Here is a 72,089-nt window from a genome sequence, read left to right on the forward strand (position 1 = left end):
AATGAACATTAACAGTGAAGGTATTTGTATCTAACAGTGTACCAAACTGAGAATAAAAGAAACACATAAAGCCTGAGCCTTAATACACACAGACCAAATGCACTACCACAGATCTTACCCATAGAGTGTTAACAATAGAAAATTAGCAGACAAAAATCACCATTAGTTTTAGGAAAAAATTAATGTTGAGAGGATCATCCTTAACCATTTAGAAACAAAAATATGGAGGCTTTCTGTAAGAAAATCAGAGTAGAGAAATTAATCACATTTAAGCTATTAAGCCCCAGTTCTACTTTTCCTGAAGCATCTTAAAAAACCAAAAATCATTGTGTTATGTATATCCCTGCTTATTTTCTATCATATGCTATCTCCTGTGAGTAAGGAAACATCCATTTCCTCTCATCAGGTATCACAGATAAAAATATACCAAATTTCTCAGCAAAATTTGCTTTGTAAATGAAATAACACCTTCAAGTGTTTAACTTTTATCAAAGTCTAAAAGTTTGTAGCATTGACTTCAAATGGCAGCACACAGGCTTTTTTAGAGACAGTTTTGGAAAGAAAGGTGCAAAGCAAACACAGTAAAAACAAGCATCTTCTTATCTTAACATCCCTCCAAAGCATTTCTACAGAGTAATGCTTAACTTGGTTTAAATTTGTTTTGGTCAGAATTTAAAGCTGGAAAGCCAGAAGTTCAGCTGGGGTAAAACTATACTAGATCCTGTCTCATGGATCAAATAATAAAGAAAAAAAAAACAGAAAACCTAAAGATAACTAATTTATAATTTTCTCAGTCAGTTTTGGGAAGAGAGATTCTTTTTGAAAATGTTGCTTGAAATTAAATTTTTAAAACCTGCCAAGTGTTTTTTAAGTGTTTTAAGACTGACCAGAATTTCTTAAATGTTGTTTAAATAATTTTGCCCAAATTTTGTGGAGAAATTCCTGCATTCAGCTGTGAATAAACATTACCAAATTCTTGATTGTTAGTACCTCCAGCTTAGTGCCATCTTGCTGCTAGCCACCCCTGCTTTTTCCCACAGCAGCATATTAGCTGAGATCCTAAATATTGCTTGGGAAACACAGTAATAGAAATGAGACTAATTTTACTCTGAAGGAAATTTTACAGAAATTAGGCAAATTATATCAGGAAGTAATTTTGCTCAGCCTACACAGAGACACTACATGTCCTGTGCAGTAGAGTTTGTTATACTGCCAGTACTGTGTAACATTTTATCTGCTCTCTTCAGACTCATTTTGCATTTAACCCTACTCCTTTTGGGTCCTGCAGGAGGCCACACAAGCTTGGGGATGGGGTAGATAGTCAGATAGAGCTTGGAAACAGGAAAACATAAAATGATAACTAAGGAGGATGTGTGATCAACAAGCACCTCTCCTTAGAAAATAAAATTTTTACTTAAAGGAGTTGGTGGCAGGGACAGAAATATCAGAAATCAGGTATTTTACGGACAGACTGTGCCCTTTACAAACATTAACATTCTCTCAATTTGCCAAAAACTGCTCATGGACATATGCAAACAGCTAAGTTGGTCACAAGGACTCACCCTACAAAGATGACAAAACAGTGTAAAGATGACATAAAAAGTTGACACTATGTCCATAAAAAAAAAAAAAATTAAAAAATCCCTGTTCTTTCACATGCTTTGAAACAAGTTTTAGCTATTATTTTAACAGTGTTCTGAAAAAAACTAAGATAAACAAGCTTCTGCTCTTGTAACAGAACTGTAACAGAAATAATGGATCAACTAATGGGAGAGATTACTCTGGAGGGTTTTAAAATTTTTTTAGGGCTGACCTCTAACACTTTTTCTTGCAAAGCAGTTTTATACATTTTTTAATCCACCCTTCTGTAATACATATTCCAAAGTTACTTAGACTGGATCTTTAGGGACCCAGAGACAAACATCATTTTATTATGGTATCAAAGGACAAGAGGAATACATCCTTGTGGATTTGTTCCTTTTGAAAATTTTATCTATGAAAAAGCACTGTGTTTTTAAAGACAGCAGAGATTTAAAATATCCATTTCATATGCAAGGCTGAGTTAAGCTGCATGTGGGCTTTCTATTTTCCCAGATGTTTAGCTACAAAATCATACAAAAACATACATATATCCTAACACACAACAGAATATGCCTAGCTTATATATTCATTTATTTCTTTCAATTTTTTAAGAAGTTGCTTCCTAAAAAATAGATGTCACATTTGGATATGAACTAATATACAGCTTAAAACCATCAGGTTTTTTGTTATTTTGTTTTTTTAAATTATCACTAGTGGAACTCTAGTTTGACCAGTATACTAAGCTTGTTTCCTTCTTGCTCTACTCAGTGCTGAGGTCACCAGCCTGAAGCTCATGCAAGGCAGTAAGTGGGTGTAAGATGAAAACCACCACATGGCCCTGGCTTACCTCTCTTCAACATCCTGAGGTGCAGCTCCTCCAGGTTGTTTCCTCCCCAGCACTTCCAAAATGCTCTCCAAGAGGTTAAGCAAGCATCAGCCCCTTACACTCAGAGTCAGGGCACTCTGCTCTGCCCACACTGTGCCCCTTTCCCACCGTGGCAGGCTGCCCACAAAATGGGCAACCATTCACCAGCTGCTCACCTTGCACCCATGGCTGACATGTGCCCTTTGGGCAGTCCTGGACCTCTCACAGCACACTTCACCATCTCTCCTCTCTTCTACCTCATGAGCACTGAGCAAGCCAAGAGTGCTCCGGCACTGGACAGGTTTCTGATCAATAAATCACTCTGCTTTACATGGTTCAAATTTAAGCTTTTATTTGGTTTTTAAATTAAAAAAATAAATTTCGTTATTAAATAGTGGAATGGGTCTAAACTAATGTTTACATATTAATTCACTTGCTTTAGGATATCACCAGAGAAATAATTGAAGTTTACCACCCGGACGAAAACTTTCCGTAATTCAGTTAAACAGGAAAAAAAAGCCCCAAGAGTCTTAATGTTTACAATGAAGGTTAGAAGTAAACCTCTGGTTTTAGCATCACCCAGCTCTAGTTTCCATCACAAAGGCAGTCATTCAGAAGGCTATACCACAGTGCTAATGTCATCGGCTTCGTCCGGTTTCTTTTGCCTGCTCGGCAGGGATTTCAAGTACTCGAGGTGCCTCCTCGCATCCTCCTGGTTCTGTCGGACGTAGTACACCACGTAGGAGATCACCATGGTGAACCAGCCAAACATGGTGACCAGCATGGCGTAGTCAGTAGTCTTTTTGGGCAGGTTGCAGAGGTCGGCGTCGTTGGCGGCGTTGAGGAAGGGCCGCCCCGCGTGCTCGTCCAGCACGGAGGTCTTGCAGATGACGTTGTTGGCCGTCTCGTGGTTGGAGGCCATGCTCCGCAGCACCTGCTGCAGCGTGCAGTCACAGTGCCAGGGGTTGTTGGCGATCCTGGCCCTGGCCTTCAGGTTGTTGAAGGCGTTCTTGTGCACGCTTTTAATCCGGTTGTCGGACAGATCCAGAGTCTGCAAGGTTTCCGCCACCCCTTTAAAGGCGTGTTCGTCTATAAACTCAATCCCATTTTTTGATAAATTGAGGACTCTCAATTGGTGCAAGTCCTTAAAAATTTCGTTGGGGATAGACGTGATCTGATTGGAGTCCAAATAGAGTAAGACTGTTTCTGGAGGAAGATCTCTGGGTATTTCCTTGAGGTTTGCATTGCTACAGCTGACATTCAGACCTCCGGAGTGGGAACAAAGGCAGCCTTTCGGGCACATACTGGCAGAATGAAAGCACAGTATCATGAGGACAAAACTTTGTAAGAGCAGACACATGGAGAGGGAACGAGTTAACCACAGGTCTACCAAATGCATGCTGGGCTGTCAGCATAATCACACGACCACTTCTCATTCAGCCAACAGGGTGGGAAAAGGATCGGCAAAGCTGCAACGTGGCTCCATTTTCTTCGGCGGGATTAGCAAAAACTGGTCACTAACACGTGGGCTTCCTCATGGTCAACGTGCTTCTTAGAAGCATGCCTACAGAGAAGAAGGAAAGAAAGTTCTTTATACCATAAACTCCAATCCTAACTTTGTTTTCATTAAAAGAACAGAAATAAAAAGACGTTGAAGGGAAATGCCACCCCAAATAAATGGTCTATTATCCTACATAACTCTCTATTAGCATTATTCTGAGTTTAGTGCATAAATCCCCAGGACATTTCTAGGAGGACAGACTACACTTACTACAATTTGCAAAGGTTTGGTCTTTAATACTTATCAGAGAAGGTACTGGTTTGCTTTTATCACAGACGCTTCTAAAACAGCTACAAAACTAAATTGCATTATCCCTTGCTGAAGTAGAAAATGCATCGACAGCAGCTAAGACCTGTATCTCCAGCAACAGCCACTGGTTAAGTGAGGAATTTGTAGTAGTTAATGTGAACTTATCTCGACATAATTTATGCTATTTTAAGTTCAAATCAAAGAACTTCAGCAAGGAAATATTTTTACTATATCAAGGAACAAAAATCAAGTAAAGCTGCTGCAAGACACCACCAATCACCCCCCATCTCCTTATTTGTCTCCCCTTCCTTCTCTTTTGCTTTAAAACACTGGTTTTCTTATACCTTCCAGCATTTTGTGAGACCCACAGACATAATTTCCACTTCCAGTTTTTTTGAAAATTTTCTTTTTATGTAACAAAAAGAAATGGAAAAATTGCCAAAAACTCAATACCCCACCCTCCAAAGCAAACAAAACTCACAAAACCTATATACGAGCCAAATATTAAAATATTTTATTCATGGCATGTCATTTGCTAATAGGACATATGAAAAATACTGGTTCTGCTTCTCCCCCCTCCAGCTGGCTTTAAAATAGAAAACACCCAGAAGATTTTCCATTTTCTCCTTTAATTGGAACACAAATACAGAAGTCTGAAATGCTGACCTATATGGTTTCAAAGACAACCCTTCCCCTCCTCCCCCACCCCTATTATGGTAAACTATGAATTTCTAACAACAAACAGGTCCATTTGTTTTCATGTACATGCTCTCTGTCTTTGTAGCAGCTCGGATATGTGTAGCCTTCAGGTTGTATTTACATATAAATGAATTATGCTTTTTTCTACATCCACACTGTAGCCCACTGAACAAGAAAATCCCTGCACAGAGGATATGTGTGATTTTACATGAAAAAGAAGAAATTGCATTGCAAGCACCTTTTTGCTTGCAGAACTGACATACCAACTGCAGTTGCTGACACATTGCAGTAACATGGATCAGATGTGCCAAGCATAATTTCAAACTCATAGCTCAAGTTCTATTTAACCCTTTTTGCTGAGGCCAAGTATGTCAGTATCCCCACAGGAAAAAGAAAAATAAAACGACCCAAACCAACTGGCTCAGGAATGGCAAAAGCTCAGCATATTCTCACTGCAGCTACTGGAGTAGTGTATCACCACTAATCTTCAATTTACCTATTGTTCAAATCAGTGAGTGCCCAAGAACCTAAACAGAAAGCTTGTCCTTGTGTTCCATAAAACTTCTACTCTAAAATTAAACAGTAATGTAATTTTTAGCAATCAGAAATTGTGAAGTTAACCCTGGAAATGTGAAACTGTTTAGAAGAGAACTAAGCAGAGCATGAAAAACCTCCCTTTGAGGAGAGAGAGGTGAGGCAGCACCTCCCAAGTCAAAGAAATCCTTCATGACCTCTGTGGAAAAAAACGGATTTAAGTGAAAGAGCCCTACTGCATTGGGTACATCCTTCCCATTTCTCCCTTTGGCTCTTTGGTCACTGCAGTGCCTGCTCTTCAGACCAGAGGAAATCTGCTACCAAAGGAGGTAAGCTCCAGAAGCTGTTTTTTTCCCAGCCTGCCCAAAAGCGCTAAGCTCTTGCTAAAATGTGCAGCCCAAGCTGGCAGCTGCTCCCCCTGGCACTCGGAGCTGCAACCTGCTGCTCCCTCCAGCAGCCCTGGGTGTTGCAGCAGGACAGCTTGTCCCTGCTGAAACAGCCACCTATTGTCCTTTCCCTTCATGTTCACATGTCTCACCACTGTGCTGCTGCACCACAAGAGTAGATGAGTGGTCCAGCTCATCACCCCAGAACGAGCATCATCTCATCACCCACTGCTTGTATGCAGTGGCTTCCCACCACTGGCTCTGGAGTTCTACTGCAGGAAGAGACTGGGGGAAAACAGCAAAGACCTGGGTGCTTTGTTTTACAGAAGCACAAAAACGATACTGTCCTTATCAGAGTGTGACAAATAAATATCAAATTTGATTCTTTGCAGGCTAAAAACACCCAGTCAACCTGGAAATTCAGCGTGGACTCTGCTGAGTCCTCCACAGTAGTGTTACACCACCAAAGAGCATGTATCAAAGACACCCCACGCACCAAAGACAATGTAGAACACCCTCATCTCACTGAAGACAAATGAAACTATTTAATGTATTCATGTGTTTAGAGTGGAAGAAGTAGAGTCATTACAGACTAAGCAGGATAGTGTTTAATGAAGCAGTGCCTCTTCTAAAGACCTAACTAAGTAAATGAATATAGAGAGGAAAAAAGTCACAATGTTTTAAGTTGATAGAGCAAATACAAGTTTAAACCTGCAATTAACAACCCAGTCAACAAAACTTGTCTGAATAAGAACAAAGCTCAGCAAATTCCCAGTAAATTAACCAGAAGAAACACAATGGGACTGAGCTTCAGTCAGAGTAAATAGAGCTTTGTTTGCTTCAGAATATTCGATCTAAGGGATATCTGAGGTTCATGTTTCAACAATAAATGCAGAGCAAGAACTTTCTTTATCTCTAGTGACTGCAAGAAAAGAAAAGAAAAGAAAACTACGATTCACACATTTGTAAGGTCAATAGGAAGATCTGTGACTAATTTCCTCTTGCTTGGAACACAATGAAAAAAGAAGGTGCCAAAGTTGGAACAAACACAAGAGAGATATACCAGAAGAAACTAATGACTACAGACAAAGGGATGAAAGACACAGAATTAAAATAAATATATTAATTAATTACAAATCTGCAAATAAAGAAAAAAAATAATTAAAAACTGAACAAATGCACAGGGAGATGACAGCAATACCAGGAGCACTTGCAGCAGCATGGTATAAAAAGGCTTTTTGTGCACATTTCTAAAATACAAGTACAAGCATAGAATACCTAACACCAAGTCAAATATTGCAGGGGAATAATACTACAGACAGAGGATTGCACAGAAGAGTTCTTTCCAGCTTTGCAATTTAAAAAGGTTTCCAAGGCTTCCTCTTCTCAAGCTCCCCTAAGACCATTCACTCAGTGCCAACACCCAACGATGCAGGAAAATGTACAAATCCTGAACTCCTCAGGGAAAGCACACTGCTTTTAATACACAGTGAGATTTCTACTGAGCTGCAGGTGTCAGGTACCTGCAGTTTGTCTTTACTGCAAACAAGGTGCAATGACAATATCTTAGGTCCTGAATGCACCTCTACTAAATTATCTGTTTGAATAATAACCACTCCCCACGAAATACTAGTGATGTGAGGAAGAATTAGTGCCTCCAGCTACCAACATGGAACAAGGCTCCATAGACTCAAAGTCACACAGAAAGTCCAGGACAAGAGTGCCTGCAATATTAATTTATGTTGTTTTGTCTTCAGAGAAAGATATAGGAGGATAGGAATTTGCATAATCATCACACAGAACAGCTGAAAAATTACACAGGCTGAAGTGTTTTGTTGTTTAGGGCAATACTAAGACAACACAAGATGCATAAAAAGACAATTAATCATATATGTGTTAGTTAAAGATGTCTGCCTAGGGGAAGGGGCTTCTACTGTGGGGTTGAGATTTCCAGAGGCACATGGAAGCTTTGGTGATCACCCAAGTACTCACACATCCCCTGCCTCCAAAGAGAATGGAACACCAAATCCTTGAACTTGAGGACCAACCAATGTTCTCAGAGGACTCAAAAGTAGAGACCACAACCAACCTGGAGAGGTATTCTGCCCATAGTATTTTGAACACACCCACACACAAAACCCCCTCAGCCCTCAGGTGAAATCAGTGGAGCCACTTGCTGATGACACTCTTCCTGAAAATTTGTCTCTTTCAGATGTGAGACAGGGATTTTCTTCCTATTTGGTCAGCAGATGCCATCTCCACACATTGTGTATCTACATTTTAGTAGGGTGTTTCAAAAATTACTTTCTAGCACTACAAACCTTACCTGTGACAGTAAAAATATCTTTGTTCAAGTTGTTCCACTTGGAATTTCACCTGAATCCTCAGTGTTAGGTGAACTCCCAAATATTTCTGTTGAGAAAAATCAAGACCATATCCCTTCTCCTGACAGCTCTTCATCAAGCAAAATATCACACGATAAAGACAAAAACATGACCTAATGTATTTAATATAAATGCTTTAATGGAACTTTCCTGTTATAAATCACATAATGAGGGCCACAAATTAAGTCTGTAGAACAGGATCACACAGGTACATGCCAACACAAGAACCCCAGACTCACACACAGCATCCTCACTTGTCAAACACTGATGTGAAGAATAAGCAGCAGCCCTCTGCTCTCAATACCACACTGGCCTTCATCAAATCACAGGCTGTAAGGACTCCTCAGTGACAAGACACACAGGAGACTTTAATTATTGTTGTTATAATTCACAAACAAGTAAAAATGGGAAAATGGAAAAATATTTCATCCTAAAAGCATCTTCATTCCATAAGCTGGCAACCACAGGCATTGTGCAGAACACGCCCTCCTAGCAATAATGGGATAAATATTGCAGGTACTTTGGAAGATGTTATTTAGCTCTTTTTTTGGGATACAATATTATGGAATGCCAAGGAAAAAAACCTGAAAATGCTGTGGCACCAAGCTGCAGCTAAAGCACAGTCCTGAAAGTGAGAGCATAGCTGGCAGCCACCTACAGAGCTTTATGCAGCTTCTAGGGTCAGAAAGTTTAGTTACAAGGGGTTTTCAGTGCTGATCTCCTATATCAAGTGTTATTTCCATCTCATGCACAATCACTTGGGCAGGTCCCATAAATTATGCCTTCACTGGCATTTGAGCAACTACACCAACCTCTACACATGCAAAAAGGGCTGCACAGCACAGGCATTTCACTGGGAAGGAAATGTAGTGAAAGCAACTCCATTTTCCCCATCAATAATGTAAGGTACTAGAATAACATCTCCTCTTCAAAGCAGATGAAAAAGATTGCATCTATTACTCCAGTAACGTCAGAAGGGTCACAGCTAACTACTAATGATCAGCACACACAGTTTGTACTTAAGGTTACTGAAGGCATCATGACTAGAAAGGAATTTACTGTTACTGCAGCTGCTGTGCTCAAACGAGCAGGCAGGATCAGAAGAGGGAGAAGGAGGAAGCCAACAGATCAGCCACAGGGGGTGAGCTGTTGGCTGCATCATGACTGCACTCAATCTGTCTGGTCTGTCACTTTTCAACCACCAAAAAAATTGGAAAAAATTATGTACAACCCAGCTTCCTAAGAATGTGGATCAGAGGGACTCACCTGCCTAGGCTTACCATGCTTTTGAGGATATACAGCTGTAAAGCTTAACTGACTTTGCTACTACCAGAGAAGCCCTCATTTGAAAATGGATCCCAAATGGCACCACAGAGCCCCACACTCCTGGGTATCACAGAGTCCACAACAAACATCACTGTGTCCTCAGATAAAACTGAAGGTATCCCTGAGAACAACAGGGATGCACTGCACATGTCAGGGTGCCTCCCATTCTCATCTTGTATAGCCCATACAACTCACATATAAACCCAGAGACAGCTCCAGTTTCTGTGGGCAGCTCTACTGCCTTCAAAGGAAGCTCTCAACTCCCAGTAAGCCCTCAGGAGATCCCTGAGAAAGAGCTCAGCTTTTCAAGCCTGGTCTAAGTAAAGTCCTACTCTTCAGAGTAACAAATTTCTTATGTGCCAGCATTGGAATTTTGATACAGAATTAGAAAAGTCCAGGAAATAAGGGCTCTTTTTTAGACATCTTTAAAGTAAACTTGCACTTTGAATAAATAGTAAAATTTTATAACTAAAAATCCATTAAATGGAGCATTGTAAAAAGATCATTATTTTAGCTGACTTCCAGAAAATTACTGAGTTGTTTTATAGTTTTGAAAGACCTGACAATATTATAACTTTTTTCCCTCCTTTAAGACATCAACTATGTTGCTTTATAGAAAAGATGATCATTGATAAATCTAGTTTTCTATTTTTGATTAAAGCAAGTCTTAACTTTTCCATACTGAATATTTTTGGGTTACATTGAGTTTAGCAAATTAACCACTGAAATAGAAAATATTTCCCTTTCTAATACATTGTTTTCCATGAGTTCTGCTTCCTGTAATGCCAGTCTGCTTGTCACAACACACACACACCCATCCATAGAGTTGTCCCCCATCCATAGAGCTGTGTTTTATGACTTTGTACTCCTCTTTTTTCCCTGTTGTCAAAAAAAGCCATATACTACTTTATCTCTAAAAAAAATACCTTGCAATTAGTATTGACAAAAATTAGTATTGATAAAACGGAGATTATAGGCTAAAATTAAGAGGTGATTATCCAACCTGCGAAGTCAAGTTTGCTAGAGGACTGAGGACAGGACAATTTTACCTGAACCAAAAGACAGAGATTTGCCACCCCTACTTCCAAACAATTGCTGATGGTGTATTTAGGAAGAGTTAAAACAGAGAAGGGATTTAGAGAAAGAACTATTTATGTACATTTTACCCTTAATAAATCTTATACTGCTGGTAAACACAAACCTCTCAGTAAGTTGCACACTGGGCTGTCCTGTGCATCAGGTCTGAGAGCAGCTGAGCCACTGGAGACCAGCAGAGTCTGTGCACACTGGGCAAAAACCTGCACGAAATCCTGTCTGGCTCCACCAACATCTGCAGCCTGAATCAGCCCACTGATTTTAAAAACACAAGAAGATTGATGTAAAAATAAGAAGTTGCAGGGTTTTTTTATATACCCATGGATGTAAGATAAAACTACACCATGGCAATGTGACTGAGTGGATGCTGAGCTGGAAAGTGATGATACTTGTGAGCTGGAGCTGGATGGGAACAGCAGGACCCAAAGGGGAATGCAGCAGCCACTTCTGACCTCTGTGCTGTCTGTGCACTACAGAAACAAATTGCATGGAGACCAAATGAATTCCTCCAAGCAAACAATAAAACTTTAAAACAATGCCACCTGTGTGCTGTCAGCAGTCCATGGCAGAGGGAAATCTCACCAGCTGCACAGACAGGCTGCACAGACAGATAGGCAACACAACCCTCTCCATGGCTCCAGGACAGCATGAGGAAATTCCACTCAGCAGATGAAACACAAACCTGGTTTGGATTCCCAGGATAACCTGTGTCTTTCATGCATCTCTCCCTGTCTCTCCCCAAACTTGGAAGCCTGGCTGCTCCACAGCTCAGCCACCTTGAAGGCAGGGAGTAAGATGCTGTGAAGCACCAAACCAGAGAGGTGCCATGAGCTGCTTGCAAAGTGCCAGGTCATTTAAATTCCCAGATGAAAGTGTCCAGCAGTAGAGAATTTCAGGACTTCAGAATATGGCAACATGAAAAATCCTAAACCAGTAAAAAGAGAACTTAATAGATGCCAATGGCAAATGAGGTGGGAAAAAAGGGGCACAAAAGATCACTGATTCTATGAATAATTGAAATGTCATGATTAATCAGAGCCTGAACTTAAACTACATAATGGATTCATTATCTAATGAAACACCAAATGTACTCAAACTGTAATATTCTCCCCTAGGACAGGGCTCAGAATTCCAGTTGACATTTTGTTCCCAAAAAACTTCCAGCACAGGCATCTATATATAACTGCAAACCTTTTCCAGTTGTAGAAGCAAAGTGTGTAGGTAAAGGTTTATAGATCCTGAGCTATGAATGCCCTCCCTTACCTGTCACAGAGTAATAAAATGGTTGAGGAGAGCCAAATGAACATTTTAAGCTATAATTACTTTCTGATGGTGAGATCACTGAATGTATCACTCCTTATTACAGATTAACATCTTAATTATACTGTGTGGGCAAATGAATCAGCACTTTAAGACTGATGGGTTGGGTTCATGTTAAAAAATGCATTTGACTTTTTTCCCTTTTCACATCAAGTCAGGAATTATTTCATAACTCTCAGCTGATAAATAATTGGGTGAAGCTTAGCAGATATAATAACAGATTGATGACAGAAAAATATTACAAATCATCTCCTGACTTTCCTACAACGCTTTGCTCTTGGAAATTGTCTGTGGCAACACATTTCTTGGAATGAAATCTGGTGACTTGCTGGAAATTAAAGAAACAGCTGTTGGGGATGATGTTAGATTCTTTTGAGATTAACAAAGGTTGAATCACCTGCTTTTTAGAAGGTATTCAGTGCTGCCTACTTTTCCTTGTTATCTCCTGCATCCTCTTCATCTGCCATAGACTAAAGAAGCTCCTGTCCCTTCCCTGAGCAACATACCCTGATGGGAAATATAAACAGCACTTTGCATGCACATCTATGCCACTTGAAAAAGACAGAAAACATTACATACACTTACAGTGCATATGTAGTGGCAACATCAAGCAAGTTAAAAATGAAAAGGCACAAGATGTAAGATACATCATAATCTTTAACATAATTTATCACTATATTTGGAAGAAATTGTCTTGACAATCTATAGAAGAAATGAACAAAGGCTCAAGATACACCAGTTACTGCTCAGCAAACACATCTGCAAAAAGATTTTTTACCACTATATAAGAACATGAATCACATTACAGATGCTAAATGAAAATGCTCCAACACACACAAATGACTACTTGTGAAGAGTTCTCCAAAGCCTCATCATTTTTTCTAGATTAGTAGTGTGCATTAGGGTAAAAAACATTTTTAAGAGTTTGGGATTATATTCTACCAAGTCTCAGTGACATTTTATGAGAAAACATCAACAACCATTCTATTTGGCAAGAAAATCCTTTCCAATTGCAGCTGAGTCAATCCTCCACATGATCTGTAATAGAAAAAAATATACTCTAAAAGCTTAAAGTAACCTGAAGTGGAAATACTTCAACTTCCTTGGGTAAAGAGATCCAGACTTAAGTCTTTTCTAAAGTCTGATTATGAAGAGAATACCTAGAAGCCTGTCATGAATAAGCAATTCTGTAAGTTTTCAAGAAATCTGATATAACCCAATGGAACACTGGTTATCATAGGATGTCAATTTCACAATATTCCTGTTTATTTTTCTCCCATATTATAAAATAACATGATCAAAGTGAAACAGACAAATGCCCAGTTGGAGCCAGACTCTTTCCAGTAGCTAATGATGGATGCTCCTTCAGCTTAATTAGGCAGAATCTATCAGATCAGAGAAAATCTCGTCTTGATCTCAAGATAATTACACGGATTACTTCAATGATTACCAGCATAATCAGTGGCAAGTCTTGCAATTTAATCTTGATAAACTGCATCTGGTGACTGCAGATGGTGTTCTTGCCCAGTTGAAAATCTCATTCTATTTTTGCAAAGTGCAAATCTAACCCCTGGTAACCAAACTGTGTTATCAGAAACTTAAGAAACTTTAAGGAACCACCTTGCAAAGGTAAGCAAGATTCAGACCACCTAGAGACCTTTCACTTTTATGGATGTTTATTGGGTTCTGTGTACTGTGATCTTTAGGCTCATTTGAGGTTCACCCAAATGCTCCTGCAATTTAGTAGAAGACAGAAGTTGTAATTAGGCTGGGAAAGCTGTGCTGATAATAAAGTCAGCAAGGCAGAAATAAGTGTGCAAACCTGGAGGGACTGTTCAGTGAGGAACACTGCAAAGCAGCAGGAACACAGCTGCTGGCAGCAGACACCTGGGCTCCAGGGAATCCTGCAAGAGAGGTGCTGCTGACCCCAAAGCACACCAGGGAGAAGGAGAACAAAGCAGAGAGTGGCTGAAAGCTGCTTCTTCCAGCTGACCCTCTGTCACAGAGCAGGTTCCCAGGAACTACAGTGAAACAGATGAAACCATTTATTGGGCTGGACAGCTCCACAGGAAATGCAGATGTGAGCAGAGGAGGTGCCACAGAGACAGCTCCTCAGCCACTTTCACAAACTCTTGCTTTTACTGGGTCCAGATTACCCTGTTGTGTTAAAACCCAGGAAGTCAAGGCTGCTTCTGTCCCAGTGTCACAAACACAGAGCAGTAATTCATGGCACTAAGAATTTGCAAGGAAAGAAGCCAGCAGAAGCTATTACTAAAATGAAGCAACCTGAGTGATAGTAATACACAAGATGAGACTAGAAAGAAAAAGAACATACTTCCAGGGCAATTACTCTGAAAAACTCTTAAAGGGGAGAAAAACCCCACAAGATAAATTAGCAAAAGGGGACAGCAGTTAAAACAAAGTACCTCAGCAGTTACTAATTCAGCTTCTTGTGCTTTGAAATATGCTACCTGTGTATTAACAGGACCTTAAAGAAGCATGCAGGAGTAACTCATTTAGAAAAATGCAAGAAAAATAAAATGTGTACCAGCATATAAAAGAAACCAATCAAGTTTGAAAGTTCCAATTAAAAGATCTACACCTAAAAGTGAATTTTGAACACCACAAAACCACAAGCTTCTCCTAATGAAATTAAAATTGTGACTTAACAATATAATTCAGAAAATACTGAAAGAGACAGCAAGTATGGAATAATTATGAGATCAATAAGCAATTAAGCAACTTTAAAAGCCATTCAAGTGACCTTCCACAACCAAGTGACACTCTGAGTTAGCTACAAGCCATTTGATCTTGCCAAAGAAACTGGCTGATCAGTGATGCTGTTTTTGCTGTGCCAATGGTTATTACACCTGCACACTGCCACTTGCATAGCTGAGAGAGCCAAGAGCACATCTTCAACACCACACATGCATACAATGTACTTCCCATTTCTGCACCAGAAGTGTCAAGCAAAGGTATCATAACCTCCCATATCAAACCACCCACCACAAAAAACACATCTCCACTTCTAATGTTTTAATCTATGTGCAGATTCAAATAACTGTAATTTATTTTTCATTAGCTTGCCAGAGAAAGTTATCTCTTGTTTTTTTCTCTCCTAATAATAGATTTTCCTTCTATATTTAGATATCATTGTAATTCTAAAAGCTCAACATGTGGTATTCTGGAATAGCCAGACACAGGGATTTTGTACTTCCATGAAAGCAAGAGTACCAGGTTCCCATCAGGACCCACTCTTGGCTCTGCTGCCTGCTACTGCCATTAGAAGCTGAGGAAAAAACTAGCCCAAGTACAACTTCTGCAGCCCTGCTTCAGGTTAGGATCTCCCAAGCAAGCAAAATCCAGCAGTGCAAAGCTTCAATGCCATCTTGTGCTGGCAGCACTTCCCTAATTAAGGATTTAAGACCAGATGGAGCCATTAGATCATCTAATCTGACCCCCTGCCTACCACATGACGTGTCGTTTTACCAGTAAACCTTACACTGAGCCCAAAAATTTAGGTCAGACTGAAGCATGTCTGAACTGAGAAGACTCCTGTGTGCCCAGGGCAATACATTTTGTGCCCACTGTTCTTGCAGCATCCTGTATCAACATTCACCATAAGAGTTAAACTTCTCTAGCAGACTTATCTGCTCCACCAGGTTCCAGGCACCAAGCAAGAGAGCCTGTTTTCAAAAGAAAGGCTGTATTGAAAGATAATGTTTCACTGTTCATCATCAACAGCCGCATGTTACCACTTTCTCCAAATGAAAGTTAGACAAACTGGCTGTTTTTTTAATCTGCTGGTGAGTTACATCAGGCCCTCAGCTGCCATTAAGGAACTTTTCAAATTACATGTGTTACATCTAAGCAACAATCAGCATGTTTTCATTTTGAAATAAGTGCTCTGGAGCATCCCCAAGGCTTCCCAGGAAGCCAGGTAATTTACTTATTTATTTATTTATTTATTTATTTATTTATTTTTAACCATGTAGTACTTTTCCAAAGTCATTAAAAACTTGCTGCATTAAGTTTCTCTGCTGAGGATATGGATGATAGCAAGTTGATATTATGACCTGAGGTTGTAGGCTGAAATACTTCAAGGCTTCTCTGACCCTTACTCAGCAAAAATCTTCAGCCTGTTCACAGCTCATCAGCTTGGTGAGAGACAAGCAACCTGCAATGTTCACAGCGCTGAAATAAGAGTTATCACCAACTGCTAAATAAAAGAAACAGCTCTAAAGAAAAAAAAAAAAAATCTGCTTTTCTCAATGGAAATAAACACCAGCCTTTATCAGACATAGAATCTAGCTGTGCAAAGAAAATTAAACAAAACCAAGGCACAACTGCCCGACACTGAGTGTGCAGAGATTTCCCAGTCAGTCGCTTTTCCCAAGGAGAAAACAAAAGGAAGAGCCAAAGGGAAGTGTTGCAATGGCTACCTCCATGAAGAGAACAAACCCTTGAAGTCACATTTTTACTAAGGGAAAAGAGGTCTTTCTCAGTAGCACTAGAGCACAACAGGAGCAGACTGAGACTTGATTCAATAAAACCCTTATTCTAAAGACAAGAATATATCAGTGCTTTGTGTGTCCCCTCTGAGGTTATGCAGCCAAGTTGACTTTGGCAGACCTAGCTAATACAAAAAGCAGGAGTTGTGAGGGAAAAGTCTTGATTAGCTGGGCAATGATCCAATAAGCAAGACACTCGAGGCTGCAAGTTCTCAGCTGAAGAAGCTCAGGTAGAAATAATTTACAGCAAATTAAGTTAGGTCATGATAATGAAATTTAAAGACATGTGGGGCATGATTTATTTTACTATGGCTTGTTGAAAAATTAAACCCAAGCAGAGCTAACAGGAGGGCCAATTTAACTCTGGTTACAGTTGGTACTGGCACTGAGATAAACCTGACATACTTGGAACGGGAAAGAGAATATAAGAGTAGGATTTTTAAAAAAAAAACTTTTTAGCACTATTTTTCCCTCATTGCAGGAGAAAGCAGGGCAAATTCGACCCTGTGAATCATGGCTGCTTGTTTCCCAATTTTAAAACATCCTGGCACACAGCCCTCAGTGGCAAGTGCATTGGAAATAGCTGATGGCAAGGGTTGGGAAAGGATGGATAACAACATCTGCACTTGATGGCAAAGCCCCTGCCATCAAGGAGCAGGAGGGAGGATGGAAAAACCTAATGGGAGAAGGTCTCAAAAGAGGTGCAGTCCCCTTGCAGGTCACTGGAAAGCAGCAGCAATGGCAGGAGGGATGCTGTCACCATCGAGGGCTCTGTGAGTTACCTCAACAGGTTATCTGGTGGCAGCCTGGGCTCTGGCTTCACTCAGAACAGAGGAGGTGACATCGTGTCCTCAGCTGTCCCTGCTGCCACCCACGTCTGCCACACTGTGCACACACCAGGTGAAGGTGAAAGAAGAGTCTGCAATGGATGGATGCAGCAGTTTGCAGGAGGGGGGAGGGAGAGAGTAATGAAAAAGTGTTAATATTAAAGTATAAAGCTTGTGGCCATTTTTCAGTCTGAAATGCACAACACCGTAAAACAAAGCTTAAAGGCACTCACTTCTGTTCCAAAGCACCTGCACGCTAAGGCACCCTGCTATTAGCACGTAAGTTGTTTACTACCAGTCTTATTTCAGTCAGACTCCAGGAGAGCCATAAAGCTGACTTTTTCCTCTCAGTACAGGAGTCCAAGTGGCCTCAGGTTTCCCTTGGTGTGCCAAGCCCCAGCGTGTCACCTGCGATCCCTGCCCAGTCACTAATCCACTCATTTCTAGTTAGATGCATAAAAGTCAAATCAAAGCAAAGGGAATCTGTGCCTGGCACATGGCACACATACACCCTTCCTTCCTGCCCGCTTCTCCTCGAGTTCCTGAAGCAACAGCTACTCTCAGTCACACTTTCCCAAAATGGTCTGGGCACTGGTTGGTAAAACAAGATTTCCACTTCCTCTCCTGAAACATTTGCTTTAAAAAAAAAAAAAAAAAAACAGTAACAGAGAAGTAATGAAATATAATGGCAAATAAATCATGGATATTCTTTTGAAATGAAGACATTTTTATCTTTTTATTTGTCACTTTCCTCTTTTTTGTACGTTTATTTAGTTTGCTCTTTTGTTTGGCATGTGAATTCAAAGCAACTCACCCATTTTTTTTTTCCTCTGTCAGAAGCAAATATTACGATTCAGGGACTCTTTATAGAGATGGCCCAACTAAAAAGAAAATTCTTTGTCTCACTGAGAAGACTACTAATTCAAGGACAAAAAGACAGAGGCTAGAAGAACAGTGGTACCTACAGGAAAGTTTAAGGCTGACAGACAAGTCTGTGGAAGAGCAAAGTATAAAGAGAACCAGAAGTTAATCTCAGACCTGTGCACACACCATGAAGGGAGGAAGCCAGATGTGGGAGTTTCACATGAGAGACCACACTGGTTCACAAGCTGATGGGTGAACTCCTTACAGCCTGGAGCCCAGCAAAACTGCCAAGCCTTAACAAGTTCTATAAATGATACCATCTTTCTGGGAGCTACATGACAAACCATGGAACAGCCAAGCAGCAGCAGCATTCTAATGACTAACACAATAGAGAGAGATGCACTGATACAGTGAAGAAAACAGTTTTCCCCATATTTACACATCTTCACAAGAGTCAGTAATGAAAAGCACCCTCTTAACTGTCCTCCTTTTTTCAAAAGCACCTTTATCTCTTATGCATTCAATTCCCATACCTGCATACAAGTCAAGAGTCCAGGATATACAAAGAAGTCCAAATACCCTAAACAACACTGTTATAGAGTCCCAGGCTATATACTATGAAGAAAACCACAACAAAGGGTAAACCAAACCGGATCACTTGAGAGCAGAATTTTCAAATCTTTTTCCTCGTGCTTCCCATCTAAAACCTTTGCTAGCCTGAGGAGCAGCCCAGTGTTAAACCTCAGCCAACAGCACTGTGACCCATTTTCAAGCTGATCCATGGTAGGTGAGCAGCAGTAGGGTGTTCACAGTGCTAACAACCATATGTTACAGCATCACCAGGGCTCTCACAGTGCTCTGTGCTCAAAAGTGTCCCCAAAACATGAAAGGGAGGCACCCACAGCTATGGCACCAGTATGTGCTACCAGCCACCACCTGGCTGCACTATGGCAAGCAAGGAGGCTGCAGGTGAGCAAACCCGTGGTTCTTTGGGGCATGAGCCTCAACAGCCCTGAAAAGCTACTACAATGGGTCTGCTTTCCTTTTAATTAATATATTCAACCTCTCCTTTCTCTCTCCACCAAAAAGCTGTCCTTTGGAAAATAACAATAATACACAGAATTCTTCAAAGTCGCACACAGAAATTCACTTTGGCAAAGACTTCTGCAAACAGGGAGGAGTGGGCAAGTCAACCACCAACCCAGGAGGTGTCTTACAAGTCCATCTGCAATATTAACCCACCACATCATCGTTTCATATTACAAAGTTACTTTCATGGCTGTACAAAAAGCTCCATTAAGAATGAACGATTAGTTCTCCATCAATGACTTTAACATCTGCCTTAGTAAGGCAATCACTTACTAATAACAAAATAAATAACAAGGCTTCTCTTAGAATAAATTTTAGTAATAAAATGAGAGGAGAAAAGACTCTATAACATGTTAGTATATATTTTATTTAAAGTTGTCCAAGTATTTCCCGAGCAAAATGCTACACCCTACCTTTACTCATTAAAATAGGACACAGCCTGAAGTTTGATCAAGAGGAAAAAATAATTTAATATTATTTCCTATACAGTGGCATTCTTTCAGTTGAGTAGTTTCTTATTTCTGCTGCATTTTTCATAGTATTAGTATCAATACTGTCACTAAAATTTTAATGGATATTTTAGTGTTATTGGAATATACATGTTTTCTTTATTAAATATGAATTTTGAAAAACACGGGAAAATTAAAAACATATATAAAACACTATACAATATGAAAACTTTCAATTGAAATACAAAATTTAAACACTGGCATTTTTCTGCCTTTATAAAAATACAGTACTTTTCCTTCAGCAGTTCCTCCTCCTGGAGCTTTCAGTCAGCTCTCTTCAAAACAAAGAGTAGGTGCTTCTTTGGTGCACTAAAGGTCACAGCTCCTTATGACCCAGTGAACAAGGTGGCCCCACTGGATGCTGCTTGGTTGGGCTCACACTCAGGAACTCAGCAAAGATCTGAAGCAGGAGCACTCAGGAACTTAGCAAAGATCTGAAGCAGATGTTCAGATGGTTGTGGTGAGATCCAGCAATGTGTTTTCAGACAAGACACCTGATGTGGGCTATGTTATAAATGGTCTACCATGAACAGACACACACATTGCCATTCTGACTTCACAAGATGTGATGACAACAGCAGATATGCTGAGGAAAATAAACAACCTTTTTTTTTTGTGTAACACTGTCAGCAGAAAAGCAGCCCAGAAGTTGGTACAGCTACTCTTGGGAATAATTACTGCAACACTTGCAGCCTCCCACTAGTTTTGAGGCAGTGCCACAGTTCCCATGCACAGCCATTCTTGCTTCCATGCAGGATGAGGAGCAGCCCTGGCAGACCTCCATGTGCTGCTAGGCTGAGTCCCAAGTGCCATGCAACCCTCTGAGACTCAATATAAGAAAGGAAAAGGCTTTTTTAAAATGATGATGAACTAAAATGTGGTGGAGCTGTGCTGGAAAGGTAAATGAACACTGCTGAGGACAAGCTCAGCTCTCACTCTGCTCAGTGCAGATGTCCAGTGTCTCTTTGGAGGGCAGGGCTCACTGACCTTTGCTCCCCATCAGTGGCACACACTCAGCAGGAAAGAGATTATCTGTGCTTTACACCCTTGTCAGCCCAGACTAAGCTCAGAAGAAGGCAGGAGCCAGAATCCTGCCTCAGGCTGGTGGCTCCACCCAAGAAGCAGCAGTTTCTGGTTCTGCTGAGCTCAGGAGCTGTCAGGTTCCTGCTGAGCTGGAAATAAAAGCTTAATTTTTTTTTTTCCTTCTTCTTTCTCCCCATTTGACAACTGCACATAAACACTTGTAGATTGGGACTGTTACACCCCTGCAAGCTTAAAACAACCTTGCTCAGGCATGGAGGACAGCTCTCGATGGCAATGAGAATGTGACTGCAGACTAATTCACCTTGTTGTTCTGACACATGAAAACCACCTCTGAAATCACTGCACTGTCTGTAGTCACTCCTGTCACACATCTCTGCACAGTCAGCACTCAGCCAAGCCAACAAAGGAAATAAGCACACAGAAAAAACTTGCACCTTTTTGGTAGATTCATACTGCTTTTTTGCAAAATTCTTTTTTTTAGTGTAATCATGGAAAGACATTAATAGCTTAATTTAAATACAGATCTATCAAGAGGCTCTAAATTTTTTTAACACACTCAACTTTTCACAGGACTGGTTTGTTTCTAAAGCACATTAAGTGAATCTCTGATACATGGAAAGACAGACTGCCAGGAAAAAGGCCTTCAATTTAAAAGGTACTTCTTCCTTCAGTATTCTATGCTCAGAAACCCCAGTCCCCTGCAAACAATGAGAAAATCTGGAGCCATAAAGGCTTGTTGTCAGCAGAGGAGGATCCAGTTAAGGGACATTTAACCACACAGGACATACACAAGCCCATGGATCCAGAGTGGATGCATCCATGAGTGTGGAGGGAGCTGACTGAAGTTTACAGGAGGCCACTCTAAATTATCTTACAAAGATCATAAGGATCAGAAGAATTTCTTGAGGACTGCATGAAAGCCAGTCCTATTTTCAGGAAAGAGGATCCCATAAACTACAGGCAGGTCAGTTTCACCTCCAACCCTGGGGAGGTGATCAGCAAATAAATCTGGGAACAATTCCCTTAACATATGGAGTTAAATTAAATTACTGGAAGTAGTCAGCATAGATTTATGAAGGCAGAAATCACATCTGACCAACCTGATAGTTTTCTGCAATGAGATGCCTGCTGAGATGAGACAGAAGTGGATGTTATTTATCTTGACTTCAGCAGAGCTTTTGATGCTGTCTCTCATAACATCCTCATTGACATACTGATAAGTACAGACTACAGAAGGAAACAGTGAGGTGGAGAGAACTGCTTGGCTCAAAAGGCTGTGCACAGCAGCACAAAGTCCAGCTAGAGGCCCATCACTAGTGGAATGCTCCAGGGATCAGTACTGGGACCAACATCATTTAACATTTTCACAACCAGTCTGGAGGTGGGGGAGAATCTCCAGCAAGTTGGCTGATAACAGAAAACTGCCAGGAGCAGCTGATACACCAGGTGGGTGTGCTGCCATCCACAAGGACCAGGACTAGTTAGAGAACCTCATGAAGCTCAACAAAGGTGATTTCTAAGTTCTGCACCTGGGTATGGTTAACTCCATGCAACCCTACATGCTGGGGTCTGATCAACTGGAAATCAGGCTTGCACAGAGCAACACCAGGGTCCTGACAGACACAAAGTGTGTGCCCTCATGGAAAGCATGGGTAACAGCATCATGGGCTGCATCAGAAAGAGCATCACAGCAGGTTAAGGGAGATCCTCCCCTCCACTCACCCTGGTGAGACACCTGCACAGAGCTGGGTTAGTCCTGGGCTTCTGATATATGCAAAACATGGACTGAAACAAGTCAGCAAAGGCCACCAAGTTGATAAAAGAACTGAAAGATCTGATGTATGAGAGGCTAGGATTCCAGGGACTGTTCAGCCTGGAGAAGGCTCAGGGCAGGTCTCATCAGTATGTATGAACAACTGATGGGAGACAACAATGAAGACAGACCAGTTGTGCCCAGCAAAAGGACAGGAGGCAATGGGCACAAATTGTAATACAGGGAATTCCATTTGAAAGTAATAATTCATTTTCCCTTTTTCTGTCTCCCTGCTGCCAGGGTGGTCACACCTGGAACAGGTTACTGAGAGAGGTTGTGGCATCCCCATCCAAGCCTGATGGACATAGCTCTGAGCAACATGCTTGAGCATGGAAGTAGACTAAGCAATCTCCAGAGATTCCTTCCAGCCTCAGCCATTCCATGATTACCTCCAATCAACTTAAAAAGAGCAGCTGAAAGAACTACAGTTCAAGCAGAAAATACTCAAAAGCAGCATAATTTAAGACAGAGGCTTTGCAACATAATGCTTAGATCCTACAGGTGCACATTTTTATTTCCTCTTTAAGTTACACGTGACTGTACAGTTCTGGGTTGTCTCTAAGGAAAAGATGCATTTCATGGGGTTTGTCCCTTGCAACAAGGAGCTAGTTATAAAAACATACCCCAAACCAGAATTTGGCTGTAGATGTTTTCTATCACTCAGATTTTATGAAATATCTTACCACTGAGTATAGTTTCCACTATGACTACAGTAAGTAAACAGATCCAATTACAGATGTTCTCTTTTAAAAATACTATTTGAAAGGAACATGGTGTAAAGCATTAATTGAAATGATAATCCTTTCCACAAGGACAGTACTTTCTGAGAAATGGTTATATTAGCAAAACTAACATTGAAGAGACACAATTACTGTGCTCCTCTGTGACCTTAAATCAAAATAGCATTCTTCTTTTTTAACTCACTTAACATCCAAAAGCAAAGAACCAAAACTGCAAATGTTTGTTCATTTTTTGTAATTGAAGTCAACAAATTGAATTACTGAATTGATAGCATGACAATATCCGCACTAAATATTCATAAACTTATCCACAGACTCTTGAAAGGAGAAGTTTTTTTAAATGACAACAAGTCACACACAGTCAATTTATTTAGGTAAATAAATTCCTAAGAACCTAATGGACCAATTAAGTGATTAACTGAATTCAATGCATCAAACACCAACCTGGGCTCTTAAAGGAACCAAACAGAGAGAGAAAATAAGTTAGAGCCTTTTTTTTTTTAAAAGGACACCAAAATGACACTCAAGCTGGCAAGAAAACAAGGGGAAACTTTCATTCTGTATTCTGTACACAAATTACAGAAGATAATCCTCAAAGTGTAGCTAGAAAGCTTCAAAAGAAAACAAAACCACTGAATAAGCTATCTAAAATTCCAGCTTTTGTTATTAATTTTAAGATGTCAGTCAAATGGATTGTAATAGGAAATACATTTTTCCATCCTTCATTTACAATGCTCTCTTAGAACATCTGAAGCCAATTGACAACCCTCTACAGGGATATGACATTTGCCAAGAGAAAAAACACCAACTCTGCAAGAACAAGCCACCAAGGTTTTCCCTGCAGCCTCCTGTTGGGATTTGTAGCCTTAAAAGGAAAAATGGTTTTTATTATGCTGCTCCCCAGCTTGCCAAACAAAGAGCCCCCGGGTCTGCTTGGTATCTGTCTCATTGCATTCACTCAGGGATTCTGTGTGGCTTTCTCCTGCTGTTTTCCAGCAGAGCCTGGCATCATTCAAACACTCTATGAGCATATTTGCTTAACCTGGAAATCCCAGGGCTCCCTAGAACCCAAGCTCTGAAGGAAAGTTCAAGCACCAGAAGACACTGCAGAAGCAAGGCACAACCCCTCTGCTCAGCACTTCCACAGGTCCAGGTAATCTGGAGGTGAGAGGGGGGCAGCTCTGCTTGACCAGACTTCTTCCAAAGCCATGGAGGGAGTCATCCATGAAAAACTACACCTGAATTTTCAAGTTCACAGTAAAAGAATTGAATTTAATGTAGTGATAGCACTGATAGCAGATAAATTCCTTTTAAACGCCCTGAACAATTTGCCTCTTACACTTCAAGACAACAAGTTTAATTTCTACTTCTGTTTTACACTGAATAGAAACTCCCTTAGGTACTAAGCCTAAAAAATGGGAGCCCAACACATACTTGCCCACAGTTGTTAATTTTGAGCATTGAAAACCACTGCTCACAGCTTTTCTTATGGTGGAAAAGGGCCATGCAGAGGAAATTCAAATGCCTAGATAATTAATAAAAATATTATTTAATATGGTAAATTCAAGCATGGCTACATAAAGTAATCAAGATTAAACAGTATGGCAAACAGAAGAAGCATAAAAAAACATATTTTCCCTTATAACACCAAACAGGAGTCACATTCATTTAAGCAAATATTTTTCTATATTGATAGAAGCCAAATACGTGGGGTAAACTGCTGTGCCTTTTTTCTGTTTGCTTCCTATAAAATCACACAGGAAATCTGTGTTCACATAACCCCATCAACGAAATGCTCTTTGCTTTTTTACAAGTTGTTGATAAGGAACATTTTAGCTCTCTCAAAAGGTGAAGAACAAATCAGCCAACCTCTTTACACATGTCCTATGAGGATACTCATCCTCAGTAAAAACAAATCTCACTAGCCTGAGTCAGCAAGCTGCAGCAGCATGTGGTAAAACTATGACACGCACCAAAAGCTTAGAGACTTGTTAATTGGTAGCAAGATACAACAGAACATGCCCACTGAAAACTACCCAAATTTCCCAAACGGCCTTTGAATAGCTTTCCTTTTCGAACAAGAACTTGTGCTTCACATTGTATCTGTGCACATCATTTTCTCCTTCCTCCCTAAATTCTGAGCACTTTTCCTTACATTTACTTCTTCTGAGATTCAGTAGTGACAGCTTCTTCTTTGCACTCCTACATATATTTTGCACAAGCTGTTAAACAGAATTAGTCCACACTCCTCTTTTGTGTTTTTCCTGTGCTCTGAAGGAACCTAATACACAGACTTTAGAGAAATCCCAGTTTTTGACCCTTACCACTGAGCTACTAAGTTGTGCAAACATGGTTTGGCAGCTAGGCTGAAGAAACATCTTTTGGACTGTGGTCATGCAGACCCTCCAAATGGCCACAAGAAACATTTACCAGGTGATAGCAGGTCCCAAGTGGCTGGCAGCAAACACAGCATCTGGAAGAAAAGTTGAACATGCTGAGTGCAAGCTCCATGCTGCCTTTAGCTGCCATGACACCCCTTACAAACTGATAACCACAAAAACATTGCCTGGTATCATTTCACAGTTCGCACTCTGCACATGCAATAACCCAGGTTAGTTCTAAAGGATACCATCAGCAAGAGGGCTGGCTGAGACTTGTACCTAAATACAGAAAGAGATTATTTATTTACCTTGAGCATAAAAGTACTCACTTCTCAAATTTAATGACAATTCTTTATTGCAAATTTCCCCTTAAAGCAGAAAGATTGATGTAAACAAATTCCCCTTTCCTCCCCAAAGGGCAAAATTGCACCTTGATAATTCTTTCAGTCGCAGTTCACTTATTATCTTTTAGTTGGAATCAAGATTTTGTGGTAACAATCACCAGTCTTAATGTTTGATTTTTTAAAAATAAAATAAAAATACCCCAAGAGACACTAGGGAGAAAACAAAGTGAGGAAGCAATGTAAAACTGTCAGATGAAATAATTCAAGTCTGAACATCCTTCCTTTACCATGTGGTAGGACCACACGGCAGCAGGCGCAAAATCACCATGTGCAGTATCTGAAGCCCGTGCCACAGAACAGAAAAAAAAAGGTGGATAATAAAGAATAAACCTATTATGCAAGTGCATATGTTTGATATGTTTAAATCTGGAGGCACACTAGCACTTCCTGCAGAGCTTTCTGCCAGGTTCAGAATCCTTGGGGAAAATGTCTTAATCCCCAGCAATGACGCAGTGTGAGAAGCCTATCTGGGACACACTTAATGCCATCCTCCACACAGAGGGTGCACTTCCAGGAATAAAGAGTTAGTCACCATGTCTACCTCCACCACCCATCTCCTCATCTTTTGCATATCCTGCTCTGCAGAGACAGGCATTCACACCTACAGGATGCTGCTAAGTCATGTGGGGACATGGCATGCAGGGAGCTGCTCTTCTAAAGAAAACACCTGCAAATACGATGGACATCCCACCAAGATTTCTTTTTTCACATGGATTCCCACAGGTGGTTTTGCTACACCCCATTCCTGCATGGAAGCACCAATCTGCTTCTGCACACCTTCTCATGAAGGCTAGAAAGGGGCAGAGAGCTTCTTCTTGCATATACTGAGACTCAGGGGAGTCATATGAAACAGATAAATGATTAAAATGGTTTAAAAATCACAGAATCATTGAAGTTGGAAAAGACCTCTAAGATCACCCAGCCCAACCATTAACCTGGCCACACCCATGTCCATCACTACAGTATGTCCCCAAGTGTCATGTCCAATTGCCTCTTTAACACTTCCAGGGATGGTGATTCCACCACTTCCCTGGCAGCCTGTTCCAATGCCTGGAACACAACTTCAGTGAACAAGATTTTCCTAATATCCAGTCTAAACCTCTCCTGGTGCCATGAGGCCATCTTCTCTGGTCCTGTCACTTGCTACCTGGGAGAAAACACAGAGTCCCTTAGGTAAAGATTAATCTCCAAGTTATAGGAAACCATTTTTTTCCCATAAGTTTCTCTGTGGAATTGTGATTTATGCAGAATTCTGTAAACATTTCTTGTCAGCTCACTCCCAAAGCTCATCTCCGAGTGGGATAAGATCACATGCAGCAATCCAATGAAGCAAAGGAATGAGTCATCAGTCTGAAAGTTAAGCAACAGACAGAATCATAGATTCAGACCAAGGTAAGCATAGCAATGAATGAAACACCAGTTCCAAAGTACATCTCTGGAGAGAGCAGTCTAGAATGGCAACTCATAAACAGACTTACCTAACACAGCATTAAAAAGCATATATGGGTCACCAGTGGGATACTTAACAGAAAAACTCCATGGAATTCAAAGGGAAAATCTCCCTGAAAAATGCTTGAAACAGCTGAAGAAATTCAATTACAGCAGCACACACTTCTGTAACTAAGTTGGTCAAGTTTGTGCCCTATGTTCTTATAGGCAGGCATAAAGACTATGGACTAGGAAAACGGCATTTTTAAACAATGTAAATAATTTTAACTAATTTCCAGTGAAGTCTTAGTTTTAATTCTACTAAAAGGAATACAATTTCCCATGAAGAAGGAAAAAAAGGTAATAGTGCAAAGCTCTCTCACTTTGAGTACAAGTGGTTTCTCCTATGACTAAACAAAGATAGAACTCAAAAAATTAGAGTATGTCTCATGAACTGCACGGACAAAAAAAGCTCAAAATCTGTTAATGTGGTTTTGCTGGTCTATATACAAGTAATCTAGGTAATAAGTTTAGATTTCTACCAGAGCAACTGAGAGCAAAGCATGTCCCCAGAGATCTATAGCCTGATTACTGATGGTAAGCTGAGATAGCACAGCCCCAGCTGCTCAATATTAAACCAAAAAAAAGAGGTGGGCAGGTTCAGAGAAAGCTGCACATATTGGTTTCACTCCTATTAACAATTTACCCCTACTATCTCACTCACCCACTCCCTCTTCACCAAAGCATGAAATGACAGTTAAGCTGTTCAATATTCAGCTTACTGTCATCACAGATTACAAAATAAATTAACAAAATGCCACCATTCCACACAGCAATTCCAAAATATCATGCTAGCCCTATGAATCTTCAGATGTTTTGCTCTGCTGCTGAACTCTTCTGCTTCCCCACTTAACCAACCACAGCACCTGCACTGAGTTGCAGCCACAGCTCCTTCTCTCTCCCTACTCCAAGGCAGCACTGAGGATCACTGTGGGTGCAGTATACATCAGAGGACACATTGGGGATTTCCCCCCAGTCCTTCACCTGTACCTGTATCTCACTGACCATTGCATCCCATTAATTCCCCTTTACTTACTGCATGCTGCAGAAATCATATCTACCATCTCCAGGGAACCCTGCATCCCAGTGCATGACTGACTGAGCTAGTTTAGCTCAGAGAGAAAGAAAAGAGAGTGGGAAGAAGGAGAGCCTGGGAGCTCAGCTCTTCAGGAAACTTCCCCACACAGTGACTCTGCTGGCTCAGGTGCACCATTCCCAAGTTTAAATTGTGGTGTAATACCAAAATATATTAAGAGCATGACTGCTCAAAACAGGGCAGTGCCATTTAAGAAATTCCAACATATACTAGCATGTCCCAAAGATGGAAAAACTACTAAATTTTTATACTGGTACCTCCAAATACATGATTCCACAGCTTAATAGGAAGATAAAACAATTTTGAAGATTATAAAGACTACATCCCTCCTTCTCCAATGTGGACCTGCTTCTTCATTTACTGACTTTTTAAGGAAGCTCAGTTTCCATCTCTATTTCATGGCTTCTAATTAGCTCATTTCTCATTTTAAGTATTTACAGCTTGGGAGTTGAAAAATCAATGGGATAAATGACGAGCAGAAGGAACAAAAATTGGCTATGCAGAATAACCACTCCAGGAGCTGGACCACCTAACTTGCAGGCAGGATGGAAAGCAGCTTGGGAATGTCTCCTTCCTGCCCATGAAAACACAAGGGGCTGTGAGAGACTGACTTCCCACCAGTCTGTGGCTGCATCACACCTACCAGGCAGTGACTCAGAGCACCCCTGCCACACACACAATTAAGTTCTGTCAAGCCACCACTGACCACCTCTAGTGCACAGCACATGGCACTCTTTAATTTAGCATTAGCAAAATACCAACAGCTCCTGGAGAGACTTGGATTTAATTCTATTTCAAAAATATGTTCACTGTACTAGAAGCAAAGTAACACCAATGAATAATAATTACTAACTGTCAGCTCTTGAACATTTTCATACCTATACTGAAAGTCTTGGAAAGGATGGCTCCTCTTTCCCAACATGAAACAGTATTTTTCTGAAAAGGAAGACCACGTCAGATGCAGGTGTTAACTCTACATTTCCTTCCTAAACAGTCCAGATCCTGATAGGAGAAGAAACAAGAATACTGTATGTAAAACTGCAGCTCAAATGTTTTCAGCAGCCCAGCAAAATCCTCTTCCACACATTCCTGTGAGTTAAAAAACAGCTCTGCTGTGAGGCACAGCATGTATTTCATGGCAACAGTACAGATTTATGTTTCTGCTTCCTGGGAAGTCACTGCTTTGCAAAAGGATATGACTGGCTTCACAGGTCAAGGTAAAATTTACTGTCCTGAAACAGACTGAAAATGGAAAACAGGTGTAGCAGCCAAAACACACAGAGCTATCAGAAGGGGCTGAGGAGCAGGATACATCAACACCAGTTTATACAATTTAAATAGCATGGGCAATGCTTTTCTTCTCCACCTGACAACTTCACTTTTTGCTTTCCATTTTCCTTGCTTTTCAGACCTTTGGAAACCTCACTCACAAGGGAGAAGATGTCACATTTCCCCTGGAACAAAACTGGCTTATGACACATTGTATAATTCCAAAAATACATCATGCATTAATTTGACATACTCCTGTCATTCAGACCTTAATTTCTAATATCTTCTTTTCCAGATACTATTAGAAAATTCCTCTGCCTCAGCTACCTAACTTGTAATACTTTAGGAGGCAAAGTGTCTTCGTGCTCATCCCAAGGTCCTTCACCCAGAAGATTCACAAACCTCTGGGGAAGGTCTGCTTGAATCTCTTCTTGAACATACAATGTTCTCACCCCAGCAAGCAACTGCCACTAAGCTGCTTTTCTCAGCCAACACATTGTATTTTAATTCCTATATTTCCTTCACTAATTTCTCCCCCTGCTTCTGTGCAGTAATTTCCCCACCTACTTTCTGCTCCTCTTAACTCTTTCCTTTCACTTTTCTTTGCTCTCCAGACCTCTGTGTGTCCCTCCTTACCACCAGACTACCATGGGTGCTGCAAAGTTATCTCGAATTCTGCAGAGGAGTACAGTCATGATTTCTGTACAATACCCTACAAGCCTAGGAGTGCTCTCTGGCAGCTATTCAAACTGTTCAGGTAGAATCCTAAAATTTAAGTGGGATGTTTTCTGTAAAATAGATGTGCTTCTGCTACATAAACTTTATGCCCTCCTGCTTTCTATAGAATTACAGCTGCTTCACTCTTGATTGTAAAAAGGCAGAACAGAGAGAGATAGGATATATAGACATGCTGAAATGCTTTATAATGTCTTCTGGTGGACAGTTAACTGTGAGTCAGAAAACTGTAAGAGATCCATTTGCTCACAGCTTTGGGACCTTTCTGGTCAGGAGTTATACACCAGCTCAGGTAAGTTGCCATTCCATAATATTCACAACAGACCTCACCTGGTTAAATGCTACATGTCTCTTGCAGATAGCAGACTAATTATATGCATGCACAAATCAGATGATGTAGTGCTTTTTATTTTTCACAGAATGTCCAAAAGTCCCATTCCCTAGTTTCAGAGTTTGGTGGTAAACAACATGAGTGGGCTCCAAAAACCAGAGATCCACACCAAACTGTAAACTGATGATGCTGACATAAAATTGTCTCTCTAAATCAGCCCTAAATTAAAATATAAAAGGGATACTTCAAAGGGATAATAAATACTGGTAACTATTTTTCACAGCCTTCAACACACACTCATTTGCACTTGTGAAAGACAATTACAAAGCCTTACTCTGACTCCATGCATCACCAAACCAAAACAGTGTACTCCCTCTCTGTGACTGCAGAGAGTCTGGGAAAAATGCAAACCAATATTCATCATTTAAAGATTTCCTTTCTGTGTCTGATCCCACTGGTTTTTGTTTAATTGCTTCGTGGCCTCACCACCAAAAATCAGAGTACCATTTATTGTCATCAAGCTGTCCTGGATATAAAGGAAAAGCAAAGTTCTTATTTTTGAACCAAATTCCTCAGATGGGAGCATTGCCCAAGCAAAAGCAGCCTGGCTGGGCTGTGTAAGAGGGTAGGAGGCAGGGGATAACAATCTCAATATTTTTGGATGCAAGTTCAGGAAAGAAAAAGCAAAGACAGATGCTGTTAGCTGCAGAGGACACCTGAGAAGTCGCTCCACAGCACTCCACACGAGCCAAGGCTGATCTTACTTTTCCTTCCCACATATCTGGGCAAGCAGCCCAGCTGAAAGCACACAGCACCAGCAAGGAGACTTTGCTCTGAATGTGCTCTTTATACCACATACATTAGCCAATGTGACCAAAAACACCCATCAATTCTGCCCAGAATAAAAAAAAAAAAATTAAAAATAAAAAATCCCAGAGCCAGAGCACCACTGCCAAGCTGGAGAAAACGACCCTGACTTGGGGAGCAGCTCTGGCAGAAGAGGGGGAAAGACTGGAAGATGTCTTCTCCTGTTCAAACATACTCTTAGTCATGTCTTTGTCAGGGACTATTGTTTTTCTGCCAAGTCTGCATAATCCTTTGCACAACAAGGTATGTTTAGCACACGATCTTTTAAAAATACCTTTTTAAAAAAGAAACTATTTTTGCAGCTATGAAACCTAAAAACCTTCAGATTACAGATTTCACTCTGGTCTACTTCATTACACACCTCGTGTGCAAACTTATTACAGGAAAATGTTACCTAATTAAATTTATTATGCTTTGTGGGGCTGTTTTGTTAACTTATTTAATTAAAAACTTCTCAATTTATGTAATTTATCACGGCATGACCATTGTTAATGAAGCTCACAAAAGATACAAAGCAAAGGAGATGAAGCAGAGCAGAATGAAGGATTATGTTCTCAGACTTGCAAAGCAAAGAAGCCTGAAATAAATGGAAGCTGTGAGTGTTTGGAGCAGACAGTGCATTTATTGTAATTATTTCAGGCTGCATGCTGATTGGAAAAGATTAACATAAATAGGAGCTGCTATTGCAGATGTTTCTATTCTTGCTAGGAAATCCCTTGAATATAGGAAATACAGAATAAAAAATGTGAAGATGCAGTACTATAGAATTGTAACTTTTTTCCTATTATTTTTTCTGTTCTGGACATGCCAGAAGAAATATAAATAAAGCTGTTAATCCTTCAGCACTTGAAGGAAAAACATCACTTTTCTCTGCAAACATGACAGAACATCCAGATGTCACCTGACTGCCCAGCAATGAATGTTCTGCACGTTCCCTCCTCCCTTCCAGAAGTGCCCTTGAACTGCATGGCACCCAGCTCACCTCCAGAGGCTACAGGGCTTGCAGCTACACCCACAGCCAGTGAAATAAAATCCACAGCAATTAACAGCATTTAAGATCCATGTTCCTCCATGCACAACAGCAAATTGGATACATAAATAATTCACATGTACTTCTGATATTTCCGATTTCCTGTCTATATTAATGGCAGAATTTCCATTCAGTCTGGAAAATAATACATAGAACTCTTCTTTTTGAAAATTTTCCAAAATAGTAGATAAAAATTCCCAGTGACAGTCCTGGAGGTGTGTATAGTACCTGTCATCTGCCTACCTTCTTCACATCTCATAATTAGTTTCCTTGTCTCCCAAGGGTCCCAAGACACAAAAACCAAGAATTAAAGCAAATTAGTCAGGACAGGACTTTTTTTGACTGCAACTTCAATCTGCTTAGGTCTATCACTGCAACACTTTTAAGAAGAAGTATTGTACAACTATCCAAGCTCTTTGTTTATTTGTGGACCAGCTGCATGAAGTATCCTCCACTCTGGCAAAGATCAGCATGAGTCAAAGATGCTGTGTCAGTACAGTATCTGCCTGAGCATTATCTCCCGTGATTCTGCACTAAACATGAAGCAAAAGGATCATACGGGCCCATCCATCCACCAGCACACATCTCCTTTACACTGTGTTCCACAGACACAGGGCACTCAGCTACACCACCATGGGCCAGTGCCCAGAGCTTCCCCAGAGCCTGAGGACCAAAGGGGCTCCTCAGCCCTGTGATTCCTCCTGGATGATGCTAGGAACATGGCAGACCTGAACACTGCTTTCCTGGCCCAGAAGAAGCATCCTGTGCTGCCTGGGACTCACTCTTGTGCAAGGTCAGGGTCCACCAAGGTGCCCCAGGGTGCTGGGCACCACTGCTAGCAGATGGCTCTGGCTCTTTCCCAAAGGAGATCAGGCTGCTGAGGAGGATGGCTGCATGGTGACCAATGGCTTGAACACTGCCAGGAGCCAAAAGCCCACTGAGCACATTCCTAGCAGCACAGACACTGCCGTGGCACCCAGCCAGGACAGTTTCAGTGACAAACCCCACTGACAGCACAGCACATCTCACACTCCAAACCTGTCCCTCTTCTTCAGTGCTATGAATCTGCTGCAGCTCAGGTGCAGCTTTAAAGTAAAATGTACTAGAACAAAAACAACAGCCCTGTCTAACATCTACAGAGCGACTTTCAGCGGAGTGGATCCCATGGTGTTTCTTAAGCCTTTCCAAGCCAACTGTATAATGCCACAGGTTTTCAAAAGTGTAGCCAAGGGCAGAGTTTGGGTGTCCATACATATGATTTCTTCAATTCACTGCCAGCTGCAAGGGGTCAAACACTGACAGAACACAGAAGCAATTCTACATAACAGCACTGCAGAGGGAGGGAAGCACGGCCAGTGGCAGAGGGAATTCACCCACTCACCACAACTGCTTTGAAAAAGGAGGAAAATAGACCAAAAAAACAATAAAATGCTGCTTCTCAGCACACTAGGGTTGCAACAGAAATTCTACCCTTTTTGCAGGGGGAAGCGAGGGATTTATGGGCACAATTACCTATTCTGCAAATCTCTTCCAAAGGACTGCCCTTGAATGACAGAAGCAAGATCCAAATCTCCCCAGACTAACTACCTAACTGGGCTCAGCAGGAATGAAATGCATTGTATGACTGTCACTTCTATCATTTTGAGCAGAATCTTGTTTTAATATTCTGTCAGATGACAAGGGTAGATAAGAATTCAATAGATAATACTAAAGTCCCAGAAACAGTTATTTCAAGTATTTTTATATTGCAAGTTAGGAACAATACCTCACTTCCCATCTGGAAATATCCTGTGTTCAAATCAGTACAAATAACATCCATTCTCAAGGTGTTTTCATTATGATTTTCCATAAGTCTGTAAAAAATTGAGACAGCATGCACATTATGGGCATAAATCTATTATACCTTACACCCACAAAAATCTAAACAATTCCACCAAGCTCAGACACAGGTTTACCTGAAATCTTCAAATATGAGTGATTCTCAAGCAAAAAAAGAAAAAGAAATCCACAATACTGATGTTTCCAAACTAAATACCAATCTAATCACAACCTCTGTACAACCCCAGTCTCAGGTCTGAACCTAGGCAGATTCCCATGGTATCCTCTCCTCAAAACATCCATCTTCTTCCCCAGCAGATCCAGCCATAACCAAGGGTACAGGAAGGCCAGCTCCAGACACCTGCACTGAAAGACTTTTGCTGCCCTGTTTCATGCAACCCTTAGCCCACATCAAGGGTCAAGGGGGTGCCTTGGAAAAGTCCTGTGTAGCTCACACCTTGAAGAGAGGGGTAAACAGCTTTTTCTGAGAGCAGCAGCAGTGAAAAGGGAAGACAACAGAATAAAAAAAAAAAGCTCTAGAAAGTTTAGGGACTGCAAAGATTCTCATTAGTATCAAAATATTTTCAAGGAAAATTACACAAAATTTACTTTTTATTAACTTATTACAGGTCTGTGTTATAATAAAACATCTTTCCCTCCTTGACTGGGAAACACAGAGATTTTGCACTTGTTTAAGCATTTTGAAGACTTCTCTGTCACCTGAGAACACTTTACCTTCTTATTTAGAAGGATCATTTTCCCCTGAGAAAGGAAAAGAGCTCTTCCCAAAAGAAAATTCACCTCCCATTTCAGACATCTTCTGAAGAAGAAGTCTCTTCTAGGCATTTTTGTCTTTGTTGTACCAACATCTTTCATGGACTTTGTTCTTTAAACATCACTTTGCTTCAGAGGAAAATTAGAACAAGGTTTTAAAAGTACTGGAGAAGCAAAACAAAACAAGGAGAAGTGCCTGGCGAAGTTAGAAAATATTCCCATATTCCAAAAGTCACATGGGGACTCCCTTCCACCCAGTGCTGAGAACACTGAAATCTCATCTACCCATTTCACCCCTACAACATGCCACTCAACAAGGAAAAGGAATTGAGCCCTTTTGCTCAGTAAGGTATTGGAAAAGCCCTCCTGTAGTCCTCAATCACAACCTTGGAGGCCTTATGAGAACAACAGCAGTTAAAAACACCATCTACTTACACTGACAATATTCATGTTAACAGTCAAACTGGTATTTTGGAGTGCAGAAAGCATAACTGAACCTAAAAACTTGCCATCATTCCTTTCCCACCCTGGACCAGTCACCCCACCTATAAAGAAACTCCAGTTTTTAGAAAAGCTCAGCTCTTGAACAAACTTTTAAGGGATGCCCATCACACAGCTGTGATCCCAGAGACTGAGCTCCTGTCTGAGATGCCTCCCTGGATGCATCAGGAGCTCCGTGACTTGGCCTTTGCTCCAGTGCTCATGTCTCAGCCTTGACAAATCCCCCTGACCTGTGCATGTCCCAAACACTCATTTTCTCAGGGCCCATCCAGATGCCTCCTTTGGGGCTGCCAAGGAAGCAGCTGTAGGCTTAGCAAGGACATGCTGGAGTATTAGTGGTGCTTTTTATCTCTTCCCTCTCACCAGAAGTACAAACCTTAAAGGAAACATTTCTGCAGATGCTGATTACTCTGTCCTTCATCTCTCAGATGAGCCTTCTTACATGGGTATTTTATCTGGTACATCCCTGCCAGCTCTTTACATAAAGCACTTCCCTCTCATTCCCTTTTCCCTAAATCCTGACACGCAAACCCAAGGTCAAGAACACCAACCCTGCCACATCTGATGAATTAGTACTGACAGTGGCCAGTGCTTGTGCTTTGTTTGTGGGGTTTTTTTTTTTTCTGTAGGAGTAAGGAAATCAAGTTTACCCTTCAAATGAACCAAGGGTCAAAACCCTAATGAAAAATTAAAGGTTTTCACCGTTATGGGGAACTACAACACAGCGAAAGGAGGCAAGGTGAACTTTGCAGTGTCCCACAGAGCCCTTAAGAGAAAAGGTGCACCCCAAAGCTGTGCTCTGATGTGGCCATAGGTGCACCCTGTCCTTGTGGTGAGGAGGCTCACAGGGAGCCTGCAAATGCCCATGTCCTTCTGCAACACTGGCACTGTGACCCAGTACAGAGCACCTTGCACCCAGCCCAGAGTTTCCACTGAATAGCCATATTCTCCTTATGGCACCTGAGGAATACAGTGTTTCCCTCTAACCTGAAGGCAATGGCACAGGAAACAGGTTTCAGGAAGGTTTACACAGATGGGCTTTTTCTTTTTTCCCATTCTGGCGTGAAAATGTTGAAAAGAATGTAATTATTTATATTGCATTTGTTTAGGAAGTGAAGATACAGATCACTTGCTTTTAATTTCCTTTATCCAGATTCATCTTTTATTTAGTGGGAACTATAAAAATTAATTTAAAAAAGTAATATATTCAAGATTAATAAAGTTCAAGTGCAAAATATTTTTAAAGGCAGCTTAGGTACAACTATTAAGTTGTCAAATAAAACCATCTAGTCTAAGTTATACTGGAAAAGGGTCAAGTTTATGGCTAATTTCTCAGATTAGAACTGTTTCCAGGAGCAACACTTCCATGCCAAATGCTGCTACGTAATTCCAAGAGCAGTCAGGTGTATGAGTAAAAACAGAGAATCTGAGTAATATCAATGCTAGCAAGAAGCCCACCTCTCACCCATCTGCAATTTTCACTACCACAAACTTTCCACCTTTGCACTCAGGCTACCTCTGCATCAACTGACCACAGGCTCAGTATCTGTGATTCAAAACAAACATGTTTGGGCTTTTTTTCCTAGATGGGAATACTGAAGTGCACTTTCCTGATAGCTGATCCTTAAAAATTCAATCTTTCTGTCAGCTGTGGTATTTAAAGTCACTAAAATGTTACCCTGTCAGTGCCCTTTATCTGCAAGTGACTGGCCCAAAATGCACAAACAATGTCATAAGGGCTGCAACCAAATGCTTTTAAAGTCACATTAGCTCCTCATCCACTCACCACATCTACATTTACAAAAATGTCAATTCTACTTCAATACCAATATGTATTAAATTCAACAGTCTAACCCCTAGCCTTATGTACTTTTAGAAGAAAGGCAACAATACATCTTTAAAAAAATTATTTGAGGGAACTGTGGATGCATAGGAAATAGAGGAAGCTACTTGGAGCAGCCAAGTGAATGGAAAAATACCTGAGGTGACAGAATCAGCCCCTAGCCCACCAATGCTTTACATTAATGAAGAACTGCTGTGCAAGCCCGATAATATTTTAGTCCCCTTTGCAGATGCCCAAGCATTTACTCGGTATTCAAAGCTGCACTCCACAGCTTCAAGAACCAGAATTTAAAACTAGCAGTCTTAGCTCACTGATTAAATACTGCTTCAATGAAACAAGACACACTAACTCCAGTGCACAAGACTCCTTTTGGGACCCCACAGAACACCTGCTCTGCAACCCCACAGCAAGGAGAAAATAAAGGACCTGTGCAACCTCACCCACCTTATGTTTTTTCTAATGATTTCCCAGTTAATTCAAACATTCATAAGCTTTTTAAATCCATTTACTTGTCATCAAAGCATTGCCTGCCAAGTCATGCATGCCATAGTGAAAAAAAGTACTAAGATGACAGTGCATGGAGCTGACACTGCATAGAGATTGTTTCTCTCAGGGAAGTTCTATGCAGAATGGACAGGGTCTGTAGAAATATGTTTGATACAGTCACACAGAAATCCAGATTGGAATGGTACTTTTATACAAACTAATCCTGAAAGTCATGTAAAATATAATTTGGTGCATCTGACCTGTAGTCAGGTTTCATCTCAAGAAAGATTCCCAGCATGACAGCTTTTTACATGGAAAAAATAAATACATATCCGTGAGCTGCAACCAGTGACAAAGGTGTAATAGCAAATATCCCTTATGGCAAGCTTGTGAGAAAGGGCTGTTCTCAGACAACAAAGCCTGAATACAAGAGGGTACATCAATTATTTCTGCACAAACCAGACTGAAAGAACAGCACACAGCTGATATGTCCATAGTTGTTCACACAGCATGACAATGGGAAGGGATGAGATGGCATTAGACAATACAACAGCATGCATTTCAATTTTTAACAGATTCATGCCATTTTTTTCTTTTTTGCTCACAACCAAGGGAACCGCAATGCTACTGACACTGCACGGTTGACTGCTGTTGTTCAATGTGTTAAAAAAAAAACCCCACTATAATTAAGTAATTGGTTGGCCTCTGTTCATTTCATTCTACACTGCTGCCTCACACTTATTTAAAGAATAGAGAAAAAATTGTTGAAAATGTGGCAGATAGTGGGGAAAAAAAAAAAAAAAAAAAAAGTTAAGCTTGACTTGTTTAAATTAGGTGGTATTTGTACAGATGGAGCACCTGCCAGGACTGGCAAGAAGAACAGTTCTGTCGCATTGCAAGAAACATTTTTGGATCGAAAGTTATTGAAATACCATTTGTATCCATCAGGATTATTTCCCGAGCCAAAGATTTAGGTTCTTGCATGTCTAAATCCTGTCAAGTCCTACTCTAGCAAAATAAGTATTTATAGAATTGTAGAATCATTCAGGTTAGAAAAGATCTTTGAGTCCAACTGTTAACTCAGCACTGCCAAGTCCACCACCAAACCATGTCCCTAAGTGCCTTATCTATACATCTTCCAAACACCTACAAGGATGGTGACTCAAACACCTATTCCAATGCTTGATAACCCTTTTCATCAAGAAATTATTCCAAACACCCACTATGCATCAGAGATGCCAATAAGCATAGCAAGTAATTGATGGAAGTGATGAGCAGAATACAGATAAAATGTTTTCTGCCAAAGGGCAAAATCCATGAAAGGCTCTGGAAAGGGAAAATGACCAACACATTTTCTGAACAGGAAATTATTAGCCTTTCAATGACAACAGTCTTGCTTATAACCAAGAAGGGATCACAATTCCAGTGTACAGGGACATGACAGGTCAGCTCTGCAGCCACAAAACATACAGGAAAATTAAGGATTACCTGGATTGCACACTGTCATCCATGTGCTGCTTTTTAGTAAGAGCTGAGATGTTCTTATTCTATTTGAATTGTGTGCTTTGGTTAAATGCAGTGTGTTAGAAGTGACAACTAAAGGTCTGAGAAGTTTGAGGAGCTATTTCACTCTAAGTTAGAAGACCCTAAAAACCAAAATTTCCCATTTGTATCTCATTTTATAAGTTGATATAGACCATTCCTTTGAAAAAGGTTTCAGTTTGGAATCTCTCAGCTTTGAAAAAGAGATGTCCTTCAGCAGCAGTGTAAAAAACTGGAACTCCCACCTAGAGAACAGGACCAGGCACACCCAGAGAATGACAAAGTTGAAAATGAGCACTTAGAAGCAGATCTCCTCTGATACATGCCTTCCCTTTTAGTGCTTGTGCAGACTGGGACTGACACACATTCATGAACACTAATACTCTATTACAAACTTTGTTAAAAATAGACTGTTTAAAAGTCACCAATTCTCATCTCAATGACTTGGCGTCAACAAAGCTGAAAACAAGGGCAAAAAGGACATTTAGAAACACCATCACACTAGTTGAAGGCTGCAGTGCCAGAATTAGCTTGCTAACTTCATTTTAGGAGAAAAGAACTAAGGGTCACTTATGACATTTCTGACAATAAGTACATTTAATAAAGCATAAGAATAAAGATATATTTTAAAGACCATTTGCAGTACAGCTAGGAAAAAAAAATCCCAACAAAACCAAACCCAGCTCTAGCAAGTTTTACTATATAAAGACTGACCCCTGGATTTACCAATTGCCAGTCTTGCCAACAGTCAGTCTCCTGCCATTGCAGACTTTCCCTCTTCTGCAACTCCCAAATTTGCACATATTGATTCTAGAATTTTTGCTCCTGGCAACTACCTTTTTTTTTTTTTTTTTTTTTTTGCCTAGATGGTGTAAGTATGACAGAACATCAGCATTTCCAAATAAATCTTCAGAGTGGAAAAAAGTATTATAGAAGTGTTTTTAAAAGTGTAAGAAAAGGTTTTCTGGGTTTTTTTCTTTTTCTTTTAAGAAAATAGTGTATTGAAAACAATATACAAACACTGCATTGTGAAGAATTAAAAATAAAAATCATTGAAATGGAAGTCTAAAGAGATAGTGCCTATTTTTATTTCCAAAGACAGAATAGAAACAGGCTAAAAAGCCAAAAATTAAATCACCAGTAACTTGTATTTATTTTGGTTTTAATGCTGATTAAAGATTAAGATGAAATTTCATCACTAACATATATAATCACCATTGTTTGCTTAACCACATATGACCTAACAAGCAATTGCACACAAAATTTTTGTTGCAGTTCCTCTTTAAAGAGGAAGAAGTATTTGTCTCTGCTTTTAAAGGAGAGGGAGTACTTGCAGCAACTCAACTCTGTTGACCCAATGCTTTTTCTTTTCTTTTAATTACAATGGCAAGCACCATGGATTTATTTTCATGTCCAAAGGCTTCACCTTTTTGCTCCAAATTACTCACAAGCACATAACAATGTATACCTTGTAAGTATTACAAGAATATTTTGCATGAAGCAAATTCTGCCAAAACAATACACATTTGTAACCTACATGAGGGATACAGCCCTCACATACTTTTCCTATGTCCCATAACTTCCAATGCAGACATTTGGAATGAAATGCTGAATACTCATGATCTTGACATACAGTGTCAGTATCTTTAGTGACTACAGTTGCAAAAGTGTGTAACCCAGTTTTGGTAAACTGCAAAAAATACTCCATTTAAAATCAGTGCTATTGTTTGGTGGAGGAAGCATATTTGACAGAGTAAATGACAGCACCATTAAAAGTAACAACATACACAAAGTAAACCTTTTAAGAGAGCCCAACACCTAAGACAAGCCATCTTCAGAAGCACATGCCCTATCAAGTGAGGTTCTGCATCCAGAGGATGAAGTGGGAACATGAAGTGACCCCCCTGGAGAACACTGTGTGCCAAATTTCCACAGTTTCAGGAAAATGCTGACTGTTATGCAAGCACCACAATATACAGGTGCCATACAATATACCACAATATTTTCCAACTGAGAGCTCCATAGAAATCTTAAGTCCATCCCCTGACCCTATGGTCCCTTCCTGTCCATCACCTTCTACTTTCTTTATGCATTATTTCCCTCTCCTAACCTTTTAAAATTCTGTTAGTCTCTCCTTTTACTGTCACTTGAGAACGGACTTTTCATTTATTGTTCCTTAAATAATTAAATAGTCTCCATTTGCTTTCCTGTTTCCAAACCAGAGTAGCATCCCATTTATGTATTGTCACTCACTTCTATCACTTTTCATTTTTTCTTATTAGCATATCTTTATAGTACTATTTGGCAAGCAGAGGTTAACTTTTTTTTCTTCTTCTCAAAGGACAAGTTAGCAGCTTTATGAAACTGCTATTAATGAAGTGCCAAATTCATTTAAAACACACACACTAGCTAGCAGAAAAGCAGAGGTAAACCTTAATCAAGCACATCAAGATCTGTTGTGCTAATTTTCATCTCTGTTTAAGTAAAAAGTCCAATTATCCCGCTCAATCTATCTCTGAAAAAGCATTTCACCAGCCCCATTTCCTCAAGAGGCATTTTTTATCTCCTTTCTGTCAGTGGAGCTGAGATACAAAAAACCCAAATTGAATTCCTCAGCAAGGCTTCTAGTCCCACTGAAACCAACCAGCACATCTTTTCTGAAGGCTTGTGGCAGGGCCACGACAAATCCATGGCACAGCACGGAGCCAAGCCAGAGGGCTACACAGGGTCACCTCAACTTCCAGAGTCAAGTCACACAGATCAGCCACTTTCTCCCTGTTGTCCTCTACTTCTCCCCTGTTTCGAGGACATCTGGCCTTCTTCATCTGTTCCTATTTGTCTCCTTCTTTTTTTCATCCCTGCAACAAGTTTGTACCCTCCACAGAAAGAAACACCATCTTAATTCAGCAACCATTGCCTTTCCCTTGCTGATGGAAAACAGAACTTATGGTAAAAGGACTTCCCCATGTCCATTGTGGAAGTCAGTCAGAAATGCATCAGTTTTTATAAAAGATCTGCTGGCTGAAGGTACTCAATGGAGCATTTAAATATCCAGAGAGAGGAATAAAAGGTACTTTTTTGTTTGGTAACAGTAAGCATTGTGTTTGCTTTCCAAGTTCAAACTAAGTGTGTAAAACAAGCTGGTGCTGGATACAGGTGGTGATGAGCTTACAGGGATAAGCAGTGCAGGTCATCAGTGGCAAGCACAGACACAGGCACCAGTCACCCACAGAACCTCCATGAAGAAGGATCATGCATCTTTAAGCATTGTGAACTAATGACATCCTCCTCCTCCACAGTGAGTTCCACAGCAGCTGTTTATCTGAACCACGAGCTCTGATGAAGCAGTGAGTAAAACCAATACCACATCACACTCTTCTTCCTTCTGGGATGCACCCACAAGTCTGCTGTACATCCAGACTAACAACTGCACCAGAATGATGGAAGCACAGAAACTACTTATGAAAACAGCTGGACTGAAATTAGGAGCAGAGATTAAATGCACTACAACGTCTCCAAATTTGATGCTACTTCACCCACAGCACACTGGATTTAAGACCAGAAGATATACCTTGTTCATCCTTGTATTCACAGGTGTAATCTCTTTAAAAATACTTAGTGAAGGTGCTGAGAAATTCCTAAATCCCTTTTGCTTGTACCTTCTGTAGATATAACTGGCATTTGATTCATACCAGTACTGAAGCGCTCCATCAAAACTGCACTTTCTGGAGGTTACTTTTAGTAAATAAAATATTACCTTAAAAATGCTTGGCCAAACAAGCCAAGGTAAATGTTACATATTCTATGAACTTAAATAATTTATTCTTGGCTCAAAATACCATCATTTTTAAGTAAGCTTCTTTTTAACACTACTACAAGTTTCTAAATTTGCTTCAAAAGAGTTTTCCCTAAGCTTATGAACAAAGCTTACTGAATGAAGCAAAATTAGGGGTATTATTTTGCTAGCCACAGAACACTAATTTAATTTGCATTCTCTAATGAGTGCTGATCCAAAGATCAGGCATGCAGATGACAACAAGGACAGTAGTTACATGCAAATCCAGTAAGTCATTACTAATGCAGTATTCCACTCTGAGAGGAAGTACTTTCCTTGGTTCATCTTCTGATGAACTGAAGTGGCAACAAGAAATATTTCTATCCATATACCTTCTTGTTTAAATCATCCACTTCATTAAAAAGTTTAAAATCTTCCTGCCAGTGAGCCAGGTATTCCTTGTGTCACTCACATAAATATTCCTAGTGAAGTGACAGGAAATATCCTTAAAAACAAGACTCAGAAGCACCTTATTATTTAACTGAATATCTAAAGGTGCTTTTGAAATGAAGCAATACATTTCCCTGGCTTTAGACACTTGAGTTAGCACTTCTGAATACAGCTGAATTTTATAAATTCCAGTGCTCCTGCCGGGAGGATATTTCTTGAGCTGACATATCATGCATTTGCTCTGTTACTCTAGTTACTCTAATGCTGTTTCAGTGTGAGCAGGAAGAATTTCCTACTTCCCAAAAGATTTGAAATACAGATCCATAAAGCATATGGAAAAGCCAAATCAAACCTGTACCCTTAAGTCTTGCTACTCTATTTACATATGGCAAAGCTCTTATGGACTGTATTAGCTCAAGTCTGAATCCAGAGCAGCCTATTAAATGATACTTCTCTTTCAATTTATCTTATATTTGAGGCAAAACACATTGATTCTTGATAGTTGCAGGTACAATCCTCATTCACTCAGGCCCTCATCTCCAAGACACTCAGCAGCTTCAACCCACCCTAAGGCAACTGAAAACTACAATCACACAGGAGCTCGTTTTGGCTGGACTGAAGTCAGCGCAAATTCTACAGCAGACCTCAGGGGAAGGCAAGATCAGGGTTCAGCGACCCAGCCAGCAATAGCTGAATAAATGCAAGGGATCTGGACTTAACCTCACAGTCTGCTCTTACCAAAGTCAAAATTGTCTCATTAGTGCCAATGGGCACAACCCGACACGTTGCTGCACACTGGAACTCTCCATGGGACTGATCCTGCCATCTTGAGCCATCAGAATATTGCCTGTAGAAGTAATCCCACAGAAATCCAGGCAACTTGCACAAGTAAGGGCTGCCACAATCACAGTTATAATTAATTCTGAGCAATTTTACTATTTAGAAACGGAACCATAAAATTAGACTCTGAACGCAGCAAAGGTTTTGCAAATTCAGTTCATCCTACAGTTTATTTTCTTTCCCTTTAAACCAAACTAGAAGCCTATACTTTTAAATTAAATTACTAAGAATAATATCAATAGGTAAGCCATATGAACACTGTGGTGCTCTATATCAAAGCCTTCAAGCTACTGCTTTCAGTAGGGCATGATGCACACCTTCCAGTTTAAACCTACAAATTATTAGACAGGTTACCATAAGAAGAAATGTTTGATAGGTCTTTTTGGCATTTAGAAAAGGCTACCCTAGTTGGAGTTTTCAGATTGAGGAGGGGTTATTTTCCTTTCCTTACCAAATCTGTACCATTTTCTCAAGGCTATTATACTTTAATTAATTCCAATAATCCCAAAAGCTTTAGCTTATTCTGTCATTTTCATATCTATGTAAATAACTCTAGGATTACTTCTTTCAGGAGAGCACTAAATGTTGTTTTCCTGGTTCTCATTCTGACTCTTTGGGTAGTTGGTCTATTTATGCTTTTCAAGTTGTTTGGCTGTTTTCATTCTGTAATTACACCATTTCTGCTATCTAGGGACAGTCAGAAAGATTGGACGATAACCTGCAGCCTGAATCACTCTCACATTTTCTAACCGACACTCCAAAATCTCCGAATTTTTGAAGAGGGAAGCAAAAAAGAATTCTCTCTGGCACATCCTGAGGCATTTTCCAATTTTTTTTTTTTTTGGCGAGGGGAAAGTCTGGACGTGTAGCTTGCCAGAAAGGCGGGAGAAGAGCCCGCAGTTCCCACAGAGACACAGGACGCAGCAGCCGCTTGCTCACGACATTTCTGTGCGGGCTCAGAGGTCGGAGCCCCCCGTGGGACCCCTGAACCCCGTTCCCGTCCCGGGCCGGGGACACCACGGTCCCGCCCGGGCAGCGGGGGCGTCGCAGCTCACCTGGGCGCAGCAGGCACCGCCGCTGCCATTTGTTGCTCCCGTTCGGAGGGAGATGCCCTCTTCCCCCCTCCCCCCGCATCGCGGCCACCGCCGCCCGAACCGTAGCAACTGATTCTGATAGGTCTCAAAGTGGAAAAATCCTACGGCAACACACACGCGGCGCCTTCCCACCCGTGCCCGCCTCCGCCGCCCCCTTTCCCCGGCAGCCCGGCCGCCGCCCGCGCCGAACGAGCCCCGGCAGCCGCCGGCACACGGCCGGGCAGGGACAGCGGCCAGCACCCCGGGAACACCCGCGGATGGGAGGGGCGCTTCATTTCCTGATGTCGCTCCGTACGGGATCGGCGGCCGCGGCTCTCAATCCCCTCGTTTGCCCCCAGGCGAGAGGGTGCCAACCCCCTTCCCGCAGCCTCCGCCTCAGGATTCCCTCCCCATCTCCCGCTGCCTCGGCGGAATCCCGACCCCGTCACCCCCCAAACTCACGGACACCGGAGGTTCGCCAGCACGGGCTGGGGGAGGGGGCAGCTCGGGTGGCCCTCGCCTTTCGCTGCCGGGCGAGGTGGCACGGCACGGCGGCAGCCCCCGGAGGCAGCAGCGCTGACCGCCTTGCCCCGCTCCCTCCCCGTCGAGTTTCCTCCCGGCGCTGCCGCCCCCCGCCCAGCGCATCCGCGGGGCGCCGCAACTCACATCGCGGCGCCTTCCCGCAAAACTTCTCGGCGTGTGGCCCCGGCGGCTCCGCTCCGCTCCGCTCGGCTCGGCTCGGCGCAACAGGCAGCGCCGCTCACCTGGCGCGGGGCCGCCGCGCCATGGGAGCGCCGGGCGGAGCCTCGGGCGGCGCGGCGGGGCCGGCGCTGCCAACGCCCGCCCGCCCTGTGCTCCGCCGGGCGCTCCGCCGCCGGGAGGCTGTGCCTGCTGCTCCGCCGGGAGGCTGTGCCTGCCGCGCCGCCGCTCCCCTGCCCTGCGCTGCGGCTGCAGGCTCGGAGGGAGGAGAGAGCGGGGCGGGGATGATCCTCCCTCTCGCTCCCACCGCGCCGCGGGGAGGTGCTGCCCGCGAGGGGGGATGCTGCCCGCGAGGGGTGATGCTACCCGCAAAGGGCGATGCTGCCCGCAAAGGGTGATGCTGCCCGCGAGGGGTGATGCTGCCCGCGCGGGGTGATGCTGCCCACGAGGGGTGATGCTGCCCACGAGGGGTGATGCTGCCCACGAGGGGTGATGCTGCCCGCAAAGGGTGATGCTGCCCACGAGGGGTGATGCTACCCGCAAAGGGCGATGCTGCCCGCAAAGGGTGATGCTGCCCGCCAAGGATGGTGCTTCCCACGAGGGGTGATGCTGCCCGCGAGGGGTGATGCTGCCCGCGAGGGGTGATGCTACCCGCAAAGGGCGATGCTGCCCGCAAAGGGTGATGCTGCCCGCAAAGGGTGATGCTGCCCGCAAAGGGCGATGCTGCCCGCAAAGGGTGATGCTGCCCACGAGGGGTGATGCTGCCCGCAAAGGGTGATGCTGCCCACGAGAGGTGATGCTACCCGCAAAGGGTGATGCTGCCCGCAAAGGGTGATGCTGCCCACGAGAGGTGATGCTACCCGCAAAGGGTGATGCTGCCCGCAAAGGGTGATGCTGCCCGCGAGGGGCTTTGCTGCCCGCCAAGGATGGTGCTTCCCACGAGGGGTGATGCTGCCCACGAGGGGTGATGCTGCCCACGAGGGGTGATGCCCCCCCGTCTGCCGCCCGGGGCTGGATGTGGCTCTCGCCCTCCAGCTCTAGGGGCTCCTCCAGCCCGCGCTGCGCCGATGGAGAGAGATAGCCCTGCCCGCGATGCCTTCAGAGGGTGCTTCTGCTCCCCCCAGTGCCCACCAGGTTCCCCAGCAAAATACGAATAAGGTTAATTGTTCTGCTCATCGGAGTGAACAGCTGTCATTGCCAATGTATAATACTTGCTACAATAGGTGAACTTACGCTATGCTCAACCTCACCAACCTTTTGTGATGATCCAGTTGTTCACATCCTGCTTCGGGTTTACCGATGTTCTTGCGAGGGTGACTTTATTCTCCCAGAGGTGCTTCTGTGAAATGTGCTGTGTTGCAGCAGTTGCATGGCTTGTCATCACCCAGACTTTAAGAAATATCATCAGTTGGTTGCCTTTCTCACTCAAACACGTTCTCTGTTGTGCACTTTTCTACTCTGGCTCTGCGAAGTAAACTTTCTGTTCATTTCGTGCAGCAAAGAATTTTGTCGCCTGTCTCCAGTTTGAGAGCACCTGGGTAGATGGGTTTTAGAAAGATCCATCTTAGCTGGTTTGCTTTAAGGTGAAAGCTGCCTAAGATGCTACGTGGAACAGAAAACGAATTGGCATTGATTTCCTCTGGGCTGTGTTTTTTGCCTCTAACTATACAAAACTGTTTTATCTCCATATTAGCCATTGTCAAAAAGAGACTTCTAGGTTAGAAGGATGAGTGCTATGGCCACAGACAGGTGGTCTTTTGAGGGAAGGGGTGACAAAGGAAAGACATGCAACTAATAAATTGTCAGATGTCATTTTCCATCATTAAACCTCAGTCCTGTGAGTTTCTATCCAAATAAAAATATTTACCGCTCTGAGTAATCTATCTGAATCATATTAGCAAGATAATGCAGGACCAGGCCTTTGTACTATAGCAAAACCTGCTCTTTTTTTCTCCTAAGAGTTTTTGCAAATTGGCTCATGAACACTTATATGTATGCCTATCATTTAAAATTCTTCCTAGTATAAGAGAAAATAACAAATAAAAAACCAAACTTGATAAAAATCACTTTCATGGGTTCTCACACTGACTGACTCAACCCAGCTTTGAAGACACAATCAGTTATAAAATAAAAACCTAGTACATGAGCATGCCTTCCTTTTTGCAGTGTGTTTGGTTGTGTCACAAAGCTGATAAAACTGACTGTAGAAGCCACGACTGTGTTACCAGCCCTGTATTATTTGCAATGGAAAACAATTTTCAGGCTCTGTGAGTTTTATTCCTTTAGCTGAAACCGACTCAAAATCATTTTAAGGAAGTAGAAAAATATTAACCATTTTTGATAACCCAAACCCAAAATCTAATGTGCAGCATCCCTTTCTTCAAATACAGCTTGTGTTCATATTTTTGCTGTTTGGTATATAGATATATGGCAGCTGGGTGTAGTGCCCAGAATGGATGCACTTGGTTGCAATACACCACATTACCAGCATTGCAAACTTCCTTGGAGTGATTTGCTGTTGTTAAATATTTTTGAATGGAAAAATAAATTAAAAAGAGTTAGCAGATCTGATTTTCATTTGGCTTGACACACCACCCCCCCCCCAAAAAAAAAAAAAAAAAAAAAAAAGCAGTTTCCCTTTAAAATTGAACCTCTAGTGGTACTTTGTGGAATAAACTGTTTGCCTTGTTAAATATCACAGCAATATAAGAAAAGACTGATCTTAGCATGCATAACAACTTATTGCATTAGCTATGATGTCATTCATCCTAATGATTTAAGTATAATTGCCAAAAAAAAAAGAACCTCACAAAAAGATAGAAAAACTTTTTGTTGTTGTTGTTGTTGTTGTTGACATTGCACCCAATAAAAAGGTTTTTTTGACCAGCTGCACATAGTTGGTGTAGCTGGTTTGCAGATTTGTATTAAAAGACTCATTCCTGAGAGCAGCTAAACATCTACAACTTCAGTTGAAAAGTGGGTGTTTAGTATATCTCTGAAAAGGGGAATTGGGTTCTTTTTCTGGGGAAAATTTCTGTTAAGGGATGCACAGCTACTTGCTGTTAAAAGTGTTGCAGATTTTTAAAGGCTGAAATACTGCTGATGTCATGGTGGTTGTGTGCAGAAAAAAAGACTTTATTGTTATTCTAGCTGAAAGAAACTTTAGTCCTTAAACAAACCCAGAAGCAGATTTGCTGACTGGCTTACTGGCATTGCCTGTCCATTTTACATAGGTAGAAGTGAAAAGATTAGTCCTCTGTTAGGAAGGAGTGCAAGTTTAAAAGATAAGGAGAGGGTAATTTGGTTGCCCTCAAATAAGAAGGAAAATGCTAATATTTGCTGACTTCTGCACACAATTAGGAAAATCAGGGAGCATTAAATAACAGGGAATACCAGATGGTTCTTCAGTTTCCCTCATAAAATAATTTTGATGAATGTTTGTAAATATTTAAGGGCCTGGTAGTACTGATCTTCACACAAATTATTTTTTTTCTAGCGCAAAAAACCCTACATAATTCAGCAAGACTGTAAGGATTATTCATATAAACAAGACTTTACAGGATTAGGTGCTTAAAAATTTATAAATATTAACAAAATATTTCAATGGCTAAATTAAAGAATCATCTGGCACCATCTATTCTGTTGATTTTCTGAGACATTAATAGCTTTTTACAAAATCAGCAAAGAATACCACTTCTTCCAGTGCTGAGATAAATTGAGTGACCTTCTCTTTATCCCTTGACTAATATTCCTTTCATTACAGGATCAATTCTTTTCATAGCCTACAGTAGTATGAAATTAATATTCTAGATGTAGGTACATTAAAAAGCTAAATCTCACAATGCTTTTAACTCCAATAGCACATGCTTAGGAGTTTAGAAGGAATATTCTGTTCATGAGTGTGATTTTTTTGTAGAGAGCAGTGCAAAGACATGTCAGGGGCATGTTCTCCCTGGGATAACTCCCTACTGTAAGGGAGCACATGGGCAGGGCCCAGAGAAGTAGTTGGTGTTGAGCCACAACAACAGCAAAAAACATGAAATTTTGCAACCTGGAAATACTAAAAGCAGTAGAAACCACAATGTTCACACTATAGTTGCATTCCTAAATTGTATACCTGTTTCTGGTCTCTCTCTTGGCTTGGTGGTACCAGCTTGATGGTACTCATTCTCCTCTCAGGTACTGCTACTGCTTGTATAGGTGATGAGGTTTTGCCCTGAGAAGATTAGTAATGAATCAAAGTCCTCTTTACAGAGGGCCAGTACAAATCCTTTGTGTCTCTTAATCTTTTTAAGCTCTGTGCTGGCAATGTGCAGACCATCTTGATTTCTAAGTGCAGCTACTCTCACAAGGCTTTGAGGACTGGGCATTAAACACTCTCTTCAAGAAGAGCCAGTAGTTCTGTGTTCCTGTATTTGGCAGAGTATGTCTTTTGAAAGCTCTTGTTGGTCTTTTACTTAGTCCCTTTTCTACTATAGAAAAGAGATGAAGTGACTTTTAGGAGAGAGTTTCTGTTTTAAATAACAGAGGATCCTCAGGCTGTCAGTAATTCATTAACTCAGAGAGAGAAACAGTGGTTGTAAATAAGCTCAACTAGTTCAGCTCATACTCCACCTAGCTCTGATTTAGAGAACAATAAAAATAGGGAAATATATTTTTCTGCTAAGTGCCATCCATTAGTTGAAACTGATGTTTTGGTCTTCTTACAAAATAGCATGTGTTTCTGGGATACTTAAATATTAGAAAAAGTATAAATCTATTCAATCCTGCTCAAAACAGCTTAGTGGCAGTTAGTTCTCAACATGTACCCTTGTGCAATTTTTGGTTATTTCAAAGATTTATATAAAAGATTACATGTCTGCATTAGAAAAGCAGCTGTATTGATGGGAGGTACTTGGATTTCTGCAAGGCAGTTAATGCCACATGACATCTTGATTTCAAGTCCTGAATTACATGGAATTAACAGGTCACCTATTGCGAGGATTAAGAAGTGTCTCAATGACAAATTTCAAAATGTAGCCTTTTAATGGGTAGATTTCATTCAATGTGAGCAGCTTTCCAAGCAGAATCAGAAACAGTCTTTGCCTGATCCTGTTGTCTATTGTTTTCAGCACTTCGGGCCATGAGATAGAATCTTTGCTTTAAAGGCTTGCATATATCACAATAAATAAAGAAGATATATTACTTCTGCAGTAATTTGATTTGGCTAAATGATAACTGTCCAACAAGCAGCACACTAAATTCATTTTACTACAGTCCAAAAGCTTGTAGGAATGGACACTGGCTCAGAGAGCAGAGAATCAGGGAATGATAAAAGGTGATTATCTAAATCACCCCTTACAGGAGGTCTCAGTACATTGATGAGGAAAGGATTCAGCACAGTCCTTGCATGTTTCCAAGATATCAAGCACAGTTCTGGTGCCTGTACTTTAAAGAAGATGAGAAAATGTTGGAGAAAATCCAAATATTTTGTATGTCAAGTACAAGTCTTGAGATAGGAGGCTTAAAGAGCTGGACATGTTCCTCTTAAGAAAAGAGGGAGAGGACACAGCGAATAGATAACAACAATGAGCTTTTTCATTCTTGCTGACAAAAGCAAAGCTAAATCCAGTGACTGGAAGTTTCAGGTTAGATGTAATCAACCTTGAAATCAGATGCAATTTCCTAGCAGTAAAGGTAATTAAACTCTGTAACAGCTTATGAAGGGAGGTGGTGCTCTCACCATTGCTTCATCTTGTCCTAAAAAAGGCTGTCTTTCTTAAATATAGCTTTACTTCAGCTTCTGGGAGAACTTCTAATGGACAGAGCAGGCTGAGGGAGGAAAGGAGGGTCACATCAGGCTAAATCCCCTGGTGATCCCTCTGGCCCTGCATCCATTAGAACAATGCATCTGTGCAACTTCTTCCATTATGGCTGGAACAGGATGGCTTGAATTGCACCCTGCCCACTCAGATATTTTCAGGCTGGCATTAAGGTAATAAGTATAATCAAATCCCATACTTGAGAGCTCCAGTTGGCTGCCTAGAGCAGAGAGGAAGAATCTCCACTCCTCTGAGAGATATTTGGTCTCATATATTCTGCAGAAGAACTTTTTGCCTTCTCTTGAACCATGTATTATTTATCTTGCTGTAGCCAGGAAGAGATTAAACCAATGCAGAAAATGATTTTAGACATCTGATGCTTGGGCTTGAATTAAGCCCAGTCCAGAAGCAGTAGAAATTTTAATAGCTCAGATTGGCAAGCATGGTGGACATTTTGCATGGATTTTTTTTCTGTGGTTGTCTGGGCATGCCTTATCTGTTCTCAAGTATCACAGGAAGCTCAGGTACTGTTTTAGACACCGTTTTAATTTGATTTCTCAAGAACTAAAATACTATGGGCTAATGAAAGTTCTCTCAGCTTTGGTGTACATGTACAACATTTAATAGGCTCCTATATGCAAGGCAGATTAGACAGTCTGATGGTCTTTCCTGGCCTTAAATTGTAAGGAAATCTAAAACTTGTATGCAACAACAGCCTCTGATTTCCAGGGGTCTCAGGAAAGCACATAGTTACACCATGAGCCACAAGCACCAAATGGTCTCCAGTGCCACTGGTCAGAGATGGAAAAACTCACTGAGAATCCAAAAACCAAGCAATTTCCACCAGCATTAAAAATATGCAAGCACAAAATATTGCCAATTGCTTGCAGGTCTTTGCCTTGCAAGCCTCAGCAGAACTTATCAGAGGTATCTGCCTGCAGTAGAGGAGACCTGTCCTCACAGCCTCTGCCACCAGGAATCCCATCCTGCCTGGGCTGATGGGACACAGCTGCAGGACACAGTGACAGCTTGGTTGTGGAAAAGCCCTATTGAAAGCAGGTTTCTGAAGACTTCCAGCCCTAAACTATGAGGTGTTCCATCTTCATGAGAGGTGAAAAAAAAAAAAACTTGGATATTTAACACCTTCTCTGACAAAGCATTTATAAACACACCATGGTGTTCTGGTGTGGTTGGAAGGTGTGAGTGGCTGCATCCAGGAAAAGAATTGCTGAATAAACATAAATTAGCTGTTTCTCTCAGTAGAATGGCATAATTAGTGAAAAGTTGTTTCTAACATTTTACCTAGAGTCATGAAAGGGAATGACAGAAACCAACTCAGACTGGTGAAACAAGGTGGAAACACATCTCCATGACTTACTGCCTCTGAATAATATACTTGTAAAATGAGTGTTATATGTATCACTGGTAAGTGCAAATTATTTATAAACAAAAATGGTATTATAGATCCCCAAGATGTTTGCATGTGGAAGCCTACAAAACCACAGTAGGTATAGCTTCATATAGTGCTTGTCATCACAGAAAGTGGGTATTTTTTGTTTCTGAAGGGTAGGAGGAAAGGACACATTATAGCCTCAGCTCATTAAGATATTCTTCTCAGTTTAGATTTATTACAGGTTTCTTTTAAACTATAGTTTTATTTAAGAAATGGGCTTGTGTCATTGAGTATATGTACAGACTGCAAATGATGTTTTCCAAACAAATCCTCTATTGCATAATCCTTGCTGTCATTTTTAGTAGCAAGATGGAAAAGATGTTTCTATAAAGAATTGCTGTTTATGATGGGACATATAAGAAACAACCAGCACTATCCCAGAAGCAGATTGCAGGGTGTCAGGGCAGAAATGAGAAACTTTGGTGGATTTATTGTCTTCCTTAAACAGGAGGGGAAAAAAAAATTAAAATGTAGTCCAGCAACAACTAGCAATAGCATAACAGCTATTTATTTCAGCCATCTGAGATGTGGACATATGAGACACTGTTCAGAGGATATTGAAGATATTTCTTTCTTTATGTGCAGTATCATGAGGACTTACAGAACTTGATTGCTCTGGAAGAATTCACATGGTACCTAGGATCTGCTATCTCGAGTCTTTCAGAATAATTGGCTTGATTGACTGGTTTTAGGATGAATTTTTTTAAGTGTCTATTATTGTTATGTACAAAACTCTTAGCCAAATTCACTGGGATATTGTACATACTTAAAGAAAATGCATATTTTGTCTAAGTCCTATGTTGAATGACACTTGTAACAATACCTTCAGAAACACTGGGAGAACAAAATATGTGAGTTAAATGATACCTCATGCTTAGGCACCTAGATAAAATGGGAAAGTAAATGCAATTTACTTTCAAGGAGGATCTTGCTCACAAGATGAAAAATGCTCCATAAAAGCAGTTATTACTATGAGATTGCTATTGTTCTTCTGCAGCCACTTTGTTGAAAAAAAGTGCTTTTATCTTCCTTGAAATTGTCTCACAAGAAAATTGTTATGGTGTGATAACAGGTGTGTTCTGATATAGACAAATATATTATGGTGTAATAACAGGTATTACAGGTGAAGTGACATGATCTGTAGTAACATATGTGTGTCCTCTGTGTGTGTGTGTTTCCTGTGTGTGAAGATTTCCTTCTCAGGAACCATCCCTTGCTATTACTCTTCTTTGGTGCTGAACATCAGGGAGGACCAAGATTGAAACCCTAAGAAGGTGTGCATTTCTCCACAGCAATAAATCAAACTCTGAAAAGAAGCTGGTGGATATTTAACACTGTTTTTATTATTTTTATTATCACTTTTCCACAGTCTCCTTACTGGATAATTTCACAGAAAGTCCAGTGTGAACCCCCCCACTGAGTTAAGTTTTGTCAGTACAACTGGGATGGAGTAGCACCATAAAAGGACTAGAGGTCCAGAGAAAATGACAGCATGAACACTGTCTTTCTGTTTTTTTGGGAAATGGGAGACACATGACTTTCTGCAAAGAAGCCCACTAAGGGATTTTTTTTTTGCACTGATCTTAGGCAAATTGCCAAAGCTGAGGTTACAGACTCTTGATAGATACACAGTGATCCACAAGAACAAGGGTAAAACAAAAGAAAAGAAGTTCAAGTAATCAGAAATCTTTGAAGCGTAATTGCCTCATTTCTTCTGTTGTCAGTAAGATCAGACATTTTTGTTCTTGTTTAACCAGTCAAGTGCACAAATCCTGGCTAGCCTTCTCATTCACCATTGTGTTGAAAGGCACTAAAGGTGTCATCCAGAGTGTTTTACCCAAAAAAACACATTAGATCCCACTTAAAATCAGTGATCTGCCAAGAACTCTTTCAGACTCACTGGAGTATCTGAAGCTGTTAGCCATACTGATAATCAGAGGGGAGAAATTTCCTGAGATTCCCAACAGGCCAGAGAAAATGTCTCATGTGTTCAGGGCATTCCTGGTTGCAAGAAAAGAGCCTGGTCACAGCATTTGCTGAGTTGTCTTCCTCTCTGAAAAACAGCTGGAGCTTAGACCCTCTTTTTTTTTTTTTTTTTTTTCTATTCTATTTTAAGGGAGTCAATTATCCTGTGGCACATTCATTTAAATTGATTTAAATTGTAAATAAGTAAACAGGATTAGACCAAGGATTTGGCCTGACTTGGGGGAAACAGTTAGACAAGGTCCCCAAATAATACTGCTGTCAGCTAACAGCTTGGTTCACTCGGAGAACAGTCTTATGATGACAGTCAGATTAAAAGTGCCTAAAATCATTAGAATTAATTTTGAAATGATCTCTGGGAAGTAGCTGGGCAGGGATTTTAAGGAAGATAATGACAGAGAGCGAGATGGAAGCGAGGACTTTAGAACAGACTGATTAATAAAATATGAACACAGACAAAGCTGTGCAGCTGGGGTTTTATACTACCATTTAAAAATAGCAGTACATATCATTCTGACACTGAGCCTATATCACTTTAAATCTTTTAGAAACATATTAAAATTACTCAAAGAGGGACCATTTTCAAAAGCTCTCTGGACTTATGCATGATAACTAAAATGAGTTTCATTGTAAATCCCTCTGTCCAGACAGATCTGCTTACAAACCTCAGAGGACAAAGTCACAGTCTTCATCTGGCAAAATTATTGTCCAGTGATGATATATGATTTGTGCTTGCAGAAATGCAGCATGAGCACCATAATATTGGATCTTATATATATTAGGATGCTCCATTTTCAGGACAAAAAAAAATCAACTATATTATTGTTTTTACTAATGAAACCTTTCTGATATAGCTTCATTTGTCTAAAACCAAAGACAGATCCATTTCAAAAGTCAAGGAGAACAAGTAAAGAAAGAGCTGTACATCGTTTTTCCATTTTAGGACAAATATTCTCTAGATTTTACAGAAGCATTATGAAAATATGTGTAAAAATGAATTTGAGTGTTTGAAAACATTTGGATCATAAAGTCTCTGTGTATACATGAGACAAGAAGATCATGATCTTGGAAATAATATGATTCAGTAAAAAACAGAGTGGAAAGAAATCCTTCAACTCATTTGGAACTGTGGAAAAGAAAAAAATAAGTGAATTTGAAGTTCTTATTAGTCATCTCTGAGTCAAGACATGTATCTGTATCTGACCTACAAAGAAGCAGATTTTTTACTCAGCATTCCTCTGTTCCCTGTTGGGCATGCTAAACAGCACCATGTTTTAGAACAGCATCCACCCCTCATGCAGAAGCAGGCCTGTGCAATTTTTTTCCATTTAAGCCTTCAAGACAGAACTGAAGTGGGATCTTTTTATTTTCTTAAGTCAAGTACTGATTTACATCTCGTTCCTTATTTCCTGTCCCTTACCTTGCATGCACTGAAGAATCTCCTTGTGGAGAGGTTCAGTGCATAATTACTGTTCACACTTTGGAGGATGAATCAAAATATGGCCCCTGTTACCACAGAATGGCAATGAAGAAACAGGTTCATTTTAATGAGGGATGCATAGGCCCTTCCATACTTTTTACAGGTTGGTTTGAATTGTTTTCATTATGAGCCTATTAGTTCAGGAGAGTGCCAAGCAGCTCTGCTCTAGGCTACTGCTTGGCATGCAACTCCACCAGCACAAGAGTCATGGTTTGTTTGAACAGTTTGATAAAATTAAATAGCTCAACTCTCACCCAGCTCAAAGAGAAGCAAAAATGCTTGTGGAGGTTTTCAGATTTTAGAAACTGTATTCAGATTGCACAAGGCATCTTTGTCTTTAAAATCTAACTGCTCAAAGAGATGAGAGTTCATAATCTGGGGTAATGGTCATGCCAAATTAAGCAAGAAACATTGCAATATTGGCAGACCCAATGCTAGAGGGTAAAAATACAGTTCAGAGATAATGCAGTAAACAGTTGAAATTCCATGAAATTTGGTTTTAAATATGTGGTGATAACAACATGAATCATCTGACATGGTGGGGTATGATGAGGAACTGCACTCTGTGCTCCTTTGTAAGGTGTTTCGAGATGTGTCAAAAAACTCGTTTCACACTCAGCTACATTTAGTTGTTATCGTTCAAGAAAGATATAATTCAGTACAAAACTAAACATTTTTGGCCAGTACATGTCTTCAAAGAAAAATTCTTTGCACCTAAAATTATTTCAAGAAAGATGAAATTGAAAACTGTTGCAGTATTTATATGTGAGATGCATCATATACTGCATACACTGCAACTAGTAGCTTTCATAAGCATTGAAACATGCACAAAACCATTGCATTTGTTGTTTTGGAGGAAAATTCTGTATTGAAATAGGTAGCATATGTTTTATTTCTACTGTCTGCAGATCTTACCGCCCCTTTTGCTGTGGATTGCTGGCAGAACTGTGCTTTGTCAGGCATGGACACAGTCTTCTCTTGCATCCCCCCAGACAAGGTGTGGGATGAAGGAAAAGAGAATACTCCACCCCAACTTTTTCAAAATGTGTCTACCAATACATCTCTTTGGCCTTCACAAACAGGCTCCTTTGCAATTGCTGGCAATTATCTCTATTTTTAGACTTGTCTAACACACTTCAAAAAGGAGCAAGGGATGCAATAAAACCAGGGTTACTATATACCACTTTCATTAAGAAACAACACTTTAATTGCCATGACTTAGTACTTCAGTGCTTGCAAGATGGGTGCTGTCACCCTTGAGAATTTTCCAGGCACAGTTTCTACTAAAATTTAGTCCCTCGGATTATTTTTATTTCAGTTTCTTGGGAATGGGAGACCAGACAGTGGTGGGACAAGAAAAATTCAATGTTGGAGAGAAGATAGAATGACTGAAAAACATTAGCTCAGAGATACATGTGCATGGGACAAGTGTATGATCTGGGAAGGAATACCTTATGCTGTATTATCTTCCACGGCATGAAATCCAAAAAGACTGCTGTAAGAGTGTGATCCTGCTCTAGTTTAACAAGGATAATTGCATTTAAACTATTTCTCCTGTAGATTGGAGACTTCTCATACTTAACACGTGTTGTGCTCTCTGTGGAGTCCACGTAGATACCCCCAAAAGCACTTGTGGCCATGTCATTAATACTGGGTTTGTATATACAATATTTTTGAAACTTACATTTCAGCATAAATGAATGAACACTTGGAATTACCCATGGCAACCTCAGTCTTTTTTGGCCCTGTCAAAAAAGTCTCTGGGATAGTCACAATCTTTCCCTCAAAGTGAACATAGGATCAGGAATAGCTATTCTGCATCTCTAGAAAGTCATGGGATTTTGAGCATATGAGAGAAGAGGACTAACTCAGAAATGAAAATGGGTCTGTGCTGCAGAGGAGGTACTTCAAAGATATCTTTAATTTTCATGTGCTCCAGGATCATAGCAGAGCTTGTCCATCATTGGAAGCTCTTCTGGGCTGTATCACAATGAACAAAGATTAGCTGTTATTATTCAGCATCTGCTTCAGTGTTCTAAATATCCTATAAAATTCTGAGCTTTATCTAATTGGGCTAGAAGGAGAAACAGACCAATAAATCTATTTTATTATGATTCAGTTATTCAAGTTTGGGAGTAAATAAATGTTAAATAAAATACATGGGAATACTAGCTAATCATCTTCCAACCATAAGAATGTGGTATTAAGAAGTACACTGGAGTTTGGAACTGTTGTTCAAAAATATTCCTTTTCCTAATCTTATAGCAAATAGAATAGCTTTTTTTTTTTTTAGTCATTGGTGCCACCCAGGCTAGAACTTGCCAGTTGAAGTGATGCTTAGCCCCTTTCTTACACAGAGAAGCTGTTGAAAATACATTGTACAAATGCTCTGAAACCACTGATTGTTTCCAGCAAGGCTCTTGATGAGACTAAAGAGGTCATCTTTAACTTTGTATGCCCTAAATGGTTTGGACTTTGAGAAATGCCCTGCACTTCCATGTCCTAGTGCCACTGGAAGATAAGCAGGAATTCAAAAAGGGAGGTGCTGGCTTGAAATCCTCTGTATAGGTTTAGATCTTGCTCTCAGCCATGTGCTCTGTTATTGTTTGAGGCATCCTGCTCTGCACTCACTTTCTCTCTTGCAGTTAAGGCAGGGTGGGCTGCAGGATGTACATTTATTGCTGCCTTTCTTCTAGTCTTACTCTGTGGATTTTTAGTACCAATGCTGTGATAGGTGTTCTGAGCTGGACATTTAGAGATGTATTTTGAAACTGTGTATCTAAATAATACCCATGTATGATTAGGAGACGGAGGACTGCAAAATTAAAATTCCCAAGAGTTGTTATTAGACTTTTTTTGTCTATCCTCAGTGAAGTCAACTGAACATATCAGGAGACCTGTGCTGTGAAGAACTGCTCTGGCATGTGGGCAGAAGTATGGCAGGATGCCTGCCACCCAGGCAATTGATCTCTCCTTGATACCAACTGCATCCAAAAACTCATCCCAGGGGTGGAAGGAACAGGCTCACTTCCCAGTTCTGAGCATACAGGAGCCTGTGGTCTAGCAGCAAACAACCTTAGTCAACATTATGCCATGAGTACTAGTAGCAGCAACACAACTTTCCAGTTTTGCCTGGGCCAATGTGTTATTTGATATGTTTTTTCACTGGTAAAGACATGCTCTGTCTGAATTAGGCAGATACAAGTGGTCTGGATTTATCTTTATACCTTTCTTTATGTGTTTCTCCACAAGAACTTGAGGGTAGGGTTCTGTAAGACACTTCTACCAGTTATAAATAGAACTATAAGTAGAACAGACACTGGGTTAGCAGCTGCAGAAGGAGCAGTCCTGAACGAGCTTTTTAGGTTTATAGCAGAGAAGAAAGAAGACTTGTTAAATTTTAGTCACTGAATATTTGAATCTCTATTTTCCAAAGATTAACCATGTCATACTACAGCACAATCTTTCCAGCTTGAAAGACACCTGAGAATGGATGCATCTCTGTGCATGATTGTAGTAGTTGGATACAAAAGCATAAATGCATCACAGCCTGAATATTTACAGCATTCAAATTCACTGACCTTGCCTTTCTAGGAAAAGAAAAGGGGAAAAAAAGGAAAAAAGAAAAAAAAAAAAAAAAGAAAAAACAGAGTAGAAACTACTGGCCTTCCAATACTGAGCTTTCAAAATATTTTCCAATGGTGACATTGCCATGACATTTTTGATACTGATACAAGGTGAGTTGTTTGATAGGCATACTTTCAGTTACATTAAAAAGACCTACAGACATGAAATTACATATGTTAATAACCTAAAAAAAGTAAGCTTATCAAATGGGTTTTACCTTCCTTGATTTATATAAAATCTAATAATTCAGTAGCAGTTCAGACATTAAACTTTACTTTTTGCAAGCTGTATGGATAAGGAGATAAATTTCAGTTCAAATCCCCCCAAACCATCTCATTCATGCCATACAGCAATTATTTGAGTGTGAATCTTTGCAGAAACTGACTGTTAGAAAAACCCCTCATTAAAATGGGGTCATGAAACATAAACCTTCAGAGAAGGCATCATATGCTTCACTCTTGCAACAACCTCCAAGGAAACCCTGCTGCTCAGAGTGTTTATGTCTGAAATGATGTCTGTTTGCCAGCTTCAGATCAGTGAGGAGGAACTGTAGTGCCTTCTCTTTTTTCCAGCCCTATCTGGCTGCCAGTGTCTCTGAGCTGTCAAGGAACAAATGCTCTGACTTCATCTTGTGTGCTCTTTCCTCTGTATTCTGACAACGCCTCCCAGGTTCAGAGATGTGTCAACCCCTTTGTAATGATTTCTGCCAAGGCAGATGTACCAAGGAATTAAATGTGGAGATATATGTTAAAACTGCCTTTCTTAGTCATCAGAGATGCTGAGCCCCTGAAAGACATTTCTAAGGAATAAACACATCTCTTATGGTTGGAGGTTTTTGATTTTTTTTTGCTTCAACAGGTAACACTTTGTGTAAAGCAAAGCCCTAGTAACTCTGGTTTTCTTATCTGAGAGAAGCAGAGGTCACAAAAAACAGAGCTTGAAAACTGACAGAATCTTACCATTAAACCAGTTACAATCAGAAATCTAATTTCTTTTCAGAGGAGCCATGGGATTGCATGAAACAGGGTTACTCCATTTCCAATTCATTGTGCCAGCCTACTATCTTCAAAATTCCTGTATTATTTTCAGAGCTGTTTGTACCATCTATATTAATAAAGAAGATTATGTCCCAGTCAGCAAGCAAGAAACAAAGTCTTCAGGAGGAATGGTTTCTTATGAATGGAAGATGTTTAATTCACATGCACACATCCCAGGAGTCCAACACCCTTCCTTAGGAAGAGCTTCTAATTGATTTCATTTAGCAAAGCCTTTGGGATCTCTATTAAATAAATTAGGTCTAGTGGGTAGGCTTTGTCAATCCAACCATTTCCCTAAAGTAAAATCTTAACCCCTCCATTTCTCTCAAAGGGATTTGATCATTTAAAAGAGAAGAGGAAAAAAAGAGTGAGAGATATAGAGAAGGGATAGCAACTCATGCTATTTAAATAAATGTCAGCTCCAGCCAACTTGACCTTCACTGCAAACATGATTTTTTTCAGAAGGCCACTTTACAAATTTCAGAACAAAATTTCACGAGCTTATGTTTGGAAACATTTCCATAATATTTTGTAAACTACCTCTCACCATCTGTACTTCATCCATAGTCATATGGTTCCTTAGCAGCTCCTGCCTGAATTCCCATTCGATCTCATCTCTGTCCAGCAATGTAAAACCTACAAGTCCTGCCTTAAGATCTCTATTTCATCCAGACACAGCAGACAACTTTAGATAAATGGATTAATGTTTCAAAATAGGTGCAGTACTTTTCATTCTTGCATTTAATCCACACACCTGAAGTCAGTGGAAGCTGAATTAGCTCATGCACTTTCAAGTGACTCATCAGTCATGCATTTGCTCCATGAAGAGCATCTTCTCCCTCCCTATTCCATGCAGGCACAGTGCAACAAGGACAGTACTCCAAAAAGGAGGCAGGTGTCCAAACTTCCCATGCCCTTTTCTCACTACCAAATATATCCTCTCTAGGATCTTGCCCATATAAATACTGTAGTATCACTGCTTGTAGCTGGTCTGTGTTGAGTTACACAAGACTAAGATATATGGAGTCTCAGGATAAACGAGCAATTGCCTGCATGTAATTTTTAATTGAAATGTTAATGTAATCTCCTATGCAGCAGACAACATTCTAATCAGATTTTCTTCAAATTTACTGTTGCTGAAAATATACACACACACAAAAATCCCATACACAAATAAGATCTTGAATCCTAACTCAGATGGGAAAATTCACAGGCCGCTCTCTTTAATTAATTTAAGCATCACTAATTTAAACTAAGTTCTCCTGAGTAATTCCAGCAACAGCACTTAAAAATAATGCTCCTGTGAAAAGCTCTGCTACTTCAGAAAATGATCAGAATTAATATTGCTCATTTCACAAAGAAGATTGTCTTTGTTGTGGCACATGCAGAAAGTTCTAGTCTATTATTAAACAAGATCAAAAATGAGATCATTAATACTGGCTGAAACAAACAAGATTTTGGTATTCACATATTGTGGATCTTATGAGAATCTGAAGGGGAACAGGGAAAACAAAAGCAAAAAAGGAAAAACTATCCTTTATTATACTAGTAGACAACTATTTAAGTTACAAACACTTTTATCATTTTATAAGTAGTTCACTAATTTTGACTAAATTCATGTCACAATGCCAAAATTCTCTTCCCATCATGACAACCAGTTGCTGGTCAACTTGAATTTTTAGTTTCTTCCTCAGATTTCTCACAGATCAACTTCCAGGCTGCTCTGATTTTATCCCACACACTGTAAATGCCTCTGGCTTTGGTCCAGTAAATAGAAAATTTTCTTTATTTACCCCGATGATATTTTGATTTTATATGAAATGTTGTTACTGATTCTGCAGGAACAATAGTGTTTGTGAGATAATATATACAGATTTATGTCTGTAACAAGGGCTGGTCTCTAAATGGACTTAATATATGCAACCAGGTACCTACATGGCATTTCAGCTGGACGCACTTAAAACATTAAGTATGATGTCAAAATATTCCTTAGCTAGGTTCATTGTCAAAAGTTAAATCCATTGTTTCACAAGTTAGTTTGCTACCAAAAAAACAAAAAGGGTTATAAAGTTTTAACTTCTCATTTTAACTACCTGTTGCCTGCTATGACCATGACAACTCAACTAAGTTCAGGTAGGATCCCACCTTCTTGGACAATGCCCATCTTTGTTTTTGGGGGCTGGCAAAATCAGTTTTACTTAGAGGTTATCACCACCACAACCATGATTAGACCTGTTCATTTCTTCTCTATTTCTGTTCATGGGCACCTGGTATTCATTAGCAATCTTTAAAGTGCCTATACACTGGAGTAAATATCACAAACAGGAAGAAAGTGTGTGGGGCTCTACAGGGAAGAGCAAGATGGCTCGTTTTAGATATGTCTGTCATTAAACATGCAAATATTATATAAAGGCTGCTGTCTGGAACTTTATCCATAACTTATATATCAAAAGAAGATTCTGACCTTTATTTGTTTATGTAGAAAACAGCAAGAGGTCATAAAAGCATGTGTATGTCCCCATTCTTTTTTTAATGCTGCAATCTGTGTAGCAAAAGTGTTGAGAGTAATGGCATTTGAGAAGACAAAGAGATCTGGGGTCCTTACAGTCTTAACATATTGCAGTATTCTTTTCAATGTCTTCCTTCACTTCTAAAATTGATTTTTGTTTTGCTTTTCTTGCTGACATCAGCTAGAAAATTAGATGCTACAGAGTGAGCAAGATAAACAGCAAGAATTCTGATCTTTTCTCTCATTTAGAAAACTTAGATTACTTTTCTATTGGTTTTCATTTGAGATGTGCTGATTTTCAAGTGCTTCTTAGAGCAAAGGAAAAAACCCTAAAAAGTAAGTATCTCTCCAAAGCAAAATAAGTATCTCTCTTTCTAGCAAAATGGATAGCAGTACAAGATTTTGACATTAAACTTAGACTCAAGTATCTGAAAGAAAATGTACTATAAAAAGATTTCTCCTTGAAGTATGTTTCTATTTAGACATTTCTGAGCAGTTCAGTCCAATTAAACAAAATCTGATACTAGGTTCTCAGTTGACTTAGGCTGAAGTTGATCTATTGCCCTTTGTTAAAAGAAAAAATAGCTGAGTTGCTGAAAAGATGTATATATTTTCCTTGTTATATTACAGTATATGGGACTAAGCACTCACAGAGAATGTTAAAATATTAATTTTTGGAAGGATTATCTAGAACCTAACCTTCCCTGGCTTGCACCTGATTAATTCCAAGGCTGAATACTGAAATGCTTTTTCAGGCAAAACTCTCCTTATCATTAATTTCTGTGATAGTATTAAAGAGTTTGAATCCAGATTTGCAAAGGCATTTAGATACTTAAAGGTGCAGATAGGCATCAAATAGGATTTGTAAAAAAGCCTAGGCAGAATATAGGACTAATTCATTTTGAGAAGTAATGCATATTAGATGTCAAACAGACCCAGTGTTTTGGAAATACCATTGGACATTTCCGTGCAAAACCGGCTGCCTAAAAAGAGAGTTTTTAATTCCATTTGGAATTCCTTTGAAATCCGTCTCTCAGATTGAGAGAGTTGAAACAGACGCAAGAAATTAATAATTCAAATAAATAATAATTTAAAAAATGATGTGCCAACCTGTAAATATCTGACAGATAAGTTCTGAATGTTCACATTATAAACTACTCTCTATGCATGTCTCATGACTTATGAAACCAGCAGGGTGTAATACATACAGAGACTAGATTACCTGACTGTACAAAGCTGTTTATAAGAACACATCTGCTTTGTCTTGGCATTTGAAACACATTTAGAGCACACAAGCTCCTTTTCAATTGCAAGTCGAGTACAACTATGTGAACTATTACATTTTTCTCCTGCTGAAATCCAGAGAAATGAAATTGCTGCCTTGAGCCATGTTTTGAACTACTAACTATTGCCACTTGAACCAAGAAAAGCTTTAAAACTTACTCTGCAAGACTTCTTCAGTAGCTACAAAATCCCCCTCCAAACCTCCAAATCAGCTTCTGATGGGAACATTTTGTTTTTTGAGGGTGCCCTACAGGTATTTACCTTTCAAGTCAATCACTGCTGAGTTCCCCATGTGTTGCTCTTACCTGAGTATAACCATAGGTTCCTAACAAGTATTTATAAGAAATAATAGTGTGCCATGACCACACATGTGAAACAGCCCTGAATGTAAAGACCTAACAGATTAATCTTGTTGTATCCCTGTGCAATGAGATAAACAAATCTGTGCCTTTCAGCTTTTTGTAATCAAACAAAGAATACCAAGAGAGGTTTCTTTTGTTCTGTAATTTTATGTGTCAGTGCCATGGCTTCCCCTGTTCATTTGTTGTGATTTATATTTTCAGAAGCATATGTTGTATTGCATGAGAAATGTCTCTGTTGAATTGAGTTCTCTGACTGCAATAACTCTAGATGAGCTCAGTGTCTTAATTTGATGGTTATTTCTTCTTTTTATAAAACTGATGTGTACAGTGGCTGCATTACTTACAGTAATTAATTTTTGTCTCATCCTGCAAATTCTTCACTGTGTGGGAATTGCCAGAATATTTTTTTGTTGTTGCACATAGCAAACCAAAACAATACCCCACAGTGAGTTTCCATTTTAATATTGTGCTACAGATCAAACTCTTCTTTAGTTGTAAGGGTTCAGATAAAGCATCAACAAAAAGAAAGGAAAGGAAAAAGATTTTTCTAAAACTTCAGCAAGGCTTCTGTAAGAGCCAGCATCAATACACCAAAAGATGACTGGATATCCAAGGTGGCTAGAAAATCAGTTTTTATCTGCAGATTTCTCTGGTGAAGGTGAAAGAAGAACATCCACAGAGGACATGAGAAAAGCAGAATACAAGGATTAAAGGACCAGAGGTGGCCTTAGTTTCTGTAACTGGGAATCTAGCAAAGCTGGGCTCTGGGCAAGTTCACTTTAACTGCAGTGTAAATATTGAATGCTAACAGCAACTGGCCAGCAGGCCATATGTACCAGACCTGAGAAAAAACTAAGGTAGTGTGGCCAGATCATGACTAGAAATGTGTAAGCAGCATTGTGACTTTTGTACCAGGGGCTAGTCAGCCCCTAAAATTAGGAGCCTTTGCCTAAATAACTAAACTGGGATTAAGGGATTAAGGCAATGTAGGCAATGTGTTAGAAGCAAAATATATCCCGGTAAAACCACATTATACATAAATTTTTCTTGTGTATTTTAAGTCTCAGGAGATGCAGAAGAGCCAACAGATCAGTCTGCTTCCCTCTGGTACAAGGGCTGCTCTTCACCCAAGCATTCCAGTGCTTGGTACTGGGCAGTCAGCCTTATTTAAGCACATCAGGCAATGACACACTTAGCCTTTCCAGTTTCCCATAGCTAATCCTAGCAGAACTATTCCCATTCCTAACCTTCCAGCCCTCTGCTAAAAGGAAATTTTTTAATATACCTGCTGAACTAATACAGCATGGGATCTGGGGAGTGTGCCATTTTTTTTTTTTCCTCAAATTGTAGTTTGAACCAAGGAAAAACTATTTTACAGCCCAGTACAAGAAAGATATCTGCTGCCTGCCCCAGGTATAGTGTTGGAACTGGATGCACTCCCTTCCCATACCTTTGAATTTTTGAAGGTGATGGTAATGAAGTGGCCCAGTTCATACACTTGGCTTTAGCATCCTCACATTGCTGAAAGTAAAGAAATTATTACTTTGGCAGCAGGAGGCATGCACCATTATGTTAGATAAACCATGTCAGGACATTTTTTTGCTTAGTAGATGGTATCATGCTTTCATCTTAATATCCTTCCTTGGCCTGCCTGTGTGGGTGGTGAATCCTGAGTGAAAGGAATAGGAAATGGGGCACAAAAGGAGCCCCTGAGAGGTCTGGAAGAACTATTGTCCAGACATGATGAAAGGGAGGAAGAAACAGCATGTTTATAACCCTTGTCATGGATGAGAGAAGCTCATCCTGACCCAACACGTAAGGATGCTATTGTGCTGTTGTGCCCAGTGCTGAAAATGGGGTCAGAGAGGCACAACACACCGGTTTTGGTGGCTGCAGAGGCCACAAGGTCCTCTCAGATCTGCTTTGTGTGAAACACTCACTTATTTCCCAGCAGCTCACTTCTGGTTTTGTAGAGTTCTCTGTGCACAATCTGCACAGTCACTGGTGGTCACATCAGCCAGAGAGACACGTGCTGTGTGCAGACACTCTCTCAGCACACAGCAGTGCAAGCCAGACAGACTTGCCATTTTCCACACAGCTACTGTTACAGGCTCCCAAAATACATGAGTTATTTACTCATTATTGGCTGCCCAGTCCCAGGCGGGGTGCTTTCCAAATAACATGAAGACACTAATCTCTCCCTGCAGAACACAATCCAAATTAGGAAAGATCTTGTTGGAACAGTGGTAAGGGACACCAGATATGAGCAAAGGGCTCCAGGCAATTATCAGAAATCACCCCCTTAAAATACTTTTGCTGTTGCAGACATGACACAGCAACTTCACATTCTCCCATTGCCTTCATATCATACCACCATTCAGTTCTGCAATTTACCCCTTCTATCTAGTTCAAATCTCAGCCACACCTTTCCAAAGAGCTCAAACAATGTTTTTGTTTCTCATCTGGCTAAAAACAAAAAATCTTTAATAAAGTGTATTTTCCAGGAAAGCTTGAGTGAATTGCTGGATGAGAACTTCAGAACTGCACAAGGAGGTAAATTTTTCTGTTTATGTAGCTATCTAAAGAACAGAAGAAATTTCTTCTCTGATTGTATCTCTTTCTTATGAATAAGCCTCTGAATAGGAAGAGAGCTTCTCCTTTCCACCCATCATAAGTTACTTCACATCTGTGGCACAAGCAGTGCCATCCTACACTAGCTGAGGAGTGAGCCATGGTCAACATGACAGGCAGTGCTCTGCATATCCTGAAATATTCTGAAATTTCACTGTTTGAAATATGATCATTTTCTCAGTAATGGTATACAAATATACTAAAAAATATCTACAGACTCACCTATTCTGGGCAAGATGTTGAGAAAGTGGGCTAAACACTGTGGCTTGTCAGATATGCTAAGAGATGAGCTGATATATTTTCAGTACTGGTCCTAAGAAGAATACACGGAGCAAATGTCACTTTTACAACCACTAATTGTACATGAGTATGGCTGACAGCACTTTCCTGCCTCCCTCCTCTGCCTACCCTCAAAGATTATGTCCCGTTTTTTTATTGGAAATGTTCATGCTTTCCCAAAGATTCACCACGAGCTGCATTTCCCTGCCAACGGGATCTTGTATGTGGAGTTATTCTGCACTTGTTTCTCACTCTTGCCTGATCCAGCCAATTCAAATCATTTCTGCCAGCAGAGGAGGGAGTACAAGTCATGCCTAACTTTGCATTTGGTTATGCCACCCTTCAGGGTCATCAAAGCAATACCAAGGAGGTCTACATTCCAACTGGGTGACTCTAGGCAACTTTTAGTTTTAAATGTACTTTCAAAGCAACAAACAGCTCTGGGTAAACAGTTGGACAAGTAGAGTTCACAAAGAGATGACCAGAAAGAAAGAAAGAGACAGCAAAGAAAGCTAGCATTGATTGATTGAAGTGAAACATTGGGAAGCCATCCCCTCAGAAAGAAACATGAGATGGGGATCGTCTGCACACTGGGTTATTACTCCCACATATTTTTGTACATGGGCTTGCCCAGACCCAAGCTCATGCATCAAAACACCTCCCAGCTTCCAGCACCTCAGTGGCAGGCATCAGAGCTCCAAAGTCACTCTAACAGAAGCTAGGCTCAAATTTAACATTCTGGTTTAAATGCATCACTAGAAACAAAATGTGGCATTTTCTTGTACCTGCAGATAACTTCTTTTTAGCCCTGCTGAAAACTTGATGACAATGATTCCTGGGAAGTTTTCACACAGCAGATATCCATAGAAACACCCCATTTCATCAAGATGCCTGCCACCAGCGATACTGTATAATGCCAACTGCAATTAAATCCTTGAAAAGTATCATGCAGTATCTCACAGTTTATGAATAGTGATGAATATATTAATGCTCACAGACCCATGAGCTCAGCAAAAACCTTGGGTAATTTTTCATTATACTGCATTATACTGCAATCCTCTTCAAATCAATCAAGGTTCTGACATGAACTTCTAAAACTGGGTAAAATACCTCAGGACATTCTAAAACTCACAACAAGAAAAGCACAGCTCATGGTGTAATAGTAGCATAAGGCAGCACAATCTGTATCAGCCCAAATAAAATACACCCACTGTTGCATGATTTATAACAAAGCATCTTCAGTGCTGCAGTTGAAAGAAGTGAATTCTGGAAGGTAAAACACATATTCAAAGAAGCTGTTTATTTGTTTTAAAAATATATATAAAATGGTATGATTCCTTTCTTCTTATTTAGAAAGAAGATTTAAAAAATTAAAAAAAAATAAAAAGTTCTCCTAATGCACAAGCAAAGCCAGCCAAGGCTTTGCACACCTACAAGCCATATAAAGCAGACAAAGAGAAGTGGTAGTAGCAGACAGCCAGATCCTTTTTAACAACAGGTAGCTGAGACATGTCTCACTTAATAGGTTAAGATCCCTGTTACTTATATGCATATATGCATGTGGAGAGATTAACTCAATATTATATATATTACAGTATGTTTTTCATAGGGTTTTTTTCTGCATATTCCTATACTCAGAGGGGTGGCTTCAGTCCCTGCTAAGGCTCTGCTGGAGCAATAGGGTCTTAACAGCTGTGTGGTGAGACCAGGGCATCCAGATGAGCAGTTAAGCCTCCTCTGCCCCTCTTTTAGGGGATTCCTACAAGCACACCCACAGCATTCTGGAAGAAATGCCACAGTGCTGCTGCAAGCAGAGAGTGTGATATCCTGGTAGCAATGGATGGAATCCTGGCTCCCCTTGATGATGTTTCATTCCTTAATTTCCCTGTAGCCAGAGTTTTGATGGGTGACTTTGATAGATTACAGCAAGCATGAAATGCCACCTGTCTCTAGAACAGCCTCCAAAGGCAGTCTGGGCAAAAGCAATAGAATGATGTAACCCACCCTGTCTGCTGTTTGTAACTACTGCTGGCACCCCACCAGGCTGTGTGTGCCTCCAGCCCCAGCTCTGGGTGACCACAGTGCTGGTCTGCCTCTGTGACACGCCTTGGCTGCCAGCTCCCCTCTCTGTTTCACTCACACACAGCTGCTTCTGCTTGCATGCCTCAGGCGATGTTTCCTTTCCTTCCTTTGGCTCAGAGGATTAGCAAACCAAGCTGGATACCCAGGAGCTGTGCAGTAACCCAGGAGGCAATACAGAGCCCCATGAAGAGCCAGCAGTGTGTGACAGCCTGCTGTGCTGTGTCCCAGCTGTGTGCTCAGTGGCCCCAGTTATGGAACAACTCAGAAAGCATCGAGCACAGTGCCCCTGGCATCTGACTTGGATCAAAGTAAACAAATTATTAACAACTACTCAAAAAACCCACATGAGCCTTACAAACCTTGTTTTGGTTCTGTATGGACAGGAGCTGGACTCAATGGTCCCTGTTGGTCCCTTCCAACTCAGCATGTTTTGTCATTCTGGGCGATTCTGGAAAATAAAGTTTTAATGCTCGCATTTGAACCTTTTATTTCAAAGTCTCAGTTCACCACTTCAATTCAAAATTATGGGCAGGATTATGCTATGTAGGGCCATAAAACATGGATATTTTGGGATTCAGTTTCCTTAGGTGCAATGAGATTGACATTCTACTTTGTGCTGTTCATAGCAGGTAATGCTGCTCATCTTTCTTTCCACCCACAATGTGTTTATCTCCAGCAGCAACAATAATACATACTTCAGGCTGCTGGCCAGCTGTAATAAGATGGATTCATATTTCAGGAAGAGCAAGGTGGTCTCTAAAA

General features: G+C 40.6%; 1 protein-coding gene across 2 annotated transcripts; it reads right to left on the reverse strand.

Annotated features, from left to right (window-relative positions):
- Nucleotides 1-2,772: 2,772 nt before the first annotated feature.
- Nucleotides 2,773-46,985, reverse strand: LRRC3B (leucine rich repeat containing 3B). 2 transcript variants are annotated; one of them, XM_056483932.1, is made up of 2 exons: nucleotides 46,767-46,985; nucleotides 2,773-4,010 (listed from the first exon to the last, which is right to left on the reverse strand). In XM_056483932.1, exon 2 carries the CDS (start codon nucleotides 3,843-3,845, stop codon nucleotides 3,066-3,068), a length of 780 nt encoding a protein of 259 aa, XP_056339907.1. In that variant the 5' UTR covers nucleotides 3,846-4,010; nucleotides 46,767-46,985; the 3' UTR covers nucleotides 2,773-3,065. The 2 variants fall into 2 exon arrangements, with proteins under 2 accessions (XP_056339907.1, XP_056339908.1); XM_056483933.1 differs by having other exon boundaries at nucleotides 46,563-46,985.
- Nucleotides 46,986-72,089: the final 25,104 nt, after the last annotated feature.

This window comes from Oenanthe melanoleuca, chromosome 2 (assembly GCF_029582105.1).
Source record: "Oenanthe melanoleuca isolate GR-GAL-2019-014 chromosome 2, OMel1.0, whole genome shotgun sequence".
In the NCBI taxonomy this organism is placed as follows: Eukaryota; Metazoa; Chordata; class Aves; order Passeriformes; family Muscicapidae; genus Oenanthe; species Oenanthe melanoleuca.

What these genes read in the sequence shown, in the direction of transcription:
- LRRC3B (XM_056483932.1), bottom strand. Translation starts at nt 3,845, where the DNA reads ATGCATTTGGTAGACCTGTGGTTAACTCGTTCCCTCTCCATGTGTCTG.